The 71,989-nt window shown below is 34.7% G+C and overlaps 3 protein-coding genes across 6 annotated transcripts; 1 reads left to right on the forward strand and 2 right to left on the reverse strand.

Annotated features, from left to right (window-relative positions):
* Nucleotides 1-13,171: 13,171 nt before the first annotated feature.
* On the reverse strand, nucleotides 13,172-44,198 carry LOC143225681 (potassium channel subfamily K member 1-like). The gene is made up of 5 exons (XM_076455527.1): nucleotides 43,593-44,198; nucleotides 28,289-28,429; nucleotides 26,277-26,488; nucleotides 16,805-16,991; nucleotides 13,172-13,906 (listed from the first exon to the last, which is right to left on the reverse strand). The coding sequence occupies exons 1-5, from the start codon at nucleotides 43,765-43,767 to the stop codon at nucleotides 13,662-13,664; spliced, it is 960 nt and encodes a 319-aa protein (XP_076311642.1). The 5' UTR covers nucleotides 43,768-44,198; the 3' UTR covers nucleotides 13,172-13,661.
* A 9,111-nt stretch (nucleotides 44,199-53,309) lies between these two features.
* LOC143225683 (uncharacterized) lies at nucleotides 53,310-62,833 on the reverse strand. 2 transcript variants are annotated; one of them, XM_076455532.1, is made up of 5 exons: nucleotides 59,337-60,712; nucleotides 55,800-55,888; nucleotides 55,478-55,631; nucleotides 55,264-55,363; nucleotides 53,310-54,646 (listed from the first exon to the last, which is right to left on the reverse strand). In XM_076455532.1, exons 1-5 carry the CDS (start codon nucleotides 59,426-59,428, stop codon nucleotides 54,638-54,640), a joined length of 444 nt encoding a protein of 147 aa, XP_076311647.1. In that variant the 5' UTR covers nucleotides 59,429-60,712; the 3' UTR covers nucleotides 53,310-54,637. The 2 variants fall into 2 exon arrangements, with proteins under 2 accessions (XP_076311647.1, XP_076311648.1); XM_076455533.1 differs by lacking the exon at nucleotides 59,337-60,712 and adding an exon at nucleotides 62,701-62,833 and having other exon boundaries at nucleotides 53,313-54,646.
* A 661-nt stretch (nucleotides 62,834-63,494) lies between these two features.
* Nucleotides 63,495-70,153, forward strand: LOC143225682 (retinal dehydrogenase 2-like). 3 transcript variants are annotated; one of them, XM_076455529.1, is made up of 7 exons: nucleotides 63,495-64,232; nucleotides 66,291-66,395; nucleotides 67,232-67,372; nucleotides 67,560-67,686; nucleotides 68,434-68,495; nucleotides 69,179-69,421; nucleotides 69,998-70,153. In XM_076455529.1, the coding sequence occupies exons 1-7, from the start codon at nucleotides 64,227-64,229 to the stop codon at nucleotides 70,118-70,120; spliced, it is 807 nt and encodes a 268-aa protein (XP_076311644.1). In that variant the 5' UTR covers nucleotides 63,495-64,226; the 3' UTR covers nucleotides 70,121-70,153. The 3 variants fall into 3 exon arrangements, with proteins under 3 accessions (XP_076311644.1, XP_076311643.1, XP_076311645.1); XM_076455528.1 differs by lacking the exon at nucleotides 63,495-64,232 and adding an exon at nucleotides 64,321-64,617; XM_076455530.1 differs by lacking the exon at nucleotides 63,495-64,232 and adding an exon at nucleotides 64,376-64,428.
* The last annotated feature ends 1,836 nt before the right edge of the window (nucleotides 70,154-71,989 follow it).

Below are 71,989 nucleotides of genomic sequence, written 5' to 3' on the forward strand. Positions count from 1 at the left end.
AATAGTGGCATAGGAAAACGTCAGTTACAAACTTGGGTTTCTACGAAACGTAAGATGTCATTTTCGACAGAAGACCAGTGCAATGCCACCACAAAACTGATTAATACACACATCCTGTAGGCGTGTAGAATTGCACAGAGGAAAAAATGTTCAATTTTCTACCCTTTCTAAAGCAGGGTTCGTTTAAAGACATCAGAATCTAAGGAACAAAGTATGCTGAAAATGATATCTGAGGAATCTCTGAAATCAATTTTCCCCAAAGTCATACTAATCTTAAGGATGAGGCCCGGCATGGCCAAGCGTGTTAAGGCGTGCGACTCGTAATCTGAGGGTCGCGGGTTCGCATCCCCGTCGCACCAAACATGCTCGCCCTTTCAGACGTGGGGTCGTTATAATGTGACGCTCAATCCCACTATTCGTTGGTAAAAGAGTAGCCCAAGAGTTGGCGGTGGGTGATGATGACTAGCTGCCTTTCCTCTAGTCTTACACTGCTAAATTAGGTGTAAAGACAATACACAAATTTGCTCTCTATTTATGTTACAATAATTACTAATTATCGGTAGCTTTGTGCGAAATTCAAACAAACAAACAAACTTAAGGATGTACCTGTGTCTCGTGCTAAGTAACAAATCAGTAGAAAGGTCAGTCCCGATGTTAAAAAGTATAAAGAATACCCTTTACTCAAGAATGTGTGAAGATGGGATTAACACACTGACACGTTGGTGCGTAGAAAAACACTTTGGTACATAAAAATAAAATAAAAGTCAGGAAGACAATAGTTTAAAGGAAGTAAATATGACAAGATTTGCAACTTCTGCTGGGATACTATGTGAACATCAGTGTGATCTAAGTGTGTGTTTATGTGTTTTATACGTTTATTTGTTTGTTCGCGCGCGTATGAATGCGTGCGTTGCTAGTTTAATGTGTGTTTTTTTTCTCTATATTCTTTGTTATCTAAGTGCAAATTTCATTTGTGTTAGAGCATAACTTTTCCTGTTCCTATTTTTCCAATTATCTCCAAAATTAAAAAAATAAGTTGAGGTTTAGATTTCATTTTGCCTTTGTATTTAGTTACGATCACAATAGGTCTGGTTGAAACATTTAGTCCCTAGCTCGTCTGATCTTTAATCCACCCTTATCGACTCTGCTGTCTTTTAGTACCTATGGATGGAAATATTTAACAGTTTCTCAAAAGGCGAATTGACAATATCATTTCAGGCTTTTTGAAACGTGGATTAAGCTATTTGCTTACTTAATCTTAGGACTGTTTTAAATACAAACCGCATTAAACTGATATTTTAAAAAGTTTATTAAAATAATTTATCTTTGTTTCAAACTATTTTTCTGTTGGGTACAAGAAATAAGAGATATATAGATGCACAATGTATGTATTATAACTATTAAACTTTTGCGAGACCAGGCCAAATAACGTTATGGAATAATATTATAATAGTAATGTAAATATGTAGAGAAAAAAATAAGCTAAAGTTACCCAATCTGAAACATCGTTTATATTTAAGAGACGAATTTAGCTACATACACTTATATACTGTGAAATTCGAGAAAAATACATATGACTTTCTGTATTTTACTAACTGTTTTATTGTTAGTTTTTCAACTGCTTCAGTTTCATACTGTAATAACATATCAGTTGCCTCCCATAAGGCTAATAGATACGCTATTTAAAGTTGTTTTAAATGACACGCTTCAAATTATTAAAGCTCAACCAGTATAACATTTCCTTTATGGAGAGAAACTTCTATTATCGGAATGATAAGGGAGTTAAAAGTTTCCTCCAATTACTTGTTTAAAAAAATAAGAATTATATTTATAAACAAGATTTGGATAACAATCAACGAAAATACGCAGCTTTTGATTTGTTCGAATTTTGTAAATGCCGTTGACGTCAACTCCACTTAAAGAACGTAAGGAGAAGTGTTGTTGTTACATTACTTGTTGATTTTACGAAGAAGGAATGTCTCTTCCCATTTCAGACTGTTTTAGAAAAATAGATGGCGTAAGTGGAACTAGTTTAAAGAGATGTAGATCTCACTGAATGATTAAATATAATATCACGAGAATGTTTCTGAAGTCATTACATTTTGTCTGAATTTGGGTTGGACATCAAAATTTTCTTTGTTTTATATAGTGAAAAATAATTGAAATACTTTAGAACATACACAACTTTCATTATGAATAAACAACGTTTGCTTCTTCTCTTTGCTCTCGGCCTGGCATGGCCAAGCGCGTAAGGCTTGCGACTCGTAATCCGAGGGTCGCGGGTTCGCGCCCGCGTCGCGCTAAACATGCTCGCCCTCCCAGCCGTCGGGGTGTCTAATGTGACGGTCAATCCCACTATTCGTTGTTAAAAGAGTAGCCCAAGATTTGGCGGTGGGTGGTGATGACTAGCTGCCTTCCCTCCAGTCTTACACTGCTAAATTAGGGACGGCTAGTACAGATAGCCCTCGAGTAGCTTTGTGCGAAATTTCCAAACAAACAAACAAACTCTGTGCTCAATTTATTCCCTGCATAAAATTTCCAAAATCTGTGTTTTACGGATAGATTTAAAATTATCTTCTTGGTATCATTGTGTCTAAATACTATATACTCAACTTGGAGATAACAGGAAAATTTCAAATTCGAACTTAGTCAAAGTTGAACTAAAATGACACGACATGGTGAAGGTACCAAACTTATTAATCAATGTATTTTAATAATTATAAGTAAAACCGGTATATTAAAGCTGGGCGATTAGCAGAGCTTGCTTATCGATTAATCGACAGGATCACTAATCGATTACATTTCTATATTACGCCCCTACCACCCATACATGTACAAAAAAACAAGAACCCTAAAACATGAACATGCCTAGTGTGTCAACATTTTCGGCCATTACTTTATTCTAACATGTTATTAGTTCTTCTTTTTTTTTCCTTTAATTTTTTTAAATGTAATTTTCGACTTATCATTCATTTCCTATGATAGATCTCTTTCGAAGGTTGCCACTCGCGAAAAACATGTTTTCCTATCAAAAGTTCATCAATTGTTATTAAAATTGATAGTTAAATGAATTTTGCGTTTGTTTGAAGTGAAACACAAAGCTACGCAACGGAATATCTCTGCTCTGTCCACCACTGGTATCGAAACCCAGTTTCTAACGTTGTACATCTGCAGCCATGTTCCTGGGGAGCGCGGATGAATCTATTTCACATCGAATGAATAACACAACGTGACCGCATTTGTTTTTCCAATATGCAGTCAACCCACATTGATCTTCTGTAAATCAAATAATTTAGTAATGAAAACGTTTTATTCTCACAATAGAGGTAAAAGTGCTTCATTTATAACATGTTACTATTACGATTACAAATAATTGAATACCCAGTTAAACTATTTATACATTGTTTTTGTTGTTTTTTTAAATTTCGCACAAAGCTACTCGAGGGCTATCTGTGCTTAGTGGGGGCTTTATAATGTAACGGTCAATCCAATTATTCGTTGGTAAAAGGGTCGCCCAAGAGCTGGCGGTGGATGGCGATGACTAGCTGCCTTCCCTCTAGTCTTACACTGCTAAATTAGGGACAGTTAACGTAGATAGCTCTTGAGTAGCTTTGCGCGAAATTCAAAAACGAACAAAAAACAAACAAACTGCCAACCACCATTACTAAATAAAGTGCCCCATCTTATTACCTAGAAATAGAGAGGAGAATGAGTAATGAAAATATGTGAGAATATAAATGGATCTTACTAATAAATTAATAAGGATTATGAAATCTACCCTTCTCTCGTAGCCTGAAGTTTGAAGGTATGACGGGTTAGAACATTGTTCCTGAGAGTGAAGGAAGGCAGAAGCATGGATTTATCGTGTTGACTGGTGTTGTAGCTGTTTAAAGAATCTGGATTGTTAGTGGGTTAATCTGAATATCTTTGTTTATTTTGATTTGGTTGGAACTGCGTCTTTTGGTCATTTTCCTTGGGGCTTATATATATTATTGTTTCTATTTCTGAGGCTTAACTGGTTCTAATTAAGTTTTGATCATGGACTGGTGTGTTTTCTGGAAGAGATGGTTACCTACAAGAAATTTGTTATCTGGTCTGATTTCCTGGTTTGGATCCTGTGTATTGCTTTAATTTTGGATTGTTGAATCTTCTATGGCTTGGTGATGTTCTCGGTCCCGACTGAAGTATCTACTTGTTAAGAAAAACGGAGAAAAGCCGGGCATTGTTTTTTGGTTGCTGACGTATCACCTAAGGAACTGAGTTCCATGGTATTAACCATTCGCACTACCATACTAATAGTATGTTGTTTACAGGCAGCTAGTAGACACTAAAATGACGCCACACGAGGGACGCTTAACGTTGTAATATGTACTGTCGTGATGTCAGTTAAACGTGCTCATGCCATGAATCACGAGACGAATTATGCACTCTATAGGCTACATCATAGCATAACATTTTAATTTGAAAAGCAAGAACGATACAAAAATATTTATCACGTTTAATTTGAGTTTTAGTACTCTTCAATCAAAAAAATCGAGAACCCTGTGGAAGCACGTCAAATATATTCCTGTGTCTTGGTAAATTTGTTAAATCTGATGATTTAACTTGTACATTTGTTAGTGTGTTAAACTCTTAATAATTTTCTTTGTTACCCGTCTCTAAACTTTAAATATTTATCTACCTTATCATGAGTTCTCTGGCGTTTTCTCATTGAATGAAATTTTTGTAGCTTTCAAACAGATGTTATTTAACACAAAGTTTTATAATTCTCCACAAAAGGAATGTCTACATAAAATATAAAAAAAAAATCGTACGAAATTACTAAGTAACATTATAAAATATAGTAGGAAAGAAGGTAACCAATATAGACAAATGAAGATTGAACTTATGTAAATAATTATTACATAGTTCAACAGTATTACTCATTTTTCAGCGGTTTTCATCAGTACATTTATGTGATAACATATGTATCACATTTGTCACATATCATGAGAAAGATTCTTTGTTGACTGTATTCCATGACAGGAGCAGTGTATTTGTTCAGTTATTCGTATTATTACTTTATTTACAGAATTCAAGAAATCTTATCTATTGAAAATGTCCATTAAATGTCAAAAGTGCATAGGTGGCTAGTCAATACATATCATTACGTCGATTCTTTACGTAAACTTTCCATGAAGTTGATTATTCATTCGACAAATGGACACATTTAAACATAATACTAACGAACATTTGTATAAGATAGAGATGACACTGGGTCCTTCTTCAATAGTATATTATTTCTTTATCTTGAGATCCCCAAAATACGAGATTTCATATCGTTAGCATAATCATTCTTTGTGAAATGTTGAGAGAATTATCGTTGTTGATATTGTCCCTACGTCTGCATAAACGAATCCACTGCGTTTTTTTTGCCTTTTTCTTCAGGAAACCGAAAGTAACAAATCTTCCTTTTTACTTGCTTTCTTATTATTGAAACATACATACACAGTACAATTACTTGGCATCAGGGGCGTAGATTTTTTACATCCGATGGGGGGGGGGGGGTGATTTTTGCAACCATTTATGTGGACTGTTCAATTTGCAAATTGGTAATCTATTATTACGTGAACCTGAAAGCTGTAAACATGCAGTCACAGAGTAATCTTGTTGCCACAATACTTCAAGGTTTCCATGTAGGTTTGTATAAGTGAGGTGTTGTGAACAGTTTTCAAAATTTTAATAGAATAAAGACAAATGTGTCACAAATTAACTGCCACATGAATTTATTCCTGCACACTGCACAGTATAAAAGAGAGCCATTATACTTGACAAGGTTACTAATAACTTTAATTGCATGAATTACGTTTTCAAATATTAATAAAATTAGTAATTACCCTTGATAAGATTATATCTACTGAAAAACTGTTCATGTTGTTTGATAAAAATAATCAAAATTTCTTTGCGAACTCTTGAAAATTACACATCAATACAATGTAGCACATAATTATTCATACTTTTCATTGAAGTAAGATTCATTTAGTCCTCTAGTCTACATGTTTCCAAACGTAGACCTCCTTTGTGATGATCTGTTTATGAATTCTTTCATAAGCTCTTCTATATTTATCTTGTCGACCTCATCTTTGTGAGTGTGAAAAACTGCCACATGGTTGAGGCGGCACTGAGACATAGTTGACCTTAACTACGTCTTCAACCGTCTTAATGCAGAAAAGCTGCGTTCACATTCGCAGCTGGATACTGGACATACAAGCAAAATTTTCATAGAAGAAACACTTCACTAAACATCTACTGGCTTGTTTCATGCATTTTACAGTAAGCATCCTTCGCACCTTTCAGAGATACTGCTTTTGTTGTTCCTTTGAACATGGACAACTGAAACTCGAGCCGTTGTGCAGAGATTTCTGGATATAAGTTTATAACCGAGTTGTCAATCTTGCCAGATGCGATCATGTTCTCAAGTGCCAGATATTGCCTCAAGTCATTGTTGTCTGCGTTGAATCTAGTGGTCGGATGTTCTATGACTGTGTCCACAAATTCAAAATATTGGCTTCTGTAGTAATCTCTAGCTGTTGCAGAATGGTGTGCTGAGCCATCACCTGTGATCATTCTGAGGAGTCTGCGAATGCGTGGTAGTTCAATAGGCACCAGATCTAGGGAAGTTACCTTTTTCTCAGCTTCATCAAATATCTTGTTGTAATTTTCCTCTGTTCACAATACCCGCAATTGCTCAACTGTCATTGCAGATGTTTCAATCATGCCAGATACTGTCGCTGATTTTGCTTGAAATGCACGGTTTAGTTCCTCTAATGCAGCTAATGGATGCTGAGCTAATGGATCCTAAAACTGTCTTTCCTTTGTCAAATCAGTCCATCAGACCTCGTGCTTTCACTGCTACATCTGATTTTTCAGTTGTTAATTCAGTCAGAGAATCAGCAATGTCACTGAAGTGATCATTAGCACATGTAATTGCAGACAAGCGGCACAACCTGTGTGTTGGACACAGTGGGAGGATGTATTTAACTGGTCCATTGTGGCTGTCTGACGATAAAATATTTTCAAAGATTGTCTTGTATTTTCCTGACCTCTGAAGCAAGACACCAAGTTCATGTACCCACTGGATAGAATCTCGAACACATTCACAAGCTTCAACTGCATGTTGGATTATTAAATTAGCCTTGTGTGCTTCCCAGTGAAAAAACAAAGCTGATGGTTGCTTCTCTTTTATTTTTGCCTGGCATCCACTGTACGCACCACTCATGTTAGCGGCTCCATCATAAGTTTGTGCTCTTAATCCTGACAGTGGTAAATTGAGCCTAGTCAGTACATCAAGTATAGTCGAGGATATTGTTTCACCAGTTGAATTGGAAACACTGTACAAACCAAGAAATGTCTCATGGATGTCAAGGTTGTCATCTACGTATCGTACACATATCGCTTCCTGTTCGGCACTTGTAGCATCTTGAGTGCCATCAACCATTAATGCAAAGATTTTACTTTGCTGCACTTTGTGTGCTATGTTCCTCAGTATTTGATGGCTGAACATCTCCATTATTTCATTCTGAGCCTGGGGTGATGTGAATGTGGTTTTCTTTGACAAGTAGGTCGTCAACTCAGGATTTTCCTCTTCCAGGAGCTTCATTAACTGCAGGAAGTTCCTCTCCGTATCAGTATATCCACGTAATGCTAAACCTTGACACAGTAAGAAACGTAAACTTCTGAATATTTTGGCTAGACTTCTTTTGCATTCTTCCTGCTGCTTCTTTTTTCCATCATGTAGCTGGACAGTCACTGGAATTACATCAAGTGAACCTACTGAAGATATAGCGAATTTGTGCTGAGAGGAGGATTGGTGTTCGTTGAATTTCTGTTTTGCCTTTTTCCAGTTGCAAAAACCGGTGAATATGAAGGCATACTCCACTGGTCTCTCCAATTTCCCTGTAAAAAGGCCTCTATTTTCCTCCTTGGCACAATGAAAGCATATGACTTTTTGAGTCTGATTGTCGAAGTGGAGCAATGGGAACTCATCAAACCACTTGCCCTGGAAGTTGGTATTTTGAGATTTTGCTTTCTGTCGTGGTATTAGTTGTGCGTCTGAAAAATGTGGCTTTCCACACTGTATCTGTGGAGTGTCAGATTTTTCATTACTGCACAAACTTGTTTCACAACTATTTGGTGGTTCATGATGTGCAATAGTTGCACAAGCATTTTCAGACTCGTCCTCTGATGAATATGGTATTTCCTCTGTATGGAAAGTTTCTATTCCTTTGTTTGAGGTTGTTGGATTATCTGCATCTGCATTGTCACTTGTAGTACTAGCAAGTGGCTTGCATAACTGTCTAATATCGGAAAGTTTCAGACGCTTGCTTGTCATAATTGGAATATGTTTCCCAGATGACTCAACAAGCTAAAATACAGTCTTTATTGAAAAACTCTAACGTACAACGAACGAAGGTAGAACAGAATAGATGTAGGACTGAACTGTACAATGTATTTTAGTCGAACGCGCGAACCTCACAGTGACTACCGAACCGACTGACGGCCTGGACATTGCTGAGACAATAATGTGTGCTAGTTACAACACAAGTAATTGCAAGTTTCTCAAAAAATACTTAAACAATCACAAGTATATTATATTTCTGTTAAAGCTCATCAAAAGGCAAACACGTTGTGATATAATGTGTATAAGCACGTCTATTAAATAAAATCACCTAAACAAAAACTAGCAATACAATTCGAGAGAGGCTTCAGGCCGTTGAAATCGCTCCTTTTGTGTTCTAATTATACGAGAAAATACAATATTTTTACTCTCTATGATAAGAGAATATATTGTTATTTTACCATAAAGCACCAGCACTTTATTAGAGGGCAGTGATAATCTGAAATTTCATAGATTAATGAAGGCCACAAACACAGGTTTAAAGAGCCCCGTTGTAAAATCGAGGCTCAGACTAAAGGGAGTGGAGGGGGGGTGATGTAGGGCGCGTCTGGATCCGAGCGGCCCGAACCTGCCGTTAGCTGTACACTAAACGTACACTATGGTCAGCAACTTCGGCAGCTAAGGAAAGTAAGGCGTTTGACAGTAAAACCGGCTGGACATGCATAAGAACAAATGGTGTAGAAAAACCGCACAATATACGCATAAGATTGATGCAGCTACAAGCTACAAATGGCCTGCCAGATCTAGATCACAGGAGTTTACGCTTGGGAGTAATATTTTCGAATTTCATGCTCTGTTCAATCTGTTGTGATGAAAATTTTACTTAATCTTACACTACGTACAAGACGTAGGTAGATTCTGTGATAGTGCTTGCAAGCCTTGCATGCATACTTAGGCCTACTGACTGATACTTACGAACTATCGCTTAGATCGAAAAGCTTAGAAGCACGCCTATATTAAAGATGTTCATTTTGGCTACTGAAAAAGTCTACATCTAGGCCTAATTATGTAATTCGATTGGTAAGAACACGAGAATCACAAGAACAAACACACAATTTGTAGGCTTGTGATGCAATAAAACAATTCGACAGACCAAACTGTAGGAGTATGATTGTATGCACCATACCCCAATCTAAAATGAAGGGGGATGGGGATACATCCCCCCCCCAGGATCTACGCCCCTGCTTGGCATGTTGGCTATTTTTTTGTCTTCTTACGAAACGACTGATAATTAAACTCTTTCCTTCTGTAACAGTTTTAGAATATAATATGACACAAACTAGGCAGTGATATATCAAGGCAAATTTTGTGTAGTGAGCGAACTAGGCCTAACTGGGGGGTACATTTGACGTCACTAAGCTCCGCCTATACCCGATTGAACTGTCAAAGACTGCGCACCGGGCGATATAAAGTCTCTTCAGTGATCATCTGCTGTAAATAAGTTTGTTTGTTTCGAATTTCGCGCAAAGCTACACGAGGGCGATCTGCGCTCGCCATTTCTAATTTAGCAATGTGAGACTAGAGGGAAGGCATCAGTCGTCACCACCCACCGCCAACTCTTGGACTACTCTTTTACCAACGAATAGTGGGTTCACCGTTATATTATAACGCCCCTTACGGCTGAAAGGGCGAGTATGTTTGATGTGACAGGGATCCGAAACCCTGCTGTAAATAAAGCTAGAAAGAAATAGTGAACACTATTTAGTCTATCTGTATCGTATAGAGAAAGACCTTTGAATATTTTGTTTGGTCGCTATTTTTTACGTTTTCTACCCTTTTCAAATATGGGGAGTTACAAAACTGACGAAGTGTATTCATATTTCACAATCGCTGGTTCTCGTGAACACGCAAAAGCATCTTGCAGTGTATTTGGTTGCACTGTGGTTTTGAAGTATCCTTGTGCTATTAGCTTAACACAGCATCTGGGGAGACACCATAAAGCAGAATTTGAAAATCTAGTAAGAAGACGCGAAGCTTCAACGATGAAAATTCACTCCCACAAGATGAAAAGACTCGAGACTACAGTGACACCAAGTGCACAAAAAACCATTCACGAGTTTATGTTCAACAATACTCCAATTCTTTGTCTTAAAAATATTCATTATAGCTGGAGTTCGCAGCATTTTAGACCGTTTTCGCGCCTGAGATATAGTATTTACACAAAGTCTTCCATTTAAAATATCTTCTACTGCAAGTTGCAAAGTGTGGACAGCATATTTCACAGAAAGAACACTGCCTAGTTTAATATCATCTAGTTCACCTATATCACTTTCGTCACTAGCAGTCTCATTTCCTTCATCGCAAATCAATTCCACAGCTTTAACCGTATTTTTGGCATTATTAGTAGTGATAGAATACACTTGATTTACACTTAAGTTGTATTCCAATAACACATTTATAACTATTTCTTTTATAATTTCATCCGAATGAGCTGAAGAGAAGTTTGTGATAGCTAACATTCTTATTTGAAGAGTCTTTCTGTTAATGACTTTGTTATTAATGACTACTACAGATCTATCCAGACGAGATGCGATGTCAATATTCAGTGAAAACATTCTGTTTTGCAATTCTTCTTTGTTTGCTTCACAATTTTTGTAGCTTTTTCACCAACTGAAGTCAAAATTTTCTTCCGATCCCTTGTTGTGTTAAGCGCCTTTTTTAATTGAATCGATTATTTTTCACAAACTACCGTCCTTTACTGCAGAAAAAGGCCTCCCATTTAGGGTCACCAACTCAATCATAGCATTATTAAATGTCTTTAAGACAAAGGAATGTCATACTTCTATCGTAGACGTGGTGATGCGATGGTGCTCAGTGTATGATCTGATCTCCCGTTTAGTGGAACGTCGACCGTTTATTGAAATAATTGGCATGAACTTAGAACTTTTTCTTCAATCTTGGGAGAAATTGCAAGAAATTATACACGTATTAGAACTGGCTAAAAAGGCTACAACGCGGTTACCAGAAGAAAATTTAACTCCGGGGGACTTATATAAGGTTTGTTTGCAAAAGTGAAATATCCAAAATCAAATGTCTGCTGGCTCACAACACCATAAAAGCAATGAATGCGAGGGAAAAAATAACTTTTTAAAAAATGAAATAACATTAACCTCGTTATATCTAGATCCTAGATTTAGTGTTATGTTATCTCGAGTAGAACAAGAATGAGCCATAAATCAAAATTAATGGCAAATTATGCACTATGAATCCCAAACTTGAACTTCAAGTAACTTCGGTATCTGAAGAGAATCTATTACATCAGGGGATGAGTTGGAAAACATGCTTAGATTGGCTGCACAAAGGAAGAAAAATTCGAGTACTCCAAAGACCATTGCTGTGGTTCTGAAGGACTTTGCAAGTGCTGAAAGAATTCCAACAGACTATAATCTAATTTCATAGTGGAATGCAACAAAGATAAAGCATGAATACTTGTATAAATTGGCTGTAGTTTTGCATGCTGTTCCAATGACACAAGTCAGTGTAGAAAGGTTATTTTATATTTTTAGAATGATCTTAAGTCCCCAAAGAAACACTTTATTGCCTGAAAAAATTACGAATATCTTAGTTGTATATTCTAATTTCAACTTGCAAACTTATGTTATATAACAATTCTTTGTATTTTTATATAATAAAGGAATTGCATTAGAAACCCATTTTTACTCTTCCTATTTTAAAAATTGATATGTTTGTAAAACTATGAATTAAAAAGTATTAAAAAGTTTAAATAAATAAGAAAACTAAATAAAACATATTGGAAAGAATTAGTGGTTTTCTGTTAAATACGTTGGTTATATTAAGATTGTTTTTAAATGTGTATTTATAAAGATTGTAACTGAATAGACGCAAAAGGAAGGGTAAATAGAAGGAGTCAAACTTAGTACTTCATCCCCCACAAAGAGAGAATAAACAGGACAGGAGAAGGAAAAAAAATAAAGTTTCTGAAGTGTTGCATTTATAAAGATTAAATATAAAACACTCATATATATATAGGTGAAAACGTTATCTTTCAAAATTAGGTGTGAATGCAAATATATAATAAAGTCACAAGTTACCTAAAAAGTGCATACTGCCATAGAAGAAATTAATAACAATTTTAAAGAAATCGAAATTGAATTAAACTGAAAACTGACAAACTGAAATCGCAAAAGGACCTCGAATCGAAAAAAATACAAAAAAATTTGAATCGAAACTGAAATAGTTATATTTTTTTTAAATTTCAAATATAAATCAAAATCTTGAATTGAATTTTTTTTCAGTTTCTCATCTGGTTTTTACACATCTTTGATCGTCAATTCGAAATGAACAAACTGTGAGGACGAGGAACACAAAATCCATCTGAATTCTACATCATTTATAACACAAATGTCAGGGCTGTTGCTTTACAATGTTTACAAGGTTCTAACGTTTTGAACGTTAATTATTTGTATTTTGTCGGCATGCTATTAATTTTCACTAAGTTTAATTACAATTCTTAGACCAAGTGTTTTATTCTTTAAACGAAACTTGTTTATCTTTAAAAAAACGCAAACGAACTTGACAGGGGTTTAGTTTTGAGAGAGAGACGTCTGAAGTATTCTCTCCCCAACAGGGGTGGTCAGGAACGTTGTGGTTCCTCTTCATCCCCTTACATGAACGATTATTTAACTGTGCTGGAAATTTGCCCGTATTAATTTTTACTTCTTTAAGGTGATGAAGTGCGGTAGGGCATTATAAAAATGAGGGGTGAGAAATAACTTTAAAATAAAAATTCGCATTTATTTAAACTTACGGGCACTACGCACACTTTTAAGGATATAGAACAACACAAACAACAATAAAGTCCCGAGGAAATCACTAGACCAAAGCGCATATAAAGAACAACAAATACAGTTACACAGTTGTCAGCTTTTGACTGTAATTTAAATATAGTTTTTTTGGGAAATACTCTGAGAATCACAATATACTACAAGTTGCGAACCACGATATATCATTATCTAAAAACCACAATATACTATAATTTGAGAACAACAATATATTATAATCTGAGAACAACAATACTTTATATGATGGAGACCAACAGAGCAACGATATAACTGCTGTAAAGAAAAAATCACATTAAAATACTGACACACGTACGAATACCACAGTTTAAAATAAATACTCCATAACAACTGTATCATAGCTTCTCTAAATGCATAATTTTACAGTAAATACTGTTCTGCAATCGAATAAAAGTGTAGCTAAGTTAAGGATTGTCCTCTGGCGACGAGGAATCCATACGGGGTATAGCTTTGATGTGCCTAGTAGTGGGTTCGTCAATTTGTTGAGTATACTTAGGACCTCCTACTTCTGTGGCTAGTCTCATCTTCTCTGGATCACCAGCTGCCTGGTCACTTTTCAGCAGGAAAAACAAACCAAAGTTCAACTGGGGGATGTCATACAAGACCGATAAGAATAACATCATGAATGTCAATCCGATCAAAAGATAAACTAGAAGAAGAAATAAGAACTTTATTAGAAATCCCTCTGGACTTAATACACAAAATTATCTAACACAAGACAATGTCTCTAAACATGAAAGATTAACTTTCCTAATAGCAGACACTAGATTCTTATTAATATAAGTATGTGTCTTCCTGTTCTTAATACGTTTCCACATTTCTTGATCAATCAGCACCAAGCTTGGTACAGTGACACATGATGACATTTGGAATGTGTTTGTGTGGACCCCATCTAATTTCGTATTTACTTTCAGACTAAATCATCACAAGATGACACAGTAATACAGGATGACATGATGAAGGTAATGAAGGAGGTGGATTCTCCCATCTAATTTCGTATACATAGAAATCTTGAAAACAGTATGTCTTTCTTTTTACTGTTGGTATCTTTATGTATTTCTATTGCAGTTTTAATGCTTATTATGTCAACGAAAATAGAAATACAATTTCCCATTCTTTGTTACCAACGAGATTTTACTCCACCTGACCAACGGATGGGTACTCCAGCCAGTTCACTATATAAAATAATCTAACAGCAGACAATTCCTCTAAACATGAAATATTAAGTTTCTTAACGATAGACTCAATTATTATTCACTGTATAAAATTACAAGCAAAAATACCCGTCCTCAGTAAAGGGAAAAGTTTAAGTTAATCTCTGAATTTAAATTATTTCAAGGACTTTAAAAAGGTTCCGTTTTACTCAGAGTCACATCTCTGAGCTACTTTTACCACTCACTGCGAAGAGTAATTGTTGAGAATTTCAGTCATGCTCAAAAGCTTTCAGTAATAACAAAGGGCAAATCTATATTTTTGTTATTTATGTTATGTCAACTTTTGAAATGTGAAAGGTAGTGTGATTAATTGATAACAATTTAGTGTAGAATTAAAATTTGGTATCAACATTATCCATCTATATATATATGCAAAACCGGCTCGTCAGGTGAAACTGACGATTACCGAAGAAGGTCGAAACGTTGTTCGCTCTTCTATGTAAAATATTTTCTCAACCGAAACGAGCCGTTTTTGCACATAAATTTCTCTACAAGTGGGTTTTCTCGACATCACTGATTATCCATCTCTGTTCTCCCAATACATACGTGGGAGATGGACGAACGTTCGGACAGACACCACGGTTTGCAACATACATATATATAAAATATCTAATAGTGAATAGTCCACCTAGACATAAAACATTACGTTTCCTGACAACAGACAGATACTCTACGTTCATACTGTTCTAAGGTGCACTTAAAACCCAAAGCTAACAGAACATAGTATAAAATTTGGATGCAGAATGTAAGTTAAGTAGCCTGGTAGTTAGGGTGTTCAACTCCAAATCTGCAGGTTGAGGGTTCATTTTTTATAGTTTAAGCACAAAGCTACACAAAGGTTTATCCGTGCTCTGACCACCACGGGTATCGAAGCCCGATTTCTAACGTTGCATATCCGCATACATACCGCGCTGCCAGGGGGGGATGCAGCTCAAGTGTAGATATTCTTGGATAACATAAAATACTTAGACGGCTGATTTCAATTCTAGATGGGATTAAAGTCGAAAGAAAAAAAAAGAAAAATGTGAATGCGAAACCGGTCAAACGGAACCAAGAATCTGACACATGTATTTCTTTTCGAAACAAAACAACACATTTATTTACAGAAACATGAGTCGTGAAGAAAGAACAGATACATAATAGACAAAGACATTCTATGGTCAGCTGCTAGAACTCGACTTCAAAGCAAGGAAATAGACACCAATGTACAACGATAAAGCAAAATTTGAGAGTGGACTGACATTTTTATATTATATTTACCTCTCAGCTCCATCAAAACTTCTAAGGACGACATGCCATCACACAATATCCATTAACACAAAATGAAAGCCAAATTTTCACATATTGCCAACATGTAAAATATCACACTGAAATCCCTAAAGGGAAAGACTAGAGGGAAGGCAGCTAGTCATCACCACCCACCGCCAACTCTTGGGCTATTCTTTTACCAACGAATAGTGAGATTGACCGTAACATTATAACTCCCCCACGGCTGGGAGGGCGAGTATGTTTGGCTCGACGCGGGCGCGAACCCGCGAATTACGACTCGCACGCATTACGTGCTTAGCCATGCCAGGTCCGTCTATACATAAACTTTTCAAATTAATAATAGTTGGTAGATTTATTATATAAAATCATGTCAAGTTAGAAAACACTAAATATTTAGTACAAAACCTTTAGTTGTAAGAACTCATTTATAATAAACGGAAAAATTATAGTTAAATAAGAAACTGCCTAGATTCACTACAGAAATATACATAACAATGCATAATAATTTATATTTACGACACAAACAGTTCAGTTTTATTACAGAAAATAAAAGATAGGAATACGTATAGTCTGGATTTATTGCAGAATATTTAATTTGGATTCATCAGAAAGTATTGTTGGCACATAACTATATAAGGTGTATGATTTTACACTACACTAACGTTACTGAAACAATAGTACAAGAGCTTTGAGGTAAAATAATTTTGCTGATACATCACATGGTTTGTGGTTTTACACTAATATTACTGGAACAATGCTACATGCTATGAATTTATTATAAAATTGTTGAAACATAAGAATGTAAACTGTTTGTTTGAATGCCATTATACCAATTGATTGTTAAAAGATGATATTTAGCAAATACTTAACTGACATAACGTTTACTTCTTAATGTTTCACTTTTAAAGCATTCTATCCCTCCTATATTTTATTTTTACAAATGAAAGTCCTCAAACCGTGCAAATGTTTTAACTTTATGAGATTCTTCACTAGATAAAAGTAAATTGGATAATTATACTAGTAGATATCATATCTTTTTAAACGCTTCCTAAATCATTACATACATGTGGCACAGACTTTGTATAGCGGCCTCATTTTCTGGTTTATATTATCTGCCGGTATGTAATCCCCTAGCCCAATGGTCGTCAAAGAAATAAAGCAGTAGTAGATGGAATCCAGATAGTCCCAGTCAGGTTCCAAGTAAGAGAAGATAGCGGCAGGAATCAGGAAGAACAGAGCCAGTATTGCTGCCTGGAGGTAATTTCAAGAAAATTAAAAATGTATTTTTACTTTTAGCAAAATAGAATATCAGTGATAGAAAAAACATGTTATAATGTTGTCCTTTTAGTGTTCATATTTCAAAGACGTAACGTAATGCAACGATTAAAAGTATTTAAATCCTTATTTGTTCCTTTCTTAGTGTTCTAAATGTAAAGTAAAATATCAAAATCCTACTGATATTCCAGAATTATTTAAAATTTATGGTTATACTCACCGCCGACTCTTGGGCTACTCTTTTACCAACGAATAGTGAGATTGACCGTCACTATTCACTGTTTTTACAGAAGATGGAAACTTTACAAACAAAACAAGAATATTCACGTTTCCGATAAATATTGTTACTGATTCTTTGCCTGACACAACTGAAAATGTTTATTGATCTTATTACGTAACGCAATATTTTCTAAACGCCTGAAACTGAGCTAAATGATAATTTAAATTAAAAATTAAACAAATGTCGATATGTATCCAGTTTATGATACTAACCAATAAGATTAATGCACACAGTTTCTTTTTTTTAATACAAAATTGTTTTAATATACAAACAATAATCCAATTTATAATGACGATTATTGCAAATAATGAACTATCTATAAATGTTTCACAAATTTACAAACAATATCAACTTTTTTTTCTGGTCTGGAACTACCTTGATAACTTATCGAGGGTTCACGAGAGAGAAGTAACTTCGAGTTGATATAGGTACAATTCACTTAACAGGGAGCTAACTAGCTCTGTATTTTTCTTTCTTTGCCAGTCACACGCTGACTTTTTTATCGCTAAAGTTACGTAATGTCCTATATGAATCCGCTGAAGCGAAGTGGTTTGTAATGTTCGACATCTATAAGCGTTCCTGGTCGAATATCTGAAGTTCTCGACCAATAAGTGTTAACCACAGTAATAGTTTCCGAGGTTTATAGTATACCAACTGAAAGAAACCAGTAATATCTACTGTTTCTTGACGCGTTACGTTGGTTACATTTATAGGTGTAAGGAAAATGTTTAGAAATTTCAGCCTGCACAGCAATACTAACGATACATTAGTATTTACTTACACATATATATTGTTTATTCTTAAATTAAAAAATCTCATAGTTTGTTTGTTTTTGAATTTCGCACAAAGCTACTCGAGGGCTATCTGTGCTAGCCGTCCCTAATTTAGCAGTGTAAGACTAGAGGGAAGGCAGCTAGTCACCACCACCCACCACCAACTCTTGGGCTACTCTTTTACCAACGAATAGTGGGATTGACCGTCACATTATAACGTCCGCACGGCTGAAAGGGCGAGCATGTTTGGCGCGACGGGATACGAACCCGCGACCCTCAGATTACGAGTCGCACGCCTTAACACGCTTGGCCATGCCGGGCCCAGAATCTCACAGAACTTTAGTGAATAGATGGGAATTTCGCAATACCGATTTAACAGTATAAGTTCTGTACAATCTAAATATAAATTTAATTTAAATAAACACCGATATTAAAATACATATATAGTAGTAAATTATTCAGAATCTTGTAAAAGTAAAAATACTAACAGCAATAATAATATAAGTGTACATCATACAGGAATATAGGTTTAAATATTTTCCTTGAAAGAGCGCCGAAGGCTGCCTGGAGGTATCACCTGTTTTAACCACTCGCACCATTATACAATAGTTAGTCGTCTGTCAGTAAGTCAGCAGACACTACAATGATGCCACATAAGATACGCGTAACGTCGCACTTTGAATTTTCGTGACGTCAGTAAAATGGACACATGTATAGATCACAAGACAAATTATGCACTCTGTAGGTTACTACATTGCCTGACATATGTAGTTCACAAGTAAGAAATAAACACGTATGTAGTTCTTAATTTTGGTTTTATTTACTTTTGAAATAGAGCACTTTCGGGGACCCTGCGCAAGTACTTCTATTTTATTAAGACACTATACTTGCAATTTACAGGTTGTGGGAACAAAACTGCTCTTCGAACATATTTTCCATTTCAGCCGGGTAAGAATTATGATACCATGGTCAATACCACTACTCCTCAGTAAAGAGAACCCCAAGGACTGGAGGCGGATGTCTTTGACTAACTGCCTTCTCTCTAACCATTCTCTTCAAAATTAGGGACGGCTAGCGCCAACAAGCTTCTTAGTATCAATAACAATTAAAAACACTAATTTGTATGTTGAGTTTTTCAGAAAGTTACACGTGGGAATTAGCTAGTCGACAACACCAACTGCCATCTTTTGTCAGGCCAATTAATTAGATTTAACTGTCACACTTGTAACGCATTCACTGTCCTCAAGCACAGAATGCGAGTTTCGTTTTGGCGGCAGCAGGACGCGAACACTAGATCAGCAGACCATAGTCCAACACTTTGAACACTGGCTTCAAGAATATATTTTTGAAGCAAAAATCTGATGTTTTAGTGAACGCTTTACTTGAACAATAATGGGTTGATTTGCTAAATAACAAAACTAACTGAAGCATGTTAAATCATTCTACATTCACTGTCTTTAGCTTGCAAAATTTTATATTAGTTACTTTTCACCATTAGCTGTAGTAATGTTTTTTTATATTACAAAGCAATAACAACCATATTCAACATCACAATTGTAACAAAGATGAACAAAAGAAGAGGTTGAGAAATGTGATTTATGGCACTTGTGTCGCTTTTGTGTGAGCTCTGATATTTATGAGAGAATGTAAGAAATGGTGTCATCTATAGGGCTCAACAAATGAAGGTTGTGACAGATTTACTATCATATAGCTATCGTAATGTTGTTGTTTGTTTCAGCTAAATTTATATTTAGAAGTTACGTAATGTATACTGTTGAACATGTAATACGAAATTCCTGTCTATTCAATAAAGTTATTGAAGATTCTCGAGTGTAAGAATCAATAATATATGTGTGTGTATGCAAACATCAGAGCAACGTCTATATTGTTGGCAGACGAAAATTTCTTGAATCTCTCCTCACGCTCAAAAATATAACCAACTCCACGCATCAAAAGATAGAATATATTATTGGTTTGCTACAGTTGGTATTCTATAAATCTTGGAAGCCATAACTGTGATTGACGTTCATTAATCGGGAAAATATATTTGACTGGTGACGCTTATACATATAGAGCATCATAAACATTTAACTCCAGCAGATTCATATCAGACATTAGTATTTTTACGCAAACATTACATAACTTTAGCGATAGAAACTCATTGTGTGACCGGCGAAGAAAGAAGAATACAGAGCTAGCTAGCTTCCTATTAAGTGAATTGTACCAACATCAACTCGAAATTAACTATTGATAAAAAATCAAGGTAGTTCCAGAGCAGAAAAAAAGGTTGATATTATTTGGAAGTTTATAAAACTTTTATATACAGATCATTATTTGCAATAACCGTCATCATAAATTGTATTATTGTTTGTGTATTAAGATACATTTGTATTAAAGAAGAAACTGTTTGTATCAATAGTGCTGGCTAGTATCATAAACTAGATACGAATCGACATTCATTTAATTTTTAAATATACTCTTCAAAACAAGAAACGCAAAAGGGATATTTTTTGTTATTTTAAAGAGAAATATATGTAATAACGTTACAAGCTCAAAGTATGTGATGTTACACGTGTTAAGGCACTGATTGTCAAACCAAAATGACAATAAAAGTTGTGCACTTTAAAAAACGGAGGAAAATATTGGATTTTTCGCCAAAACGCATGCGTGTCCAATAAATTTGTTTGAGAGATCTGCATGTTCTGCAAGTGCAACATGTGCAAAATCCCTATAAAAGTGACGGGTTCTCGGTTTCCATAGCTCAGTGTTAAGCCACCGACACGCAATACAGTTACGCCATGACTGACTGAAGCACAACGCAACAACGCCATTGGAAGCAGGCGAATCTCGATCAGATGTTGCCAGAGCTGTGAATGTCCACCCAAGCACCATCACAAGGCTATGGAATCGTCACCAACAACATGGATCAACTCGTGACCGTCCACGATCTGGCAGACCTCGTGTGACCACGCCCGCACAAGATCGCAACATCCGGTTACGTCACCTTCGGGATAGGACCACCACTGCGACGTCTACTGCCTCAACCATACCAGGGCTGCGTAGGATTTCCGATCAGACAGTACGCAACCGTCTATGAGATGCAGGAATCCGACCTCGACGTCCAGTCAGAGGCGTCATCCTCACCCAGCAACATCGTCAAGCACGGCTGCAGTGGACTCGGGCACATCGGGTATGGCCTCATTGACGATGGAGGCATGTTTGGTTCAGCAACGAATTACGTTTTATGCTTCGTAGACAGGATGGAAGGACCCGTGTTTACCGTCGCCGAGGTGAACGTTTTGTAGCAAACTGTGTGCAGAATGTTGACAGATTTGGTGGTGGCAGCGTCATGATGTGGGCTGCTATCGCCTACAATGCCAGAACAGACCTTTTGCACATTCGAGGGAATCTTAGGGCTCAACGATACGTCGACGAGATTCTTAGGCCCCATGTGCAACCCATCATGGTGAACGTCAACGACGTTTTTCAACATGACAACGCCCGTCCTCACACAGCCCGACTCACCACTGTCTTCTTGATACACCACAACATCAACGTTCTTCCCTGGCCCTCCAGATCACCAGATTTAAACTCCATCGAACATCTTTGGGACGAGTTGGACCGACGTCTGCGACGGCGACAACCTCAACCGCAGACTTTATCTCAGCTTGCAGCAGCCTTGCAGGCTGAGTGGACAGCCATTCCACAGGATGCGATTCGTCATCTCATCGCTTCCATGGGCAGGAGATGCCAAGCAGTTATTGATGCTCACGGGGGGCATACTCGTTATTGACGTTGAGTGACGTTAAACTTCACCTAGTGAGCGTGGACTTCGCCTTTGCAGACTTTGATGTTCAGCAGTGAATGTGCAAAGTTTCACACACGTCATACAGAACTACCCGGAATAAACTTGTTAACAATTTGTCTTGTATTTTGCCTTTTGCGTTTCTTTTTTTGAAGAGTATATAAACTTAGTTTTAGGCTATTTGAAACTGTAATATGTAACAAGATTTAAAAAAAAAAGATCTTAGTGAATTCCATGTATTTTCCAAACCTGCGCTTAAAAGCGATAGAGTATATGTAGAAATAGCTGTTAATAAGATACTAATCTGTGCCACGTGTGCAATATTTAGGCAATGCATCATTAAAATCACTGGCAATTCTATGAAGCGAGCCATGAACATGCTGTGGAAGTGATACATCGTATTTGACAGAAAATTTATAATTTACAACTCTAGCAACATGAGTTGATCTCCTTGCTTCAATTATTGCTAGAGACAATGCAGTAGTGTCTAGAATACAACAATAAAACAAAACATTTGTAGCTTCCTCAACTTTCACTAGTGTATCAAGTCCAGAGAGGCCTGGCATGGCCAAGCGCGTAAGGCGTGCGACTCGTAATAGGAGGGTCGCGGGTTCGCGCGCGTCGCGCTAAACATGCTCGCCTTCCCAGCCGTGGGGGTGTATAATGTGAAGGTCAATACCACTATTCGTTGGTAAAAGAGTAGCCCAAGAGTTGGCGGTGGGTGGTGATGACTAGCTGCCTTCCCTCTAGTCTTACACTGCTAAATTAGGGACGGCTAGCACAGATAGCCCTCGAGCAGCTTTGTGCGAAATTCCCAAACAAACAAACAATCAAGTCCAGAGCAGCAAAGGAGAGGGGCTATTCATTTATGCTTTCCCCATCTACTCTTTAGGGTTGAGATAACACAAAAACTATGAATGCAAGGTGTCAGCCCTTTTATGGGCGAAATCACTGTTGGGAAGATTCTGGACAACAACTCGCAAAATGCTTTCTCTTTTTTTTTGTAGTTCATTTTGGTTTTTCACTACTTCTAAAGGGCTTTATTTTTAGCTATTTGTTTTACATAATATTTTTTTTTACCATAAAATGCTTCTTAGATGAATAGTTTTCCTAATACAAGTTTTCAAATTCGTATATGTATTAAACAAATATTTTGAATGTTATATTGGCCTCATTTATGGCATAAAAAAAGCAATTACCAGTTCATTTTACTTCAAAATACACGCAAAATTGGAACTTATTGAAATTTATAGTCTATATAAATTATTTAAATCACTAAAAATATAAGGGAAACTATATAATTTATAAATAAGTTAGCGTTTCATAATTAGTTTTATAAATTAAAATGAACAGTAAACAAATCAAATATAACAAGAAAAATAATAATTTATAGTTAATTTCTTGCAATATTTGGAATATTTTGTTTTTTCATCACCTGCACCTCGCGCTCCTCCTGTTTGTTACCTCTCTAATGTCACGTGATGTGCAGGTTATTCTGACATTGTATTAAATGTGTGTTTTCATATAGCAAAGCCACATCGATATATCTGCCGAGTTTTGTATTAAATGATTTGGTTTGGTTTGTTTTGAATTTCGCGCAAAACTACACGAGGGCTATCTGCGCTAGCTGTCCCTAATTTTACAGTGTAAGACTATAGGGAAGGCAGCTAGTCATCACCACCCACAGTCAACTCATGGGTTACTCTTTTACCAACCGTCACATTATAACGCTTCCATGGCTGAAAGGGCGAGCATGTTTGGTGTGACGGGATTCGAACCCGAGAATATTAAATGATACTAGTAATTTTTTGTATGCATATATTTTTTATGAAGTGTCATCCTTCAGATCTGAATATGGATTCAGAAGATAATAAGAAAAATTGTAACTTCAAAAATTGAAATCTCATTAGTGAACAAGTTTTAGTAATAAAGATAGCATTATCAGAAATAGTAGACCAATGCCAGCTCTAAGCCAAATTGGAAGAACAAAACAGTGTGTTGGAAAATTCAACGTAAATTAATATAACAGAACATCTTGGTTAACTGCTTGTTCTAACTTGCAGAAGCTTTTCTGCTGGCCGTGTTTATTATTTAACAGTGAATTTGGGACATAGAACTCAAATAGATTTGATGATTTAAATAATATGCATAAGGCAATTATAAGACAAAAAATTCCTCCAGTCATATGTTTTCAACTCTAGGCCTAGCTACATTTGGAAAATCACGGATTGATTTGGTTTGTTTGTTTTTTTGGAATTTCGCGCAAAGCTACACGAGGACTATCTGCGCTGGTCGTCCCTAATTTAGCAGTGTAATACTAGAGGGAAGGCGGCAAGACATCACCACCCACAGCCAACTCTTGGGTTACTCTTTTACCAACCGTCACATTATAACGCTTCCATGGCTGAAAGGGCGAGCATGTTTGGTGTGACGGGATTCGAAACTGCGACCCTCAGATTACGAGTCGAACGCCTTAACCCACCTGGTCATGCTGGGCCTCACGGATTGAATTGCAACTAAATAACATACATAAAATAAATGTGAAAATGCATAATGAAAAGAAGAGGAACAGACGACATTTTAAAAATATTAAACGACATACTATGCTATTTGAGTGAATAACAACTAGCATTTAGAAGTGATGATGAATCCCTAAAGTCTGCTAACCGAGGCAATTATGTGGAATTGGCAAATTTGTGCAAGAAATATGTTCCCTTATTGAAATCCCATTTCGAAAAATCAGGTGTTCTCTCTGGCCTGGACCCGGTATGGCCAAGCGTGTTAAGGCGTGCGACTCGTAATCTGAGGGTCGCGGGTTCGCATACCCGTCGCGCCAAGCATGCTCGCCCTTTTAGCCGTGGGGGCATTATAATGTGACGGTCAATCCCACTATTCGTTGGTAAAAGAGTAGCCCAAGAGTTGGCGGTGGGTGGTGATGACTAGCTGCCTTCCCTCTAGTTTCACACTGCTAAATTAGAAACGGCTAGCATAGATAGCCCTTGAGTAGCTTTGTGCGAAATTCAAAAAACAAACAAACTCTCTGGCCAATGAAATAGAATCCAGAATAACCTCATTAATTGTGCAAAGAAAGTATTATTTAATAAAATTAAAAGTAAAATAGGTGATTCTCCGTTTGTGTCTTTTATATTAAATGAAACTACTAATGCAAGAACCATTTCTCAGCTTTCTCGTGTTGTGTGGTATGTGACTAAAAATGATGAATTTTGCGATAGATTTCTGGAGTTTATAAATGTTATTTGAGATCGAACATTTGTAGATACATCTAAGATAGTGCTTCATTTAGTCGATTAATTAAATATTGGGTCAAACTTTGTTGCGCAAACCTATGATGGGGCAAGCATAATGTCCAGTGAGCTGAATGGACTTCAAAAGAAAGTTAAAGACAAGTATCCAAAAGCTCTTTTCATTCATTGTTTGGCACATAGATTAAATTTGGTGTTGTCGCAAGCTATGACGAAGATCAAGGAGTGTGACGGATTCTTTGCAAAACTTAAATCATTCTCTTTGTTTTTTGTGAACCGTAATCCGAGGGTCAATCCCACTATTCGTTGGTAAAAGAGTAGCCCAAGAGTTGGCGGTGGGTGGTGATGACTAGCTGCCTTCCCTCTAGTTTCACATTGCTAAATTAGGGACGGCTAGCCTAGATAGTCCTCGTGTAGCTTTGCGTGAAATTCAAAACAAACAATCTGTGAAGATTTAATAAATTTATTCAGTCAAAATGAAAAGAGGATAGAATTAACATACAAACAAAATAACCGAATATGTCTTATGTTTATCTTTAATTGGAAGTACTTAATCTGAAATATGATAATGACTACAAGTAATTAATATTATCTTTATTGGCCATCCTGTACATATTTGTTTTATTTTATAATCCATTTTTTATACTTTTGTTTTTCCATAAGTCAAATCACCGCACGACCCTGCTATTGTCATAGCTTAGAATTGGAAAAATCTTCGTATTAAATCCTTAGAACGCATGGGCTACTTCTTACAATAGTAATACAGAAATATGAAATCTTGGTTAAGTGTGAAAAATACAAGCTACAGCTCTTACTTATTCCACTACCAACAGTAACAGTTGAGAAATGTAACATCCTCTTACCAAATATATGGACGGTGTGAACTAGAACTTACGTTTATTCTGCTATACTTACCAGAAAAATAGTGATGTTAAAAACTTTGTATGTGTGAATTTGAACAATAGTCAGTTCTTGTACTATAACCGCAATAATAGAGAAATGTAACATCATCTTACCAAATATATGGACGGTGTGAACTAGAATTTAGGGTTATTCTGCTATACTTACCGGAACAAGAACAACATTGATGTTAAAATTTGGTACGTGTGAATTAGGACACTAGTTTGTTCTTGTACGTACCGCAACAATAGAGAAATGTAACATCCTAATATTAAAAGGTTGGTAGAGGTGCCCGAGTTTGGAGTTTAAGAAGTGGAGAATCCACGTGGTTGGAATCATCAGACGTTCCACATAGGCTGTCAGTAAGATTAAAGTCAGTGGAATACCTAATAATCCGTAAAGGATACAGAACATTTTTCCTCCTTTAGATAATGGAGTTACATGGCCATAACCTGGAAAAGTTGAATTAATTTGTTAATATTAATATATTATGTATAACCGTTAATGAACAAATGTTATAAGTTACTTTTTTTCACGTTTTTCTAGTATGTCAAAGAATGTTGCGCAATTTAATAAAATGAGTGATTTAGTTTCTTTCGGATATTCGCCATTGCCACACTAGGACTAGCAGCGCCTTAATTTTGAACTGATAGACTAGAGGGAAGGGAACTAGCGAATAGTACTCGCCATCAACTCTTTGGCTACTTTAAGCGAGTATAGAGATTTGACTGTCACTTTTGTAGCACACCGATAACCTTAGGGTGTAAAGTGCGATTTTACAGCAACAGGATACGAACTACGAAACTTCAGATCCAATAGCTGCTAACCATACCCGAGCGACGGTCAATGGTACGGTAAGATTTTTAAAGTGGTTTGTTTGGAATTTCTAGCAAAGCTACACGGGGAGTATCTGCGTTAGTCGTCCCTAATTTAGCAGTGTAAGACCAGAGGGAAGGCAGCTAGTCATTACCTCCCACTTCCAACTCTTGGGCTACTCTTTTACCAATGAACACTGGGATTGACCGTGACATTATAACACTCCCACGGCTGAAAGAGCGGGCATGTTTGGTACGACGGGGCAATGGTACGGAAGATGCAGTTTACGAAATTATTGCACAGTGCCATGAGTGGTAGTACAATGACATTTGAACAGCTACAGCTACTACTAGTAATAAAAATAAACACAAATTTTCTGTTAAATTGTTTTCATTAAAATATGTAATAATTATTTAAGCCTTTTACAGATAAAAGAAAAACAAAAAGGTTCATAAAACATTCGGAGAGCCTTTCACATGTGTACGTGGGATAAGTATCATGCAATAGGCACTTTTATTTGATACATTATGAATAATAACATAAATAAAAATTCAAACTTTCTGTCTGAAAGATGCGGTAATTGAAATCACGCTTGGTTTTAGAGCTTTTTCCCCTTCTATAACTGTGTGATTTGAATAAAAACGATCAATTACACAGACCTGCGAATTTAAACTTCATGAAAATTGTTTTGGTTTTAATAACGAATTTTTCCATAATTTGACTAAGCAGACTTTGAAAATAAAATTCATTATTTTCTATCACGTAATGATTTTTCTATAAATTGGAAGTAAAAACTGTTACGTAAATCAAATTATTATTTCGTTTACCACAATGATAATCTTTTTTATTATTATGTTTGATAAGACTTTCATGGTCTGTGGTTGTCAACATTTTAAGCATAATAAATATGTGACCTAATTTCGATGAAAATGATTCACTTATGTAAAAGTACATATGATGTTTTGTGAAAAATATGTACATGATGGAGAAAAATAGATATTTTTGGATTCAGTGTACAGGAATTACTGTACACATTTCAAGACAATAAAACAATTGCAGGCATGTGTTATTACAGCTGAGCTCCCTCTTCAGTGTCATTCATAAACTAAAATTATTATTATCTTTTCTGATAAATATGGTCAAACAGTAAGTCCATACTTTTAGAAAGGTAGACAGTCTTTTCAATTTACAATAGAACGGAATGCCCAGCAATCGTGGGAACGCCGAGACCAAACTCAGTTTATACTGAGGTTAAATTTTAAATGTATTTTATTATGAGAAAGAAACTGAACTTTTAATCATATTCTATTGAAGGTTATATAAACAGTCTGTTAAAGTCAGAGGTTGAGACCAATCATAATTTATTTCATTGCGAAAACAAAACTGAAACCTTGACTGCATTTGATATTGGACTAAATCATCAAGCTGTGACTTACCTATCGTTGTTACTACAGTTCCAGAGAAAAAAAAAGATTGCCCAAAACTCCAGTTTGGTTCCATTGTAACATTATTAGCAGCCGATACTCCTCTATTGTTAGCACGGATTATTTCCACAATCAGCTCCTCCAGGTCCTCATCTGTTGATAGGGATAATCTTGGAATTATTTAAAATGACACATATAACACAACAGTGTTTTAATTAATAAACTTGTATCATCTCTTAAATTTGTATTACTTTGAAAAATATATATTTCGGAAATAATTGAGACAAAGAAGTAAATGAAAGTGATAATTCCTAGATGTTGAACTATAACCACGAACTTTCTTATTTTAACTTTCTTGGAGTTGTTTAGTATTTACATATATTTTTAGTTTACAATATTAAGTTAAAAATTAATTTTCTTTGTATAAATAAGAGCTTACTGCGCAAGCATTATTACATATAACTGTTTGTAAAATAGCAATTCTTTCTCAAATCGTATATGTTGCTACATAATTAGAGATTCTGATGGAATACATTTTATTTCAATTACAACATTAACTAGTTTCGCATATTTTTGGTGAAAATAATTGATATAATTTTAACACCAGGAAAGTAAATTTGTTTTGTTTTGTTTTTTTAATTTCGCGCAAAGCTATACGAGGGCTAGCTGCGCTAGCCGTCCCTAATTTAGCAATGTAAGACTAAAGGGAAAGCAACTAATCATCATCACCCACCGCCAATTTTTGAGCTACTCTTTTACCAAGGAATAGTGGGATTGAGCATCAAACTATAACGCCCCCAAGACTGAAAGGGCGAATATATTCGGTGTGACGGGGTAAAGTAAGTAAAATTTAGCCTATGAAACAAGTACATAAAGGCATATCACATCGTACCTAAATAAATATTTTTCAGTCTTTGACCAAAAATATCCTGGAATAATTAAATATTTAAAATAAGCCAAAAATTGCAAGGTTCTAAATAACCACAGCTAAAAACAATACTGTCTAAAACAAATGTTAGTATATGCCTATGTATTATATTTTTATAGAAATTTCACCATTTCCTTTTTGGTTAATTCTTTGATCAGGGGTAAATGTTATGATGGAAAATCCACTTTTCGAACTGGGTTATGGTTTTGTTTTTCTAATGCTATCTTTTTGTCTGTTTATCCTGCGTGAATACCTTGAATCTTTGATACGTTTAATCCTATAGTGGCCCGGCATGGCCAGGTGGTTAAGGCACTCGACTCGTAATCTGAGAGTCACACCAAACATGCTTGCCCTTTCAGCCGTGGGGGCGTTATAATGTGATTGTCAATCCCATTATTCGTTGGCAATGGGAGGTGACGGCTAGCTGCCTTTCCTCGAATCCTACAGTGCAAAATTAGGGACGGCTAGCGCAGATAGCCTTCGTATAGCTTTGTGCAAAATTCAAAAACTAATCCTATAGCTTGAAGTCAATTTGTAAATAAATTAGCGTCTGTTTTGATCATCATAATACCTTGTAAACAACAACAAAAATTAAAATGGCCTTTCAGCGATTTAATATCAAAACATTTGAAAATACAAATTTTTTTTGTTCATTAGTTCACTCCTTTTTAGAGAAATCTTCATTTGAAAACCAGATCTTCCCCCAGATTGTGTGAATGAGCCGTGATTCAAGAGGAAGCCTCTCTCCTACTGATTTCTATACTTTCTGATCATTCTTTCTTTATGAAATTGTACGCTTTTTTAAACGATTCACCTTCCTCGTTTGCTTGTCGTAAATCTTCTGAACTATAGACCTGTTCCGTAACTCGTGGGATCAGAATTTGTTTCCACGACACTGTTGTTACTTCAAGCTGCTCATCACGTACATCTTGTTCATGTTTCAATGCGATTTTTTAAAATGTTTACTTCACTGTGTGTATACCATTATTACTGTTACTTATAAGCAAAAGATAATTAAGATTTTCAAGCAGAACTGAGTGGACGACATTGAGGTTGCAAATATTACATAAGCTGGAAAAGAAGATAGGGTTAGGAAACGGTATATGATTCTTTTGCTTTTGCATTCGGGCAATAATGAAAAACATAATTTGTAGTACCCATCGTCTGAAGTTATAGATATACATGATACATGGGTTTCCTAAAGCAACATGACCTTTATATTTGTTTTGTGAGCGCGTGTGATCATTTCTTTAAAACTTACCGATTAAAAGTCGCCCTAAGTGATGTGTAATGAAATTCATTAAACTTAATGAGCTAAGCTGTTTTCGTTAGTTTGTGAAAGATTACTTAAGTGTCAGGTGGGAAACTGTTTTAATTACATAATCTTCTAAATCAACTTAGTAGCAACTAATATTACAAAAGTGAATGTACAAAACAGTGTATTTATTATAAATAAACCTTGCGTCGAGAAGAACCTTTTTTATCGCTGAATGAAGGAGTAAATTGCAATAACATTACTTTAGTGAAATAAATAACAAGTAGTTTTAGTAATCCAATTCATTTCTTGCGATTATTGGCATTCCCATCTGGGTTGCTTATTAACCCTGATCTCTTTCAGTAGTCCCCTGCTTGTACAGCGGTATTTCTACCGATTTACAACGCTAATATCAGGAGTTCAATTCCTCTCGATGGACACAGCAGATAGCCCAATGTGGCTCTGCTAAAAGTTCGCCGACACGGTTCTTACCAGGTCTTGGCCCTTTGAGGCTAGATGTACAATGTATCGACTGTCACTATGGGAATTCATGCTACGCAATCGACTAATTACATAAAGTCACACGCAATAGCACAATTGTAAATTAGTACGACAACGTGTGAGGCCAGATTTGTACGGGCCTCTATAAGTGACAGGTCAGTCATCTTAGACGAAAAAAGAAGGAGCATTGCCGTAGACTAATGTAGGCCTATATTTTCCTGTGTGAACATTTGATATCAGTCATCCATCGTACTTGAAACAGACAGAGAAAAGAAGGTGAGCATGAAAAATGATGTAGACTATGTAGACTTCTACTCTATTAACATTAAACTGTAAGGCTTAATGTTATTTTGTAGGTTTTACTATTCTAGAGCAAAATTAAAAGTTCATGGATTGCAGATTTAACCTGGATTGACGTTTTCGTTGTCGATCTTTTTAGTACTGGTTAATATTGCTGCTTTTCACCTTTTTAAAGCCAAATTGTGCCGGTTATTTAATTCATTCAGATACGGACAAGTTCTTTATACATATATGCATATTACCAAAAATGTTAACGTAGTTCGTGATGGCGTCAGGCCGTCTGAGGGAATAAAATACATCTCCTGTTTTTGCTCGGGATACTGAATCTCTCTTTGCTTGTATTTTAATACTGACAGGATACAAAATTTGGTTACTAGGCTTAGAGAATCTGTTCGAATAATATATATAAGCATGAACCGTAACACCCTAGTACTACATTTGTGTTATAATTGATTGGCTTGGTAAAACTACATATCACTATATTTAAGCTTGTTGATATGTACTAATCATATAAAATTCCTTATGTAAGCGGAACAGTCACCTAAAAACAATATTTGCAAAAGCAGTTAAACGTTAAATTAATTTTCTTTGCTTATATGCCACCAAAAAAATTAAAATATAAAAAGAGTTTTCATATGAAAAATTTGTAAAAAATAATTCTATATTTTTAGCTCTTGTGGTGAAAGTTTAACAAGAAGTTATATTAATATATTTATTTTTTTAATAAAGGAATTGTAGCATTTCAGGCTTCAGCCCCTAAAATGAAGCGGCACATTGATATACTGCAGTTTGTAAGAAAAACCCCAAGAACTGAAACTTCAAAGCAAGATTCAATTGAACATCTAACACCAGCAACTTCAAGAAGCGATGAAACTTCCTATTCTAGTACTGCGCAAGTTAGAGGTGATGAAGGTCCAGCAATTGCTCTTCCGGATTGCTGGAGTATGATGCAGGCCGAGGAGTTCAAGAAATAAATATCACAGTTTGGTGTTCGCAGCAAGAAACTTGGTAGCGATCACTGCGCCAAATTTGATTCCACAAACATGAAGGAAATTCACGTATCGATAGAATGGAGAAACTACAGTGCTGAAGGATCAGGAAGAAATAAAACTGTCCAGCAAGCATATCTCAGAAAAAAATAAGTGAATATTATTCATCGAAGGCACACAACATATGTGTAATGCAATTGAAAGATCGTACAAATGATCCAGTTACCAAATGTCTAGATAAAGTAAACCAAAAATATATCAACTCTACGTGTAAAAGTTTTAATACAATCCACAGTGTAGCAAAACGAAGCAGGCCATTTTCTGACGGTGAAGGTGAGATGGAGCTACAAATAAAAAATGGGTTGGACATTGGAGTGGTACTCCATTCTCGGAAGACTGATGTTAAAATAGTTGATTGCATTGCAAAAGAAATTAAAAATGAAATATTTACTAAAACAATTGAACAAAATTTCAAACTTTGTGTCATCATTGATGAAGCTTCAACCATTTCTTGTTAACCAGTGATCATAATTTTTGTAAAGTTTGAAGACTGTGATCTGTCACCAATAATTTTTATTGATTTGGTTGAGTTGAAAGAACAGGATACTGAAACTATATACAAATCTCTGTTAAAAGGTTTGCATGATACAGGATTTGATAGCGGATATTTGAAAAATAACTTGGTCACATTCTTCTCAGATGGTGCAAGTGTAATGCTTAGCCGCAAGTCAGGGATGAGCAATAAATTTAAAAATGATTTTTCTGACATCATAATTTGGCATTGCTTATCACCGCTTGCAACTGGTTTTAGATGATTCTATCACTGATATAAAACAAGTGAATCACTTCAAAATGTTCATACATAAAATCTACACGATCTTTCACCAAACAAAAAAACACCAAATGGAACGTTTCAACATTTTGGAAGGAATTGGACGAGATATTCTGAAGAGTTTTGGGACGACCAAGATGGGCTGCTTGCAGCTTACGATCGACATTTGCTGTATAGCATGCTTATCCAGAATTATATAAATATTTTTCCACTAAGAAAAATATTCAGGAACGGCTAGCTGTCTTTGCAACAAATTCTTCCTGGAAGATTTAGCAATAATGATAGATATATCACAAGACATTTCTTTATTTTCTAACGCCTTCAAGCCAGAAATTTAAACTTAGCATGGGCTAAAAAAGTAATAAAAAGGGGCCATTAAGCCATTTGAAATGCTTAAAGAAAGTAGAGGAACCTTTGAAAAGAAAATTGATGAAGCCATTGCTTCTGACACCTTTAGGAATATTAAGTTTGTTAAAAACCAAAGATATGTAGACCTTCCTCGTCAAAAACTACTGGAAGCAGTAATAAAAAAAATATGAAAGCAGACTGATGGATTGTGATCACTTAAAATAAAATAAATGCACAAGAAAAGGACAATAAAATTCATGAACTGGTAAACATACTTGAGACAGATTCTTGGAATATTGATGAAGTTGTTGTCCCTTGGAAAGCTGCTAAAGAAAAATTGTATGAATTCAGTAAGCTCTTTCATCACGAAGTCTGCGTTAATGATTTCCGTGACTATGTGGAAAATGTCCTTCGAAATCGCCATAATTATGAGATTCCAAGAACTGTACAAAAGGCTAAAAATATCATCAGTACTGTTGCTCTTAGTTCCGCAGAAGCAGAAGGAAGGTTTTTAAGAATGAATATCAAATATTCAGATAAAAGAAGCTGCCTCACAGTTGAAAATGTGGTAAACCTGACGACAATTAATTTGATTGGTCTCCCATTGGAGTTATGGGATCCCACTTCTTCATTTTAAACATGACTAAGAAAAAACCACACAGCTGATGACAACAGGGTTAAACTTGGAAGGAATAAATATTTTGATGATAATCAAGTGGCAATTTGGAAATATTTCAAACATGCTAAATAAATGATTTCAGTAAGATGTTTTTGTTATTATTTTTCATTGCAAAAAAATGTGTGTGTGTAAAGCGAGGTAGAACCGATTGTTAAAATTTTTGAATCCCACTACTGTATGTATGTATGTATGGAAATACTTAAAGGCATCTCGAGAGTTTATTGGGGCCCGGCATGGCCAAGGTGTTTAAGGCGTTCGACTCGTAATCTGAGGATCGCGGATTCGAATCCCCGTCGCACCAAACATGCTCGTCCTTTCAGCCGTGGGAGCGTTATAAAGTGACGGTCAGTCCTACTATTCGTTGGTAAAAAAAAAGAGTAGCCCAAGAGTTGGCGGTAGGTGGTGATCACTAGCTGCCTTCTCTTTAGTTTTACACTGCAAAATTAGAGACGGCTAGTGCAGATAGCCCTCGTGTAGCTTTGCGCGAAATTAAAAAAACAAAACAAACAAACGAGAGTTTATTTGATTTTTTGAAGTTAAAAATCAAGCTGCACAATGATGATTTGCGCTGTGCCCGCCAGGGGTATCGAAATCCGGGTACTAGCATTGTAAGTCCGCAGACGTGCTGCTGTGCTACTGGTAGGGGGGTTTTCGAGAGACATATTTATAATGTTATATCAGTTTTTTGGAACGTGATAATCTACTGGTGATGTTATTATAATTACTATTTTAAAGTTGATTGAAGAACATTTTATTTTGCTTAATTGTGCACATTAATGAAATAAAACGTATACGTATAGTTTTAAAATACGTTATGGAAAACTAATTTATCAAAAACACGTATTTAGTGTTGCACTGAAAAAGTATTCTGTTGTACTCAGTTAAATGAACTGTAGTTGATTTAGGCGAAACAAATCTTTATGTAACAGTCACCATTCCAAGCAGGATAACAGTCGTAATATTTTTAACATAAAATGTTGATTAACTGAATATACTCAATAAACATAATAATAAATAAACAGCTAAATAGAACGGAGTAACACTAACAGTTTAATTAGAAGACAAACACAGACTTTTAGCGATACCAGAAAGTTGTAGTGGAGGGAATTATTACCAATGTAATTTTTTAAACGATATTGTTAATAAATTTTACATACGTGTCGGAGGGAAGGGAATGTGTAGTTACATTGTTGTTCCTTTTTTCGACAATAAATTATTAATGTTAGCATATATATTTATTACAATATATCACTGACCTTAGGTCTCGTACACTACATTCACTTCACTACGTTTCTGTTATATAAGCAATGTTGTCTCTGAAGCAGCTTACTCAATATACTTCATCATAATCGTATGTTTCTATACACAGAAGCATGTTTGTTTGAAGTTAAATACACAGCTCCCAATAGGCTATCTGTGCTTTGCCCACCATAGGTATCGAAACCCGGTTTCTAGCGTTGTAAGTCTGGAGACATGCCGCTGTGCCACTGGGAAGAATATATACGGAAGAAGCTGCTATTACATTTTGGTGATGTGTATGTATGTGTGTTTAAACAGCATTCGTTTAAATAACGGGCACTGTTTAAATCAAAAATTTTCGACGCGAGAGGCATTTAATATGGGATTACCATTCAAATTTGTTAAAACGTTTCTGTTAAAAAGATGGGGGGGGGGGGATCTGCCGCTGCTTGTATGCCGCCTGAAAAACCTTTGAATGTTTGGACTATCGTGGAATTCCTAGCAAGCAAAATCATCTTTCTTCATAGCCTTAATAAATTATTTGTTTTTGGTGTGAAAACTTTTCTTTAGGTGATTAGAGAGGCTACTGAGAAATTTTAATATAAGCAAGTGACGAACTATTGATAATTATTAGAAGCCGGCAAACTTTGAAGTGGAAATATTTCTCGAAACTGAAATGAGTTAACCTTGCCCTTTGCTTGTGTCAACTGTAATGTTACATCATTATGATTCTTTAAGGAATACGGAAGTCATTCTGTTAAAACTTGTACAAAACATTGTTTTCTAGGCTACTGAACATTTGATTTTTTCTTCTTCATTTTTTGTATTCACAGATTCTTAACATTTATCAGTGAAACGTTTAGAATACAGATTACGATGAATCATGATCATAGCTATGAGGTCACTAAGGTCCGAACTCGGTTAAAATTTGAAATTAAATTTAACGAACTATTTAATTTTATATCCATGTGGAATAGGCATACAGTATGAAAGGCTGACCGTATGTGCTTGCCGTTGTTTGGACCTCGAGTAAGTTTTCATTCTAACTACATCCATTACATGTCACTGATAACAGTTATACACTCGTTAAAACACCTTTGGCACGAGTATTACCCAATAGTCTGAAATTTCGCTTCTGTAAAAATGTTACTTAATATATATTTGTATCGTAATGTAACTATCACTTTCACTTACGTACACTAACAGATAAATGAAAAAAATTATTATTTAGAACAACATACCCATTAAAACACACACACTAGACAATAATATACTACGTTAGATTTAGTTATTTCAAAACGAATTATTTGACCCTATTTAGTTTATAAAGATATTGTGTCATTTATGATGAATTTTAAAGGAAATGATCATAGAGAGGGGAATAAGATTAGCTACTCTGCTAAGATTGAATGTATTAACGGAAAGTCCCTATGAACACTACACAAAAATAGTATTGATTTTACTGCTACATTATTAGTAACGGTGAAAGCCAGTGAGCCATTAAATAGTTCACTGTTCAAAACTAAGGATACATCGTGTAACACAAAATCCAAGAGTAATACGGTTATTACGTCATCACCTAAGCTCACAGTGAAGCCACTTTTGTCAATTATTTTTAACAGTTTGTCGCTAGATTTATAAGAAAGTTATTAAAAAAGTAACTACATCGATTTAATGTTACGAATATATTATCACTGTCGTCGTATTCCTAAGTAAAGAAATCTACCTTACAATGAAAGAAAACAATTTCAGGCCTTGCATTTGACCCGCTCAAATTCTATATCCCCCACATTCATTAACTATATATATATATATATACGTATATGTATCTCCACCGCAATGTGGGTCCTACTTCCACAGTTACCTCCAAAACTTAGGATACATTTTATAATCCCACGTTGTAGCTTGTACCCTAGGGTTTTTTTTTTTTTAAAATGCAGCGTATTTTGTTTAGCTTAATCAAAACTCAAGGTCATTAGTTTTGTATGTTTTTATCAATCATTCCTCTCTATCGTATGTAATTAAAACATATAAAATTAAATGTTTTAAAACGGATCACAAATCTAGACGGCAAATCAAGTACCAGAAACCCTTACTACATAAAAAATAATACTGATATATCTTTCTGTGGCAACACTTAGTAAATTTCTGAGAAGATGGTATAAAGACGTACAACGTTATAAAGTTGAGTATGGCTTAACGACAATCAAACGTCACGAAATAAAGAAATATATAGGTCTATGTCGAATTTATTTTATATCTCATTTATATATGCAACTGTCTTAGGTAAACCTTTTTAATAATACTTTAACCCACATCTAGCAAAAATATTACACATACATTTAATAAGTAATTAATACTAAAGCCTGGTTTCCGTATTTTAATTCACATTTTGTTTCCGTTGTTTAAAGCAGTCGAAGGTAAGAATGTCATAAAAAACCTATTTTTACGAAGGGGGTTAATGCAGATTTTTGGTAAACAGTCTCAATTGCGCTGCATTAGACAACAGTTCCCAATTGCAGCTGTAAATAAAAAATATTTTTATTACGCTAATTAAGATTACAAATTTTTATTTTAACACAAATTGTAAGCCAGTCGCTACAGTTAACTAGGTTTTTCATTGTTCTTACCTCAGTTGGTTCACTTTAACATTACGAAGTTATGATAAATACTTTATTCAACATGTTGCGTTATTCTGGGCGTGGCTAGTCAAAGTGAGCATTTGAGTGTGCGCATATATTTGGTTAATTTCAAACCAAGAAACATTTATTTCATTTGGTCACAAAACCACGTGGGTTGTCATACCTGATGTGCAATGAAACTATTTTTCTCCGATATTGGATAAGTCTGTGTTCCATGTATTTTAACGAGTGCAACAAAACCTTACTATTTCCTCTTGGAAACAGCATGTGTTGAATTGAATGAAACTGGTCCCATTTTGAGGAAAAGTGCTTTGTGAAACAAGAAATAAACTGAAGATTTTTTGTTGTTTCTATTTAATTAATATAAGAAATGAAGTCGCGTCCCAGAATTCTTCTAATGAAGTTGGTGTTCTTGAAGCCATTATAAATTGAAATATATGGAACAAGTGACAGTGAAAGATACAATATACGAAGGAAAGGTAAAGCGTAAAAAAATTTAGTTAATGGCTAAAATGCTGCTCTGTAATGTGTGAATTTTCCGCCTGGGTAATTTTTAACTCTTTTTATGGACAATAAATGTGTTGAGCTTGAAATTTTGATATAAGTAAAAAAAAATTAATAAAACATTTAGAACACTTAGAGATATGATAGAGACAATGAGTTTAACAATGTGCATCACTGAACATGAAATTATAAGTAAAAGAGGAACTTATATTTAATGTTTAACTAATAGAGAAGAATTATAACATCCTCGGCGATTTTATAATACATAAAAGTACAAAATAATAGTTTTAATGAACGTTGATTTTTTAATTTCGTTTCTTACTAAAGGAATTACTGTACTTAATTGACAACATGTAGCTGAACTTGACCTCATTTGACCAACTATTCTGATTGATCAAATACTCAATCCTACAGTATATATAATGTAAAATCATCTTAATATTGCTTGTTTTCCACAAAACGTTTAACTGTTGTGTTAAAAAACTGCCAATAAGGGACTGAACAATTCTGATTGAAAGTTAATTATAAAACATTAGCAGATGCACATTGTAACTATTAAACAGTAATTTTCCTAAAAATAGTGATAAATAAATATCAGATGTGCAGTTAACCTAATTCATTTGATCAGAACTTGCAGTGTGACGTTTACAACCGTCTTTTGTCAGTTCTTGTGTTATTTCAATAAAGAAAAATTATATCACGTGTTTTACGTTTTGTTTTTTAAATCAAAGGAGACTGACCGAAATGTATTGTGAGTAAAAATGTTTGTATTTCAATACAATCGATGCATCTATTTAACAGTCAGTTCAGTAGTCGTGGTAAGTTTATTTGTGGGTGTATGGCCATTCTTTGCCCTTTTAATTAGCACAATAAAATACCATTACCGATATGAGCACTTTTTGACAATCGTCATTTCTATAAGAAGTGACAATGGGGAAATATTCACTATAATTCAAATCAGTTTATTCGACAAGGTACAATAAAAACATTTTTGTATACCTTACCGACACAAAAACAACAACAACAAAATACATATTCTACAACGTTCCTTCTCTTTATGTGTTTTCCCCGTTCGTGCTTCTGTCTTCTAAATGTTTCTTTCATTCAGTCGACTGAGGAAGTTCAGTTTTGTTTTCGTGAAATTCCCTCCCAAAAAAAAAACATTTTTAATTAATAACTTTCTTCTCAGATTGAAAACACATACGAAGACTGGCGAATCGATATGAAATTTTAGGGATTGCACTACGTTTGCTTTTAAGCGAACGAGATTGACTGTCATGCATTGTTGGCAAAGTACATCCAGTACAACAAATCGCAAGTAGCCGTATGGACGTTTTCCGCTGAATGTAGTGGTATAGATATTACATTATAATCTTAGCCTTTCCTTCTTCAGGTTCCCCGCGGGAACAGCGGTAAGTCTTTGGATTTATTTTAAAATCAGATATTTGATTCCTCTCGGTAGACACAGAAGATAGCCCTGTGTAGCTTTGCTATAAGAAAACACACATACACTCCTTCTTCAAAAAACCTGCAACAGTTAAATAGGATAGTGTTCGTTCCACCACTAATAGTTCAATATGTATTTTGCTATACATAATATCTGTCTACGATTAACTAGAGGAGATATAAAGCGTGGGAGAGATACAGACATTTGGCTAATGTGTGTGGTGTAATAATAATAATACATTTTTAGTTAACATTGATAAGTGACAACTTATTGCGAGTGTGTATACATATTTTTAGTTAACACTGATTAGTGACAGCTTTTGTTAACACCGATTATCGACATCTTTAGTTAACACTGATTGGTGACAATCTTTTTAAATACCGATTATCGGCATCTTTACTTAACACTGATTAGTGACAACCTTGGTTAACACTAGATAAGGTCAACCTGAGATTTATAATATTTATATATCAAGTCATTATTCCCACTAACACATTTTGTTTGTCTTTCTAAAGTTTTTAACACTGAATACAAATATGAATCAATTTCCTCTGTTTAACTTTGTTTAAATTAAAACGCATCCCTCATTTTCCATTGCTTTATACCGTTAAGGTAAATACTTTAACGGTTATATTTACTAAGCTATTGTGACAACTACATGTGAAGAATGAACTTGAAATGGTTCATTGAAAAACTCCATCAGGCTTTGTTGTCGCTGTATACAAGATGATATAATAACCAAGCATTATAAACATCATATTCCCTAGGGCTTTGAGTCTAATTGTGACTTTAATTCACGAACTTGAGTTGAAACATTGAAAAGTTTACTAATATTACTGCTATGATTTGCTATATAATTATTTCTACAATTCTGTTAAAATAATTTTTAAAAATTAACTGTAGAACTATTAAATTCATTCTTGTTGCATGAACTGTTTAAATATTATAAAAGAACAAACGTGTCTTCCATAGATTTGAAAAAAAGACAACAAACCTACACAGCTATGATAATATTTTAGCAGTAAAGGCACCCCGCTAGTACAGCGGTAAGTCTACGGATTTACAACGCTAAAATTAGGGGTTTGATTCCTCTCGGTGGACTCAGCAGATAGCTCGATGTAGCTTTGCTATAAAAACACAAGTTACAAATTTTAATTAGTTACCATAATATGCGTATTATATTATGTAAATTTTCCGACGTTTAACCTTGCGCTTCTGCTTGTGAGCTTATAACCTGTCTTTATCTATATATTAAAGGATGGAAGAACCGATATTCGAACCAGATACTTTTGTTGTTTATAATCCTTACCTACCATACAAATCAGTGTTCCAGTCCTGCATGGTCTTAGCTTTCCCACTTCAAAAACTTGCAATACTTAAATAGGATAGTGTTTGTTCCATCACTTACTTTTCAAATCTGCGTGGTTTGTCAAATTTCAAATCCCTAGTTGTATTATTGACAGTATTAATGCATTTTTTGACACATAACACATCTAGACAACGCATTATAGGTATATTAGTAACAGCTCATCCTTGGATAGCTTTGTGTTAAACAACGAACACAGAGTAATAGTTCAGGTTTAATTACACAATAGTTGTGTTTGTAGCATCTCAACTAAAACAGCTGTGAATACTGGATCATTACATAAAAATGTTATGAACCAAAAACTTGTTTACATTCAGCAGTGTTTCAGAATTAAACACCTGGGATATCGATAACATTTTGTAGGTGAAATAACTGCTTGATTGTAACGAGGCATCTAAACTATGGTGATGCATTTTAAAATATATCATACTGTAAACACCATTAAAAACACCAACAACGAATATGGTGAACGAACAAGAAATCAATGTAGATGCTCATAAGAACAGAATTGTCTTCCGGTTTAGATGGGAAAGTTTTGATGATTCTAAAAATATTTTCACCTAGGACAGAATAAAATAATGGATACAATATTATAGAATGTTTCCATATCTGCGCCATTAAGAGTGAATTTTTATATCCACAAACTTACTGGCGGTGCTCTTGCTTTTTAAGAATATTTTCTAAGGTCATTAGAAACGTTTCAGCCTATATGGAAATTACTCCCGAAATATGACCGTATTCCTTCTTCCACCAATATAGCAAACATAGATCACTCAAGCTAAAGTCCAATGAAAGGTAAGAAGAAAATACGTGGATGAGTCCAAAGGTATACACATATATATATATATTCAGTAAAAATTCTGATCACCACAGTAGAACCTAAAGACTTAAAACAGGAAATAAGAACCACTGGTGTGGCTATCCTCTGCATGTGTGCGTAATAAGATTTACTTTCGGAAATGTAAATAACAATTGCTTTGAAAAAAAGAATGGTAATCAAATTTTAATGTGTGATAATTGCTAAGAGTGAATTGTCTGTAGAATATCGAATATATTACTTTTTACAATATAGGAATTTTTTGAATATATTACCATTAACTCAGTTATTATAAATAAAGATATTCATTCCGAATCGTTTGTTTGTTTTTTGAATTTCGCACAAAGCTACTCGTGGGCTATCTGTGCTAGCCGTTCCTAATTTAGTAGTGTAAGACTAGAGGGAAGGTAGCTAGTCATCACCACCCACCGCCAACTTTTGGGCTACTCTTTTACCAACGAATAGTGGAATTGACCGTCACATTATAACGTAAAAGGCTAGCATCTTTGGTGCGACGGGGATGAGAACCCGTGGCCCTCAGATTACGAGTCACACGCCTTAACCCACCTAGCCATGCCGGGCCATTCCGAATCGACGGTACAATAATTTTTTTGGGTATATTTTTTATTGCTTTAATCTCATTATACAGTATTTTTCACTTCATGTTTTCATTTTCTCATTGTTCTTAATTTTTACATGGTGACATTTATTCATGTTATATTTATTTTTACCTTTAGTTTCTCACTATGATTTACTGTTTTTTATGAGATTTTATTTCTTCCAACTTTATAATTTATTAATTTTACTATTATTGTGAATTTGTGTTAATTCTCATATTTCTCTTTACTAGCTTAATAATAAGTTATCGGCTCTTCGAACCAGGTATTTGTTGTTCTTTTCTCTTAACACTTCTATTCGTTAATAGTTATTTTAAGTTGACTGTCACTGTTGTTATTTTTAAGCACAAAGTGGCACTATGGAATATCTGTGTTTTGCTCATCATGGGTATCAAAACTCAATTTTTGGCGTTGTAAGGCTACTGACTTACCACTAATCCATTAGGGGACATTTTAAGTACCCGAGTGTTTCCACTTTAGTTGCTTGTTTGTTTGTTTTTTTTTGTGTTTTTTTTCAATCCTGTGTCAAACCAGCGTCACACTTTCTCCAGAGATGGTTGTAATTACGGATAAAGCTAACCAATGTGCTATTTGTTCTCTGCCCACTACTGGTTTCAAAACCCGTCTTTTAGCATTATAAGAACCCAGAAATAGCGTTGTGGCCACAGGGTAGCCACTTTCAACAAAAAATGTTACGAAAGTTATTTTATACATAAAACGGCTTGTGCGCTTTGACTGAGAAACAAAGAAACAAAAAAAAAACACGTATATCAAATTATAACAATCACATTCATTCACCTAATTTAGAATATACAAGTAAGTTGAAGCAAAAAAACCAAAAGCGAAACCTACCTTTCAAACACGAATGGTCTTGAAGAAATTTAGCTCGACGGTTGCGAAGGCTACGAATAATGTCGATCTCTTTTGGTGCCTCTATAGCAGAAAAAATTGAGGCACCAATGACCAAAAACAATAGATAAAAAGCAGTCAACACGATTAAACGTGTATTGCTTTTGCTGATGAACATTTTTTCAAAATTATATCCTAACAGTATAAAAATGTGTAATTTTGACTTAAACTTGTCAGTTCTTTTTCTTTTTGTGGCAGTGTTGAATACACTAACAATATAGTCCAAAGCATATGAAACATGTAATACTCTCGACCATGTGATAATCAAATATATAGAATACCGAGTACATGTAACCTTCTAACCATGAAACGGCTGATGGCGTCTGGTCTGCTCACAACTATATCTCCATAGTAACGGCTTACCGTAAAAAACATCTCTGTCGGTAAACTGAATAATAGTTTCTCTGTGTTAAAGTATTCATTATTTATACAACTCTATCTTTTAGTCTTAAATTCTTGAAAACAAATACTTAAATATGTATATCAATATTTATCCGCACTGAACACTAATTAAACCTGACAAACTCGCGTCTACTTCCTGTTGTTGGTAGTGGTAGCATTACACAACTAAGGAAAATGGCCGACATCCGTATTATCGATTTGTGAAAGTCACGTGGTAACACGTAAAGGTGAACATATATGACGAAGACAAAGAAATAGTGCCTTGCTTATTGAGAAGTGTTTTAAGTTACTCGAGCGAATCATCATACCATTTCCTTGTCGTTGTTTTTGTGAAAAGGAACGAGATGATAATTAACAGAAATACAAACAACCTACTTAATCTGTAAAAGGCATAAAACAAAATTTCTACAAGAGTGATGTGGATAGACTATGTAATAAACACACACGAGCAGGGCCGTAATTAATACTATACGCTGTTATACTTCGGTTAAATATACTCAATCGTACACACATACATATAAATATATATATACATATATAAACTTGGTAGAATATTAGCTCTCGTTACAGTGATGAAGTCGCAGAAACTTGTATAAAATTTTAAAATGTCAGTCGTCTATGTTCGTACAAGAGTGCTCAGAAAATTCTATGAACTTAAAGTTCATGTTAATACAGCTGTGTTTGTTGTAAACAAGCTTGTTCTGGGCCGAGTGAAACGTGTCGTCGGCGAAGGATATGACAAATATAGTGTGGTTGGAATTCTGTTATTATACACCAGGGGTGTGCAACAGGCGGCCCGCGGGCCACAACCCGGCCCGCCAAGCCATTTAGTGTGGCCCTAGTTGTTGTAATCTAACCATGTGGCCTGATCTGTAATCCAACGCAAATGGAATATTTTTAAAAGCATCGATCCTACGGGATTCCCAGGCTTCGACTCGACAAACTTCTAAAATTATCTTTGCTAGAGAGGAGCAGGCCGAATTCGATTGGTCGGCCTCCTTAGGGCATGAATAGGTGACGTGCACTAGCACTATTGTCTACGACTCAACGTCATGTCCTGAACCTCGCCTTCGCCCGCTGGCGACAATTTTCCCTAACCTCTGCTGTCCGTCATTCATTATTGGTGAAAATTTTATTACCTTTTACAGTTACTACAAGAGATTGAAGGTAAATTGATTATTATTTAGCATATTGTTGTGACTTTACTGAATTTATTAAAATTTTTGCTTTCAGATGCATCTGATTCTATGTACAGTGTGACCTCGTTATTCGCGGGGTTACGTTCTTTACCCTCCGCGAATAGCGAAAACCGCGAATATTGGACGCAGTTTTAAAACGTATATGTATGCGATTATATACTATATGAAATGCTTCCCAAACACTAATGATACTTATACTCATTGATGCAGTAATAATGTAGCAATATTGCATACTGTTATGTATTTCACTAAATTGTACCGTGCGTTACCGGGCTGTGCTTTGCCGTTTGCGTTGTTGGGAAGCTGAGGCAGTCAGCCAATAGCAGTCCAATCTTGTTTGGTGAAGACGACAATTGATAAAACGGCTTGATTGAGTAAATACAACAGAAATCTCCTCGAAAAGCCCTTTCAGTCTCTGTGACCTACAAAACGCAGTTCGCGCATAACCCGCGAATATGCGGGGCCGCGAATGGCGAACCGCGAATAGGCGAGGTCACACTGTATTTTGCTATTCTCAATTAATTTAAGTACCGGAAGGCTATGATCGGGATGCCAATTTAGAAACATGTGTTTCTGTCCATAAGAGGTTCCATGTGTAAATAAATTCTATGTTTTTTTCTACTTTGCTATTTTCGTGAGAATAATTTTTGTTTTGATTTCAGGGCTAGTAAAATGTCAGCAGTTAAGAAACGAAAATTGATGATGAGGGAAGGTTATTCAACAGTGAATGGTGCACAAAATATCTTGTTGTCCCACATAATCAAGGTGTTGTCTGCCTCGTCTGTCAAACTACAATTGCAGTCATGAAAGAGTATAATATTAAGCGACATTACGCAACTAAGCACTCCTCCCAGTTTGATGAAATTGTTGGTCAGGCACGAAAGGACAAAATTGAACATTTAAAACATCCATTGAAAAGCAACAAGGTGTTTTTACCACTTTCAAGAAAAATTCAGAACTGGTGACAAAACTGAGTTTTAAGCTTTGTGAATGTATGGCAGAAAAGGGAAAGCCTTTCAGTGATGGAGAATTTATTAAAATTGTTTAACAATATTCACAGAATATGCATGTCCAGAGAAAAAATATTTGGTGGAGCAAACTAGCCTTTCCCGCTTTACTGTCTCACGCAGGACAAAAGATCTTTCAGAGGACATCAAAGAAACTTTGAAAGAGAGATTGAATTCGTGTGAAGCTTTCAGTCTGGCTTTGGATGAAAGCACTGATATCAATGACACATCCCAACTTGTCATTTTATCAGAGCTGTTACTGCAGGCTTTGATGTTTTCGAAGAGTTTTTAGATATGGCAAGCCTTTCCTCCACAACCACAGGACAGGATATTTGTGAACAAGTGCTTAAGGTTGTAGAAAAGTTTGAACTGAATCCTTATAAATTATGTGGTGTTACAACAGATGGTGCTCCTTCCATGACAGGTAGGACAAATGGATTCACCAAGAAATTTCTAACTGCAATTGGAGCACAAGACGTAGTTGTAAGCCATTGCATTATTCACCAAGAGAGCTTGTGCACCAAAGTTCTGGATTTTGCAGAAGTCATGAAAAATGTCGTCCAATGCGTAAATTATATTCGAACACGAGGATTAAATCATCGACAATTTAAAACTTTTTTAGATGAGCTGGACAGTGAGTATTCAGATGTTTTGTACTTCTCTGCTGTACGTTGGCTTAGTAGAGCTGCTACTTTGAAGAGATTCTGGAATCTGCGAGAGGAGATTAAGTTCTTCATGGAGAGCAAACGTCAGAATGTGGACTTCTTGAGCAATGAGAACTGGCTGAATGACTTAGCATTCCTCACAGACATTACACAGCATCTGTCTGATTTAAACTTAAAACTACAAGGGAAAAGTCAACTTGTGAATAAGTTGTTTGAGCATATTTGTGCTTTTGAGAAGAAATTGGAACTTTTCCAGGTTCAGTTGAAAAGAGCCATATTGACCCATTTTACATGTCTTGCAACCAGGAAACTGGAATTTCCTAATCTGGATTGCACCAAATATGGAACCAGTGTACAAAAGCTGCGTGATGAGTTTGCAAACAGATTTCCAGATTTCAGACAAACTGAAATTAGATTGAAATTGTTCGCTCAACCTTTTGATTTGGCAGTGGAAGACAGTCCTGATGATTGCCAAATGGAACTCATTGAACCGCAGGCTGACATGGACACTAAAAGGAAATTCTCTGAAAACAGTTTGCTAGACTTTTACAAACTCTGTGTACGTGAAAAGTTTCCCAATTTGTCCCGTCATGCACAAAGAATTGCCTCCCTTTTTGGTAGCACCTACTGCTGTGAGCAATTTTTCTCCAAAATGAAGCTCATCAAAACCAAATGTAGAAGTCAGCTGACTGATGAACATTTGACCAGTCAGTTAAGAGTGGCAACCACTTCTGTCAAAGCTGATATTGACAAGCTCTGCAAGGACTCTAAATTTCAAGTGTCGCACTAAAATGATCACTCGTGCAAAAATATAAAATATTATTGCTTGCATTTTGAGAATTTTTTTAAATTTATTGTGCATGTACACGAATAAGCTTGTTTTTTAAGTGGCCCCGCTTGATTGATGAAGTTGGTTATGTGGCCCACCGACGAAAAATGTTGCACACCCCTGTTATACACACTTCTAATTCTTTAAAATCCACGAATAATTAGAAAAGAATGTAGTGTTTCAAATATATTAGGCTTAATACTAATGTCTATATAACAAGTATTATTGCAGCATAACAATGCTATATTTGTGCTCTTATCCACTCAGAACAACAATGCACACGCCACGTCACCATACACCAACATGTTGCTTAAATCTCCATATTTCATACTACACTTTCATATTAAACGCAAGCAGTGGTAAACTTATGGCTCTTTTGTGTCTATCTTGATTAGAAACAATACAATTTATGAATGTTTTATTAAGTGCAAGACGAAGTTTTATAATAAATATAAAGTAAAACATGGCAATACCATAAAACATCTTTAACTACGGACGTTTAGGAATTGTTTCAAATTCCATTGTCAGTGTTATCACTTCAAAAGATTACTTCACGACTTACTAATTGCATAAAAAAATCAAAACAACATGATCTATTAAGCGAGAAGATTTTGGTACAAACAACAATTTAAAACTAACGTATTTTAAGGTTAATAACAAAGGAATTAATAGCCTCGTTTTGAGTTTTCTTGCCCATTTATTCCGTATTCTTTTATTACAAGTCGCAACTTTTACAGTAAGGAAAACTTGGTTTTAGAACAGGTACGAAGTTTGAATCACTGGCGCCATCTTTATCAAGTACAAAAGTTTTAACTGCAAATATTGTGTACACAAATAAAGATATCTGCAATCGGGAAATGGTGTCGTAATCAGCTGATCTGTGCGAACCTAGCGACATCAAGCGGATTCCCCTGGAACCAACTGGAGCCGCGCAATTTAAACAGTCCGCGTATTCGTTGAACAGCCCTCGTAAATCGGGAACTCGTCCGAGATAAATTATAATACGCAACAGAAAAGACTTCACGTAGGTGAGTATTGCGTTCTGTCCTTAGGTAATCCTTGTCATACAAACGTGTTCACTACAGGATCTGGAAACGAGTACTATATTTTTGCCTCTTCTAAAGAGAGCTCTACTGACGTAATAATATAAACCAACCAACTTTATTTGGTCATAAACTTGAAAACCATGACAAGTAGTCTCTCTTAGCGTGGCACATGTGTCTTTTTTTTCAGACATGAAACCAGTATATAGGTAATAACACTCAAGTGACAGCCTCGACAACATGAAACGGAGATTCCCGTGAGATTGCGTTCTTGCTGAAATCATCCATTTCTAGCTTTCTTAAACCATGAATAGTTGGATTATTTCAAGTTAATCCCACGGATCTGTATGGCACGTGTCAATTTCTCGAACTTATATTGGTCAGTTCTTGTAAGCCCTGACAGTAAAGTTGTTGTTTTTTATCAGATATCGTGTACTTACTTATTATTCAAAATGCAAATTTGCTGGTTTGTTAAAATTCGAATAGTTTCTTGTATAACACGTAGAGACGAACGGGGAAACAAGTGGATATTGTAAGAAGCTACCCAATATTTGGCGTAATATTTTTTTCACTTTTCAAAGATATTGAATCTCATGGATTCCTTAGAAGTTAAATGATGTATTCCTCGAAGTAAAGTAAATAGTAAAATATACTACAGTGGAGATACTTTGGTATATAGTTACCAGAATACTACATCAAAGAGAAATGGTAAAATTTCGTCTAGAATGCTTTACGACAAGGTTTGAGTTTTTAGAAATTGCTGCCATAAATGACATATTCCGACAATTATTTCTCAAATACAAAAAAAAATATTTATTTTACAATTTATTTCTCTTTATTAATACAGTGGCAGATTTATAGAGAGTGGGTGGCTAGCTACCCTCTTTTTGTATAAAAATCTGCCACTGTAACAGTAGCAACAGTATGATAAAAAAAATCACAGAATTGTTTGTTTCCTTTTGTGATTTTTTTAGCGCAAAGACATCTGATCCTAAATTAGAAACTGATATATTATAACTAAATTTTTACGTGATTAACATACATCTTGGCAAAATATTTTACTAAACTTCGAAATTGTGCAGGCAGTTAGAATTTTTGTTTAGAATTAAACACAGAGTTACACAATGTGCTCTGCCGACCACGGGCTTTTATACGTTCGCAGACATACCGCTGTGCCACTGGGAGATAACCAGTCAGTAACTGCACGAATTATTCAAACTCTGAAACTGTTACTGCAGCTATAACTTAAATCTATAAAAATTGGTTATGTCAAACGTTTGTGTGGCAAATTCAAAACTTATAATTCATCGTGTTAAAGATGCAATTATTCGTTATTTGACTCTGTCTATGTTCGTAAGAAATTTGCTATTTCATTTATGTTCCATACAACACCCACCGCAGTAATTTATTTTCGTCTTTTTTATATGTTCTACAACCCAAAGTCTGCATCCGATGTTACAGAAATGTGGCTTTCATGGTATTAAAACGGTCAGTTGCAAACTCTCTTTGTAAACTTGAAGATGCCCTAAGAAGGTCAAAACGTTGTTCTGTACTTTTATTTTATTGAAAGTTTTATTATCCATACCAGCCCTCTTGAGAAAACGTCTGTGGCTTTGTTACATGTAAATATTATATTGTTTGTAGTACACAGTAACATGCCGTGTGCGTCTGTTTTATGTTCAACGTATATTCGATAATAAAATAAAGTTTTAGTTAATATTACGTAGTCAGAATTCAGAAATGGAGAGATATAACCAATGAGTGTTTCCTTAGAAATCTTTTGAATGAAACAGTTGTTATTTTTAGTCCACTCAAAAAATGCTTTAAATTCTTTATTAAATTTCAAGTTTTTGCATCATAGTCTAAACTTCAATTAATATTGCTCAACTAAAAACCATGACATAGATTTTGTTTCTACAACCTTCGTGTCATTTTGTTGTTATAATCAAAGTGCACTTCTAAAGTTTATTTCTGCTGCTACTAATGTTATTCCTAATACAATAGGCCAACCAAAACCTCTGCGATACACAAAGCCTTTTCACATACATCTTGAAGCAACTACTTGTTTCATTTATATATGCAAAAACGGCTCGTTTTGGTTGAGAAAATATTTTACATAGAAGAGCGAACAACGTTTCGACCTTCTTCGGTCATCGTCAGGTTCACAAAGAAAGAAAGAGGAACTGACCGGAAGTTGACCACATGTTTGAAGGGGTTGTGTAACTGAGTGTCGGAATGTAGAGGGCGGTGTTAGATGTTTGAATATATAATTTTATTTATTTTATTATATTAATATAAGTATAAAGGCGTTCCTTTATATTGGTTTATTTTGGGTTTAAGTTGTTGTATAAGTAAGGCTTCTTTAATTTTGCGTTTGTTTATGTTTGTTTCTTTATTTAGTATTTGAGTGTTTTCTATGGTTATGTTGTGTTTATTTGACTTGCAGTGTTCGAAAACGTGTGAAGGTGACTTTTTATGTTCTTTGAATCCGGTTTCCATTTTTCTACTTGTTTCTCCAATATAGAAGTCGTGGCAGTTATTACGTGTACCTAGGTGCTATTGCGAAGTTGAGTCCTTTGTTAAATAGATGTATCTCGTCTGTGTTTAATTGTCGGTCGGATCTGTTAATTATGAGGTTAGTCAACGTTGACATTCCAACCATAGAAATCAAAACATGTTTAAAAGATCTAGCCAGGAGACTTGTGATACTTTCTACAGAAAACAAAAACAAGAAAACAACAAAAAACAACCAACAGAAGGAAGACAACTTAGATAATTTTATTGACATCCAACAGCCAAACTTCCCAGGTAAAATTAAAATTTATATTTTCCAGAAACACCTAAAACAACATCTTAAACATCTTCTATGTAAAATATTTTCTCAACCCAAACGAGCCGTTTTGCATATATATTTCTCTACAAGTGGGTTTTCTCTACATCACTGATTAACATCTTAAACGATTTTTTCAAAGAATTTTCTCACAAAACCATCAACATAATTTCACAAAACGGAAAACTAAAAAACAATCTTACAAAAAGAGACATTAATTCCATTAAAAACCTAAAACAAGACAAAAACATAACAATTCTAAAAGCAGATAAAGGTAACGCTATAGTCATAATGAACACGAATGAATACATCCAAAAAATGAAGAACATCCTATCAGACACGAACAAATTTAAACCAATACACACAAATCCAACAAAGACACACGAGACGCAACTGAACAAATTACTACTACAAATGAAAAAAGCCAACACAATTTCACAAACACTTTATTACGTAAAACCGACTCACGCACACCGCAAATATACGGCATCCCCAAACCTCATAAACCAGATTGTCCATTACGACCAATAATGTCCACATATGAATCGTTTAATTACAATCTTGGTAAATACATAGCATGGGCATTCTCCAAATATGTAACATCAGCCAGCTCATTCATCAAAGACTCTTTTAATTTCAAGTCTAATCTAAATCAACTTAATCATAAAGCCTTAATGGCCAGTTTCGATGTTATATCCTCTTTACAGAAGTTCCAACCACTGAAGCCTGCAAGATAGCCTTAGAACTCTATATCCGAGACCCTAACCCAACTATAGAAATTCCCAGTAACCAGTTAGCAACCCTCATAGAATTCACCACGATAAAGACAAACTTCATGTTCAACAACCAAAAATATATACAAACAAATGGCCTAAGCATGGGCAACCCAGTATCACCAGTTCTAGCCAATATTTTTATGACACAAGTTGAAACACAAGCAATTAACACAGCATTACATCCACCACTATACTGGTACAGATATGTAGATGACACGGTTGCGGGATTCAAATCTACAGAACACATACTCAATTTTTTCAATCACATTAACTCTATACATCCCAACATTAACTTCACATGTGAACAGGAAGAAAGCAATCAAATATCATTTCTTAACCTCAAAATTACAAGAACTGACACACAATTCAAAACAGAAATCCACCGAAAAATCACCCATACTGGACTATACATTCCTTGGGACTCAGCACATGAAACAAAACAAAACTCAACATACTAAGAAACCAAATAAACACAGCCATAAAACTATGCTCACCAGATAAAATTAACGATGAATTAGACAAAATAAAACAATACTTCATCAACATCAATAAGTTTCCTCCACAAACCGTAGAAAACATTATACGCACACACCTAGACAAAAAGCAAAATCAACCAACTAAAGTAAATACAGCTCACGAATAAAAAAAACCACGAAACCATATACTGCTGTATACCATATATTCCTGACATCAGCAAACAAATAACCAACATTTGGCAAAAATTAGTAACAAAATATGACATTCCAGTTAATACCAAATTTATTCAAAAACCAGGCACAAAACTGAGGTCTATACTATGTAAAACTACACTGACAAACACCACACCAACATTATTTATAAAATACAATGTGATAACTGTCACGACTTCTATATTGAGAAACAAGTAGAAAATGAAAACCAGATTCAAAGAACATAAAAAGTCACCTTCACACGTTTTCGAACACTGCAAGTCAAATAAACACAACATAACCATAGAAAACACTCAAATACTAAATAAAGAAACAAACATAAACAAACGCAAAATTAAAGAAGCCTTACTTATACAACAACTTAAACCCAAAATAAACCAATATAAAGGAACGCCTTTATACTTATATTAATATAATAAAATAAATAAAATTATATATTCAAACATCTAATACCGCCCTCTACATTTCGACACACAGTTACACAACCCCTTTCAAACATGTGGTCAGCTTCCGGTCAGTTACCTCTTTCTTTATAATAATAGATCTAATATAACCTTATGGCTTTGAACACTTTCCTCTTCCTTTACCTTTGGAAGTTTTGACATATTTCCCACTGTTATGTTTTTTGACATTCGAGAGATCAAGCAACTGAATAACACATCTGTCTGCATCTTTTCAGATTTGATAATTTTCCTGGACTCATCATAGAGCTTCAGAACAACTCTTTCAACAAAGTTGAAAGTTTTCTTGAGTTTTGATGGAAATGCAAAGTTGAAGATATAAAACTCCCTGCATACGTAGTGAATGCTTCCACAAAATCTTCAGTGGCACAAATATCAAAGTCATCAACATATAGTTTGAATTCCTGATCATAAAACTGAGAAATTGAACCACATTGAATGTATATACCACTCTCATCAGGTTCCCTAACTTAAGTACCCACCATGATAATTTTACTTTCTTTTAGAAGAAAAGGGATACCAAGAATGGCAATACTAGATGTAACATCAGGCATGTGTGAGGACTGTTTTATAAGAAATGCTAGCAATGGATTATTTTCTAGTGATATGTTTCTGTCCTGCAGGTGAGAATTTATTGAGTCTTTATATTGAGAAGGAAAGTTGAACACTCTTTTTCTGCATCATTTCCTAGCCGCTTAAATTCATTCAATAGCTGTGCTGGTGATGCCACAAGGAAAGGATAATGCTCTATAAGTTCATTGACAGGAGTGTTGTCAATAACCAGTTTCCTATGATCATGCAGAGTTTTGCCCATAAGTAAGTCCACTTTACAAAGATCACCCTTTTTTCTGCAATGGAGACGAGTTTTCATTTATTCCATGTGTTTTTCAGTGGAAGTTTCATCCTCCCCAACTGGCTTTTCATACAAGTATTGCTTTAATCCATTTAGCTTCTGTTCTGAGATGTGGTTTGGAGATTGGGTTTTATCAGTTGCAGTTTTCGTCGTTTTCTTTCTTTCTTGGACTATAGGCAATGATGAATCCTTCCACTTTCTATTATTTTGGAATTTCTGACGAAGCCTCATCCTTCACAGCTCCTGCAATTAGAATTGACAGAATTAGTTCTATTGAGAATGAATAACAAAACAGCCCTGGTATAACTATAATTATTTTAAACAGTATTTCTTTTAAACCACTTTTGGCATTTTTCACATTTAATCTGAGAAACTGAAAGTCACACACATACTGGTTAATAAATCAGTTGTACGAGTTTATCTTGACAATGTATTCTCTTTAGCGTCAAATTAGTTGAGTTTTATTAGTTGAGTCATGTTACATCGTATACAAACAAAACAAATATTTCAAAGTATTAAAATAATATTTTCCACAGCCCCTTCTTGGTAGATATATGTACTTGTGTGTATTTTAAAAAATACAACTTCCCACAAAATTTTCACTTGTTTCTTCACTAATATGCAACACAAAAAATGCCATTTAATTTATTTTGTAACTAATGAACATATTTCGTACAGAATACATTTACACCCTTACATGTGGTGATATGGTCATTCCTGTTATGCACTTTAGGACAAATTTTATTGAGCTCATTGGCTTTTGGGCTCATAAAGTCAAATGTATAGATAAAAGAATATATTTGTGATGAAAATATATTTCACAACAAACATAACATAATGCACATGTGGATAGTACTTACACGAACACCTTGGGGTGTTAGATTTGGGGCATCTGACAGCTGAGGGTAGCGCTTATATATTTCATCCACTACTTGGTCATACTGCCTTGAAGTTGGATATCTGGAAAATAGAGGTTAGGCAGGCTATCAAGTACAGATGAAGACATCTGAAGATATATAATTACACGCTTGTAATCAGAAATGGTACACATGATATTCACTGCACAGCACTTACAAGGTATAGTTGGAAACCTCAGTGTAGACTGCATCCAGTAAATGGAAGCGACCTTCTTTCTCAACAGACTTCGCTTGCGACAACAGCAAAGCAGTAGATCTAGGCAGACTTAACAAATTTTTCAGCTTAAAGGGTACTGGCCAAGACTTGAATGCTAAGATGATGACCAAAGAAAATATCAAATAGTTCAAAACAGTTACAAATTGGGATTGACTTATTTCAATGAAATACTAACTAAGGCCTAATTGTCTCAAGTAAAAGATGAAACTATTTCTCCAACAGATTGAAAGATCTGTTTGACATTCATTAGGACATATCCTACCATGATGATATGGACTGAATTTGTTCAGTACTGGGACCGGGTGAAGGTGCACTCTGCTTGCTTGAAAGCACTTCAGGGTTCGGTGGATTCTAGTCAAAAATAAATTTTTAATGGGTCTATATTTGTAATAAAAGAAATTAACAAAAGTTGTCATTCAAGAACAACTACAAAACACTAAAAAGATATATTAAATTTCCGTAAATTTAACATCAGCAGGACTGGTATAAATCAGCTAATAAGTAATTTGACTTTTTTCTAACAAATAGTAGCCTTTAAAAGGTGAAAGCAAATATAAGTAGTCTGACCTCAATAGATGGTGATGTTGGTGCAAATATGCATGATACATATTAATATGACACAAGTTCTCTCTGTTTGAAAATTGTGATGAAATGTGTCACAAAAAGGCAGAAACAAATTTACATAAAATATGTCAAATCTTTTGATGAAATTTGTCACTGCAAGGTACACACCAAGTTATATAAAACAGGTTAAATATTCCACTGATTACCGAGTTCTGTTTAAAAGTTGTCATCATTCAGTCGCCACGAATGTAGTGATGTAGGATGATCATATTTTCACCTTTGTTCACATGACAAGGCAATGGATAATGATCATAAAGATCTGGAATGCTCAGGAGTTCATAGCTACAATGTAAGCATGAAGATGCTTGTGATAATCAACAATTTGGTATCTTTGACAATACAAAAAGGTTTTCCCCAAAGAACAAAGCAACAGATCACTGAAGAAAATTGAAGACTGTCGAATTCATAGCTACTGACAACCATTGTTTCTGTATTGTATGCGAGAGGCAGTTGACTGTACAACCTGATATTTTAGTGACAACATCGCCTTCCCCAACAAATGCACTAACAAGGTTTCGCTCTTCACCGAGTGAATTCACAGGCAATCTGACAGGATTAGTCAGGTCAAAAGCATCTATTCCAAGAAATCCGCTTTCCAAATGTGAGCAGAGTTTATACTGGTGTCTCATTGCCATTGGTTTGGCGAGATTCCTCCTGTTTATGGTACGTCTTGCAACATCAACAAAAAACTATGTTTGGCCTCAAATCTCATGGTCCACACATTCCTCAGTGGACCATATCTGCGGGTCATCTCTGGGTAATACAAAGTAAAATGTCCCTTTGGCTTGAGAGTTCTGTTTGGAAAGTCTTTTTCATAAAGAGAATGGAACTGTTGTATCACATTATTTAAGAATTCATTGCATATGACATTGATGGACACATTATCAATTCTGCCATATCCAGCAGAGTCAACAGAACTTCCCATCTGTTGTTGCATTCTGGCACTGCATCACCCACCAGTAATGGAGATAACCTTAAGAGACACCAAACTTGCACAGCTTTTTGCTTAATGTGTACAGACACTCTCAAAATAGCAATCTCAGGCCTATTGATTTTAGCAGTTCCTTTGTAGTGGAACTCCTTCACTCTGCCTGCAAGGTACTGAAGGCTGAAGTATCCAGACAAGACATACTGATCTATGAGTAAAACTAAAATTTCTAACATCAAGCCAGATTCAAAAAGGTTTTGTAATATAACAGGTGGTAGAGCATTTGCCACATGAAATTGCTGCAGAACGTTCAGGGGCGATCTTTTTTTAACCCCATATGTACTTGACAAAGTCGGTTCAGTTTCGACCATTGTAACTTGGTAATTATAGGATGCAATAGATCTCTCTGGACATTTTGAAATATCAGTTAACTTTCTTAACTCATCCCGAGTTACCATGCAGAATCTACAAGATCTGAGAGCAGAAAATGATTCAAGAAATCCTCCAATAGCAAGAGTGCACCTGTGAATTTGAATGTTCCCTCTGGTTTGACAAAGTTAATACCAATGTTTTCAAGAACAGATATTTCTTCAATCAAAGTCTCATCACTGTATTTAGCCCATGTTTTTTTTTTTTTTTTTTTTACATTTTGGCTCTTCAACAAGATTGCTAAGAATATACAATGAAGCTGAGATCTCAAAGCAGGTTCAATATTGCCTAACTGATAGAAGAAAGCAGCATATTTGTAAGCAGAAGCTCGTATTCCAGCCTGGTTCACAGCTGTAAACTCATCAAAATAGAGAATGATTTGAAGGACAAGGGGAGTTTCTTGCCGGAATGGATGGTTTTAGAAATGTTCATCATCAACGACATCTCTAAGACAATCATCAGCTGACTGGCGAGGATAAACAACCTGGCTAAAGATATCATCATGTTTAAGCAAACACTTCAGAGTATCTAATAAAGAAATATAGTGCATTGTGTCATGTTTCCCATCACCAGCAATTCCCAGGTCATACTCAACAGGTTTTACAAATGTCATATTATCTTCAATGTAAGACTGGAAACTATTGTGGTCAGTGAAATTTTTAATCATGGAATGAAAGTCAATACTTTCTTTCTTGCAAGCTTCCATCACTGCAACTATACTATTTATAAGAACCCCCTCACTGATCAATGTTCTTTTTATGGTTTGGAATAAATGTTTATCTTTGGCAGCCATAATAGGACAGGACAAATTTAAAAAAAATACTTGTAGTTTTGTAAGTGATTTTTTCATTTTCATGCAGCTGCAGAATTGTTTTAGCTAAGGTTCTTCTCTTGTCTGTGACAACCATCTCCTTATTACCATCAACTGCCTCATCACTGTCAGGTTTTTATACCTCTGTTTCATAAAGTTCTCGGCACATTCACCACCAGCTTCATTATCATGCATACTGGTAGTAGCAAACCATCCACGCTTTTTATTTTATGTCTTTTCAAACATCTGATGCTTTTGAATGGTCTTTCACATCCATTAACCCCACATGGGACAACAAATCCAGGCTCATGCTCATGAAACAAAGAAAAATGTGAAAGAAGCTTGTTAAAATGCCTAACCTTATAATTACATTTAATGCAAGGGAAAATATTGAAAACATGTGACTGTTCTGCCATGTTTAACTCCAAAGTTTACCAAACTTCACAGTGTCTATTAATAAATATCATGCAAGACATGCATCCAAATGTCACGGGTTTCCATTCTGGAACGTAAAATGTATCATTTATTTAGCTAAATTTAATGAAAATTTCAACAATAACAACTAGCAAATGTCGGTCGCCCGCGAACCGACGGTGTATCCTCGGACTTCCCCTCAATCTAGCGAATAAAAACATACTTCAGAATGCAAATTCTTGCCACAACCCCTCCCAGGGGTGGCCAAAAACATTCATTAACTAACTAACATATTCACCAAATTGGATAGAAATCCGAAAGGGATTGTGGACTGTAGAGTGAACACAAGAAAATCTCTGCAGACGCATACGCATTACCTAAATATAAATATTCCTACTCTACTACTACTAGACTACAATAGCACAGACCTACACAATGTAACGGGCAACCATCCTTGTTTACACATAACGAGTTGTACGAAAGCATACGGATGGATTCACTTCAGCTAATTTAGAAAGTTAAACATTCGTATTTTTATATTGTTTTATTGAAACATAGTATAGGAAAATAAGACATAAACGATTAATATTAACCTGTATTTCTTCTTTCCGTCATCTGTGCGGTTGCATGGCAATTGTGCAATGTCAGTACAAGTTTCGGTCATTATAAATTCTATAAACGTCATATGTAATTCTCCAGTGTGCGACAAAATATTGCTGTGTGATTTCTCCCCACTCCCCCGCCGCCTTTGGGTTCATAGTGTCATCCCTACCTTCGGCTGCCGCTAAGGAGTGGACCGTGCCGTCTTCACTCCCCCCTGTGTATGTATAGTTGTATGTGAGCCCCTAAATCCCCCCTCCACCACCTTGAAGAATGATCAACCTCTCTCTACAAATAACACCTACAGCCCTCCTTGCACAAGGAGCCCCCGCCTTCAGATAAACTCGACCTGGTACACCCCTTTGGAAAAGAGATAGTCTCGCTCGCGCCTAATGTAGCTGCTTTCCATTTGTACTCGATTTTCGCTGGGCACCACTAGACAAATCGGATGCATTTCCCGGACGTGTAGTGTCAGCGCGAGTGTTACTCACGTGGCGAAAGCTTATTTCAGTCATAATTTAGATCGTTGTGTATTGTATTAAAAATATATATTTACTATTGGATTTCATATTCGAATATTCCAACACAAACACACAACAATATAAAAAGACAATTGTCAAATAAAACATTGAAGAAATAGTAGTGGTCGATAAATAAGATTTATTTTGTGTGAAATAAATTTATTCCCCCCATAAATAAAAGTAAATAAATAAATTATTGCAAAGTTTAGCCCTGGTTATGTTTCAATTGTTGTATTTATGGAACAAAATGCACGAATACAGTCATTTGTTTGAACTGCACCTAAATGATATAAGAAACATCAAGAGTGTCAATTCATGAGTTAATGCTGCATGTGGTGTTGGTCTTCCTGACCACAAATTAGTCCTTAAGACTCGCATAGCAGTGCTGCTATGAAGTAGTGAAGGTGACTAATTGCTTAAATTGACTAAGGGTCAGTCAAACTGACTAGTAATAGATCATCGTTACTACTTAATAGTCAATTTTATATCCACGACTACAAAATGATAGTCATCTTGCTTATTGATACATTTTAGACAGCGATCACGATATCTCTAAAGCAGAAAATAGACGTGACTATGCCCTGGTAGTCGTAATGAACAACTTTTATTTAGAGTGTTAGCTATAATTTACAGAGGTAGCTTACTTTGATCAGAAATTCATAGTAATTCACGAACTCCTGACTCTCTAAGTCGTTGTGATCTGAAGTTTCGCCTTATCTAGTTTATGCTATTCAATCAGAACTATCGGTATAGTCGACTTCGCTCAGACATTTCTTTTTTCAAGAATTTTATTTACCAATTTAATGGAAAAAAAAAAACATTGTCAGACTCGCGTGTGAAATGTAAACATTTACCTAATATAACTACATGCTGTGTTTAACGTATCGTAAAAAATATCAGAAGTCAGTGATATTTCCACTTTTTCTTTCGGCGATATTGCCCTCCCCTTGTACAGCGATATAACCAGGGGTTCGATTCCCCTCCGTGGGCTCAGCAGATGTGGCTTTGCTATAAGAGAAACACACTTTTATCAGCGTTAGATACCAAATATTTAATTATTTTTATAATAGACTCAAATCATAACGATACCCAAACGGAAAGCGGTGAAGTATAAATGTTGGGTCAATCGAGATACGAGCAGACCAGCGTGTTAACTTGGTGATACTACTGGCTATGTGTGACATTAAACGTTATTTTCATTTGATCTTGGCATCACAATAGACATCGAAACCTTAAAACCAAATTGAGGACCAGTTATTCCCACAAATGTGGTGATATTTATCTATATACTTCCTATTGTTTTAAATTTTGACTTTTTCTATGTACTTGGCTGACTGCCAATGATACGAGGCTACACTTTGACAAATTCTTCATTGGCACTTGTGTAACGTTCAGTGTTAAAAAAAACTCACGTTTTATAAAACAACGATTATTTTTACGCAGTTCTAAAAATGAGTTTACTTCTAGAATCAAAATTACAATAAAAAGCAAATAACTGATAAAATTTTGTTTTGGAATTTCGCACAAAGCTACTCGAGGGCTATCTGTGCTAGCCGTCCCTAATTTAGCAGTGTAAGACTAGAGGGAAGGCAGCTAGTCATCACCACCCACCGCCAACTCTGGGGCTACTCTTTTACCAACGAATAGTGGGATTGACCGTCACTTTATACACCCCCACGGCTGGGAGGGCGAGCATGTTTAGCGCGACGCGGGCGCGAACCCGCGACCCTCGGATTACGAGTCGCACGCCTTACGCGCTTGGCCATGCCAGGCCAAAGCAAATAACTGACTGTGCAGAATAAAACAAAAAACAAAAAAACCAACCAAACAAACTTGATGAAACCACAAACAGTCTCATACGCTGTACATGTTTTGACATATTTTACTACGTCATCCTCAGAATGTTTTGTATATTCATAAATTCATGTTTATGTATGAAGTCTCGAAATGGTTGAGAAACCCGAGCCATTCGTCTTACTGCCTGTCATCTCTATTAGATGTCGTGGTGACGCAGTAAAGATACATGAAAACATTCTGAGTGCATGAAACACCAGGATGCATTCTCATTATAACTGTGTAAATTAGAATCGTTGTTTTATAAAATGTTAGTTTTTAATTACGCTGTTAGTAACTTTTTGTATCTTTACAGTGTGTATACTGGTTATTATTTGAAACATTTGTATATTTGTATGAATTATAAATTGTAGCACACAGCAAACCATCTAACTTGTTCTTTGTATGTTTTATGTGTGCAAAATACTACTTGTTATTGTGTGTAGTTGTAGAATATTATTTTAAAGCGTTTAATTGATTGTCAGACAATCTACATTGTACTATCCTCCTATCCAAGCGATAGTGTGACGGTCAATCTCACTACTCGTTGGTAAAAGAGTAGCCCAAGAATTGGCGATGGGTTGTGATGACTATCTGCCTTCCCTCTAGTCTTACACTGCTAAATTAGGGACGGCTAGTACAGATAGCCCTCGAGTAGCTTTGTGCGAAATTTCCAAACAAACAAACAAATACTTTGATGGGGGCTGATATTCTAAAAGTAGTTCCGTAAGAGCAATCATGTGATCGTTTTTACGATTAGACGCTGATTAAAATTAGTTCAATTTTAAAAGTTAATACATATAGTAATTAATTTTGATAATTTATTTACTAATTATTAAAATCTAAGTACAAACTGAAGTCAAATAATTACCAGATAAAAAATGTCATGGCAAAGTTTAAAATACGAATTCAGTACTGAAACAAAAACGGATTTTTCAAAAAATTTAATAATAAAATATAGTAAGCACATAAAACAAGTTGAAATGCACAAATTTATAGTTACTCAGTAGTCTTCTTTCTTTCAAAAGCCTCCAAAAGTGTCTGTTGTCTTCCTCCTTGGTTCCGCATCCTCTTCGCAGTTCTCATTAGGTCCTGGATCTGTAGTATCTTGCAAATTCCTAGATTGTGGTGTTCTGCCCAATATAGAAGTTGTTCTGTGTACTGTACTGCCTGAGTTGAGGTGATGCAATTCCTGAGTTCTTCTGGAATGGGGTCATCTTCTTCTTCTTCATCTGGAGTGGTAAAATCTGTGGGTGCTGCCGCTGGGTTCTCTATTGCTTTCTGGATCTCTTCATCTGTGAGGGGTGGCTGGGTAACTGGTGCTACTTCGTCAATCTCGGCCCACTGCTTCACAAGGGTTGTCAAGGGGAGTCCATCCTGGTAGTCTACAAACTTCCTTTCTGCCTCTGCTACTTCTTCTGCTGTAAATCCATGGAAAATGTCATCTTTTTCTTCTATTGGTTCTGGTTGTGGTTCTTTCAGACAAGACCTTTCAGTTATTCGGCGATATTAGAATAAAAGGGAATAGCTGACGTCACAGATTTCCAAGAAACTATTTCGTCTGAAAGCTTCTGGGGAGCGAGCTGTTTCTTAGAAATTTATATGGTTTCAACATTGACGCTATCGTTTGCAGCACTTCATGCCACTGTCACTGGTGTATGAGTGTATATGACTCATCCTTCGTCATCCATCGGTCGATCAAGGATGACTTGTGGTTTTAATGAAAATAAAGTTTTGATACTTCTTGCCTACGCACTGAGAGCTATCCTATGACTGGCAGATTATGTACTTTACTGCAGTTGACAGCGCCAGGAATTATTACATGCAGGCCGGGGTTTGATCACAATATGCGGCGTGAAAACCATACAAAAAGATTGAAGTGGATTTGGTTTTTGATTTTTGATCACATTAACCGGCTGATTACATTAAGCAGTGATAATATTAAGCGGCGGCCTCTGTAGAAACCCCAAAAAATTTGGGGCCTAAGACCCCATCGCGCCCAACTGATTATCGCGCTTTATCGATGCGTTTTATATCGATGTTTACCTGTACTTACTAGGGTCGGTTTGTTCGCTTAGTTGGTAGCAGAAGTTGTCCCATTTTTTTTTTTTTTGTTTTAGCTGTTTAATTTCTGCTCTAATTTTATTTCTAATGTACCACGAGCTAACAACGCTAAAATCCAAGACTAGATTTCCCACGGCGGATGCAGTAGTTAGCTCAATGTGGCTTTGCGCTAAAATAAATCAAAATAATAAAATAAACAAAACACAAGCAGAACGAAGGGACGTTATTTAATTTCTGAACACATTAACAACTAAGATCAAATGCAAAGGAGGGCAACCGAACCATTTGCTCAAAGTTTTTGTAAAATTACAAAAAAAAAAAATTGTTCTTTATGTTTTGACCCGCTATTTCAGAGTTTGGAATTAAATTCGTTTGTCTAGTGTTCGTGCTAGCTTAAGCTCGAAAATTTATTTAAAAAATTAAGCATGATACAGCATTCAAAAGCCAAGTTTCATTACGACCCAAATGAAAGTAGGTGGAAGAAGTGATATATTTTGACCCTTATTTTTGTTTTTCCATTCGAACCATGATATTTGTTTTTGCCCTTCACGAACCAATCACAGCAAATGATGTTTACTTTACAAGGATTTAAGAGTTTATGAAGGGGCTCATGTGCTGTGCATGTGAAAAAGTTCAGCCAATACTGAGATTGCAGAGTGGTTAAACTGTTTAAGTCATTGATTATTTCTTTTTTTTGTAATTGTAGTGCAGTTCAGTGCGACTTGGATACAGTAAATTTAATCGCTGTTTGACTTTGAAGTGTAAATTTAACTTTAGTTCCTCTTGAAAATCAGTGAATAATTAATTAATGGAGCCTGATAGTAGAAATAGAAATCCTGAAATTAAGTATACCAAGGTAGTAGTAATTTTAGTCTCTAGAGCTGTCTTCTTAACAAAGAACTTAAAAAAAGAAGAGTTGTGAAGAAATACTACTGCTATGAGAAAATCATATTCACATATCTAAAAGCTTATCTCTTAATATGAACTACATTAAAAAAATAAGCACACCTTTTTATTTCTTTGATTCGAAAAGGGAAATTTTATAATGTTAAATTTACTTAAAGCTTTCTAAACTTTATTTCTTCTACTTTAAATATATAGTTTAAGAGCGTATAGAATTACTTAGACTACAAGTACAGTTTTGTTCAGCAACATACGGATATTTTAAATTAAACTTCTGTTTATTCTTTATATTGAATTAGCTCGTAGTATAACTGCTTTTTACTTAGACTATTAAAACTTGTTTGTATTAAAATAATGTTTAATATCGCTGGTCGTCATTTATTGATGTAAAATCAAAATATCTTTATTCTAGGAAATAAATGTTGAAGTATCATTTTATTAGAAATAAATGTATGGTGCTGAGTAAATAAAAGTAAATCGCAAAAGGCTCTTGATACTCGTTATAGAATTGTCCCTGTTCCATTCTGTAATTAGACTTTTATCCCTTTTATTTTTTTTCCCTATAAAGCTAAAATTTAATTAAATAATGAGTATACATGGAGTTCTCTTAGGATTTATTAAGTTGCAGATATATAAGTAATTGAACCTATGATTTCTTCTTAAAAATGAAAGAAAAAACTTAGTTTGAACATTTAGGTTCACAGCAGTTTGTAAACCTAACATATTAAAAGACTGTTTTGTGGTGCCATAGAACATTAAAAATTACAACATCATTTAGTTTTAAGCTGTTGTAATTACGTGTGGACTTATTTTAAGCTACAGAAAAAAATTGTAAGTTATGTCTGCCTTTTGTAGGTAATTTTTCAGTAATTATATATTCTGATATGTAGTTTTTTTTAGACTGAAGTATTTCTGGAAAGTGTTCATTGTTTCTTATATTTAAAGACATGAACATGAGACAGAATGTAGAAAGTTTCAGTAATATAAAACATTGAGTTGGAACATGGGAATGTAGAGAGTGCTTATGTTACCAGAGCATTTGTGGTTTGAAAAAAAATTAGGTGTGATTTGTTGGGGGAAAAAAAGTAACAATTGCTAGTTTTGAGCTAAATTAATGTTTAACGATAAGAAGGTAAATCATTGTAATTTGTACCAGACTATGGGTATGCTTAATTTTGAGTGCTATAACAAATATGTATACATGTTAAGAATGATGAAATAGACTACTAGAATATTTAAATTAGAAATATTGAGCTGAAGATATGTTTAAAGATTTTGACTTTTTTCTGGAAATAGTAAAATAACTAGATAAGACTTGATTTGTGTGTTTATAAATGTTGGACTTTGATAGTCTAGAAAGGCTAGTTTCAATAATATGAACTTGAGAGGGTAAGAAGTTTTGTGCTTTGAGAGCACAAGTCATTTTACAAAATTTATTCTTAGCAATAATCTTAAGCTTGTTAGCAGATATCATAAATTTAATACGTATTAACATATACTTAACAATTGAATTAAAATTGCAATTTCTGGTTATTTCAAATAGTAATATGTAACATATGCAAAATTTCATATCTGTTTTGTGATGTGTATAGTTATTTGTTGTTAAATAATTATTTTGTGTTCCAGATTTTCATCAATAATGAATGGTGCAATTCAGTTTGTGGGAAAATGTTCCAAACTTATAATCCAGCAACTGGTCAAAAGCTATGTGATGTCCAAGAAGGTGACAAGGTTTGAAGGAAAATCTTTTAAATCTCTCTTGCTCAACTTCACAAATGTATCGACATGTTAACTATATTGGTGAACAAGCTTAAATGGTTAAGTGATACTATCAGCTGTCATAGTTGTTTTAGTAATAGATGAGGATTTATTTTCATCACTTAAACACTAATGTTTCAGTTATAAGTAATTAGTAATTTACTATTAATTATTGTAATAACTGCATGCATGGTGATTGGATCACAAATGAACATTTATTAGACACTGTACATCTAAACACATTTTTTAGTTAAAAATGGAGCTTATTATTAAAATGTACAAAAACTTACCAACATTTTAAAGAAGTGTTAAATTTTAAAAACTGTTAAAGCTTGCAATTTTACTAAATGTCTGTAATGGCTGGGTGAATTAGTACCTTTTTTGTTTAATAAAACTGTCTACCCATCTTTTATTTTAGTGTAAGGGAAATAAGTATGTAGCTACTAGCTCTGTGTTAGCAGTATCTAATTATTTTTCAGTGTCGTGTATTTATTATTTTTTTTAATGATGTGTAAAATAAATTTGTATGCGTGAATGTATCTAAGCTGAACTATTTAATGAAGGTAAAAGTACTCTTGTGTTACAACAAGATTAATATCATAACATTTCAGTACCAGATCACACTGTTTTAACACAAGTAAAATTGAACATAATTAATGGAATTTTCGAAACTTCATGTGCATGCTAAAATGTGTTTATGATTAAACAAAAAAATATTTTGATTACCAAGAAACTTAGTTTGTACACCTATTAACAACACTGTTAAAATATTAAATAATGATCTACACTTTGTCATGCATCATTTATAGGCAGATGTGGACAAAGCTGTAAGAGCAGCAAGGGAAGCCTTTAAATTAGGCTCACCTTGGAGAACAATGGATGCATCAGCTAGGGGACAGCTCATAAATAAATTTGCAGACTTAATACAGAGAGATATAGAATACTTATCTGTGAGTACAAACTTATTTTAATATAAAACTAATTAAATTTTTTTAAAGGATTTAAAAAAATGTTTTGTTTTTATTTTTATAAAATAATTTGTCAAGAATAAAAGATTTAAATATTTGTTATAATTATATTTTAAGTATTGTGTTTAAATTACTCAAGAAGTGTTTTTTTGTATTTTTCAATATCTAGAGCTTGGAAACTCTAAATAATGGAAAACCTTATAATGAATCTTTGTTTGACATGGAAGGAGCAGTATCAACTATTAGGTACTATGCTGGGTGGTGTGACAAAATTCATGGAAAAACTATTCCAATAGGTATATTTAGCATAATTCTACTTTTAATTCCATACTATAGATGTTTGCACTTTACTTGCAAGTTTACCCAAAATAATCTAAGTCATTTCTGTGGTTGTTGTTAATGACAACTATTTTGATTTAGTATATACATTATAGTAGAATTAATTTATAGACAAGAGTAAAATGGTTGTAAATTTAAAAAAATGTTGCAGTATTAACAGTATTTTGTAACATACTGAAATATAAGTATTAACATAACACTAGAGCTCCCAAAAATTCTGTTTACTGTTGTATACATATTTTTTCCAGCCTTTCATTTTCTTAAGACTGGTGTGAATATTTTTGACATCCTTATATGTATAATTAGAAGTAATTGTCCTGTAAAAGATAAAGAAATTATAAAAAAACAAACAAAAACTTTCAATATATTGTTTTGTAAAAAAATGTTTTTCCATCACAATGAAAATGGCTGAAAAACAATAAGTAACATTTGTTAGTTCAGGCATCTATAATCTATAACAAAATCATTTTCAATGTGAAATAATGTACCCACATTATATACACATATTCATGCTGTATATAAAAAAGAAAATTCATTCTGGCTGGTTAAGCTGTGCCAGTACCACAAAAACAGTAATAGTTCTCTGTAAACTTTTTCTAAAGTTGTTTTTTTTAATCAACCTGTTAAGAATTTAATCTGTAGTTTAATAAACATAAAATTTTGCAAGTGAATTTTAACATGTTTAATTTTATTATTAATGCTAGATGGAGATTTCTTTTCTTTCACAAGAATGGAACCTGTAGGTGTTTGTGGTCAGATTATTCCAGTAAGACATTTACTTTTTTAAAAATCATTAGAATGTTTTTTATAAATCTAGAAATATATATATAATTATAAATTACACTTAGGAATATGAAACTGGTATAATTCTAACTGATTCTACTTTTGTGTATGATAATATCAGTTGTATTGTGGTGAAAGTGATTCAAATTTTAGATTCATGCCAGTAAAATCAGAAATAAGATATTCTGTGATCAAAAAAATTATATATATATACATTTACACTACTCGTAAGACAAAAAAAATTATTTAATATGAAGTGTTTAAAATTTGATAGATGGACAATTCATAAGATAACTATTTATGCTTTTAAATATTAACTTGCACATGGAGGGCAACATTAATGATCATGTCAGGTTTAAATGTAGTTTTATTATATTGTGGTTGTATAAGTATGCTACTTAATAATACGAATCTATCTGGAAAAGCACATAAAAATGTATTTTTATCTTCTGTTTGTTTTCTTCTCCTTATTAATTTCTTTTACCAGTTTTGTAATTTCAAAGGTCACTTTTCAAGATATACTTTTAAAAAAGAATCTATTTTAAAAAATTCAAACACTGTTTTTTCCAAATAAACTAAATATCATTTTTATTTTAAAGGTCAGATTTTCATAGTTTAAAACTTTATTAGAGAAATGTTTGATTTGTAATACTATATTTTTTGTAGTGGAACTATCCAATGCTCATGTTATCATGGAAGTTAGGCCCTGCTCTGGCAACTGGTAACACTGTCATCCTTAAGCCAGCTGAGCAGACTCCACTTACTGCCCTTTACTGTGCAAGTCTTCTCAAGGAAGCTGGATTTCCTCCAGGTGTGATTAATATCATTCCAGGGTATGGCCCAACTGCTGGGGCTGCTATAGCAGAACACACTGATATCGACAAAGTGGCTTTCACTGGTTCTACTGAGGTAACATGTTAAATATTTTTTTACATGTTAGTAAGTTGGAATTACACTAGTAAAAGTAGTTTGAATGAAGTTCTTGTAAATAATCATTCTTTAACCAAACTTGATCCTTTTTATTAGCAATATTAGATAATGTTACAAGCATTAAAATTCATGTTGCCATTTGTTTTGTTCAGTTCCATAAAAAACATCCTTACCTTGATAAATAATGTGGCAGCAACCATGCATTTAGTAAAGAGTTGCCATGAAAGTAAAATGGGTTACTGAAGGAACGCCTAGAAAAAGAAGTTGAGATTGGTGTTCAGTTATTGAATGACATCAATAGTGATAACATACCTTTCAATTTTGTGGGAAAACTTTGTTTTAAATTTGACTACTAGAAGTACCTCCAAAGTGAAATAATTGCATTTTTTAGTTTGTCAGTAAATGTTTTGTGAATTCTAGAGAAATCTACTGTACACTTGCTTAAAATGAACCATTAAAGTGATAATGATTCTTTTAGTTTTATATTTTTGTCTGTATTAAGAAAATTCTGTTTTAATATATTTAGATTAAACCTGTTGTTACTCATTGCCATAGGTAGGAAAACTTATACAACAAGCTGCTGGGAGAAGCAACACTAAACGTTTAACCTTGGAGATGGGAGGAAAAAGTCCATTAGTTGTGTTTGATGATGCTGATGGTAAATATCTTGATTCATGAAATTTTTCTTTTTTAACAACTGAAAATTTGCTGCTTGAGAACTCTAGTTATTCAGGGTAATTTGATGGTGCTGATTTACAAAATGTAGATAGAATTTGTACACCCCCTAAATGTTGAGTTATTGTATTATCACAATAACTCACACTGTCAGCAGTGTGAAATGTTGCGCAATCAACTTGTCCGAATAGATTTATGCAGTGAAAATAAGTTTGTTTGGACAATTTAACAGGTGAAAGACATACCTTTTTTTGATAACTTCAAACCAACACTGCATTGTATTAGCGTAAAATTCCAAACATATTGTTGATGTATGCTATTTTGTTTATAATGTAATTGTAGCAAATTGAACTATTTTATTTCCACACTTTGTGTGGGAATTATGAAACCTTCATGTACTCAATTTGATAGAACATTTGATAAGTCCATTGACTGACCATAAAAGGAATGGAGTTAAATGCCTCTCTTAATTGCCTTTCAGTCATTCAGTTAGTTACTTTGCCTCACTCAGCATCCAGTCCAAACAGTCTGATCTTCTGCCTCATAATAGCCAAATTCTGTAAAATTTATTTATTTCAGTCTTTTAAACTCTAGTTCTGTAAACATTGTCTTCCATATTTGTTAGAAAATTATTTTAAATGCTGGATGTCTGCAGTTCAAGCAAAAATCACTCAACAGTTTATGCTACATTTGTGGAAAACCTACTAGTTAAAGTAAAGGGAGCTTACTACAAATACTTTGAGCATAAATTTTGTGACCAAGAAAAACATTGGATGCTACATGTTGTTGTACTGTTTCTCTAAGAAGAGAGCAAATGTGCCCTTTGAAGTTCTCACTATATGATGTAAGCCCAAATATCATCTAATTGACTTACTGTATATGACTAATGTTTCTGGATATTCAAACCAAATTAGACAATACATTAAATATCCAGATATTGAATCTGCAATAAAACCAGTATCTCATGAGAATGATCATTCAGTGCCATATTTACCAGCAAATTTGAAAACAGTCTTCCTATGAAGAAGACAATGAATCATCTTAAATCTCATCAGTAATTATGTTCCTGTGGCACCTCAATATAACTGTCTCATCTGATCACACAAGATGAGCTAAATGATTTGATTTATGATTTGTCTCCATAAAGGCAAGCGATACTTATAAATATTTTGAATAAATGCATAATAACTGAAACTAGAGGTTATCTGAAATTTCTAACATGAGTTTTAGAATTACCATAATCAAATTACACAGAAATAGTAGCATTTTTTCTAGTACCAACAAAATTTTGTTGGTTAGTATCATCCAAGAAAACAATTTTACAACTGCAGTGTTTTAATGATGTATTCTAATAGTATTCAACAACAGCACATAAGTGTTTTGTATAGTAAATGTCTTGTAACTATCTTTTGTTCAAGATGTATAGTAATGTTCTGTTTCCAATCTTTTATTGAGCTACATTTTTGTCTGAAATACATTCTCTAAACATTTGTAAATATTAAACTGTCTTTTTCTGTTACTTCAGTATTGTGTAGTAAAATGATTGATTCTTTTAGTATATCTCCACGATGACTTTGATCTAAATACCTTGTTCAATCTTCTCTTTAACTTGTCCCATTTAACATCTTGCCTAAGGAGTAACAATTTGAATGAGGAGCTGTAGGAAATGGGATGAAAGTTTTGTGAAAAAACTATTGCAGAGAGTTTAATACAAATAGAATAAGTTTAAGATTTTGGTTCATCAGGATGAAGCCAGCATAACTGATAACAGATTAAAAAACTTTTCATGAGTGTGGTTGGAGAATATGGTCATCATATTTAAAAGTCTTTTTTTTTACTCTGAATTGTTATCATAAGGTGGAAAGGCTGTTT

The sequence above is a fragment of the Tachypleus tridentatus genome, chromosome 9, assembly GCF_004210375.1.
Source record: "Tachypleus tridentatus isolate NWPU-2018 chromosome 9, ASM421037v1, whole genome shotgun sequence".
NCBI classification, from domain to species: Eukaryota; Metazoa; Arthropoda; class Merostomata; order Xiphosura; family Limulidae; genus Tachypleus; species Tachypleus tridentatus.

What these genes read in the sequence shown, in the direction of transcription:
- LOC143225682 (XM_076455528.1), top strand. Translation starts at nt 64,570, where the DNA reads ATGGAGCCTGATAGTAGAAATAGAAATCCTGAAATTAAGTATACCAAG. An exon ending in TGGAAAAACTATTCCAATAG is followed by an intron (nt 67,687 to 68,433) that starts GTATATTTAGCA and finishes TATTAATGCTAG; the next exon opens with ATGGAGATTTCTTTTCTTTC. An exon ending in CTTTCACTGGTTCTACTGAG is followed by an intron (nt 69,422 to 69,997) that starts GTAACATGTTAA and finishes TCATTGCCATAG; the next exon opens with GTAGGAAAACTTATACAACA.
- LOC143225681 (XM_076455527.1), bottom strand. Translation starts at nt 43,767, where the DNA reads ATGTTCATCAGCAAAAGCAATACACGTTTAATCGTGTTGACTGCTTTT. An exon ending in TACATTTCTCTATTGTTGCG is followed by an intron (nt 16,992 to 26,276) that starts GTACGTACAAGA and finishes AATTACCTCCAG; the next exon opens with GCAGCAATACTGGCTCTGTT. An exon ending in ATACAAAGTCTGTGCCACAT is followed by an intron (nt 13,907 to 16,804) that starts GTATGTAATGAT and finishes TTCTTCTTCTAG; the next exon opens with TTTATCTTTTGATCGGATTG.
- LOC143225683 (XM_076455532.1), bottom strand. Translation starts at nt 59,428, where the DNA reads ATGACGTTTATAGAATTTATAATGACCGAAACTTGTACTGACATTGCA. An exon ending in ATTCAGTCCATATCATCATG is followed by an intron (nt 55,632 to 55,799) that starts GTAGGATATGTC and finishes TCATCATCTTAG; the next exon opens with CATTCAAGTCTTGGCCAGTA. An exon ending in GAGGTTTCCAACTATACCTT is followed by an intron (nt 55,364 to 55,477) that starts GTAAGTGCTGTG and finishes TCTATTTTCCAG; the next exon opens with ATATCCAACTTCAAGGCAGT.